General features: G+C 55.4%; 3 protein-coding genes and 1 long non-coding RNA gene across 26 annotated transcripts in view; all 4 read right to left on the bottom strand.

Moving 5' to 3' along the window:
* Positions 1–16,004: 16,004 nt before the first annotated feature.
* Positions 16,005–30,566, bottom strand: RBM38 (RNA binding motif protein 38). Of its 2 annotated transcripts, XM_025470492.3 has the most exons (5): positions 30,133–30,562; positions 29,313–29,436; positions 28,776–28,830; positions 18,133–18,269; positions 17,474–17,611 (listed from the first exon to the last, which is right to left on the bottom strand). In XM_025470492.3, exons 1-4 carry the CDS (start codon positions 30,367–30,369, stop codon positions 18,137–18,139), a joined length of 549 nt encoding a protein of 182 aa, XP_025326277.1. In that variant the 5' UTR covers positions 30,370–30,562; the 3' UTR covers positions 17,474–17,611; positions 18,133–18,136. The 2 variants fall into 2 exon arrangements, with proteins under 2 accessions (XP_025326276.1, XP_025326277.1); XM_025470491.3 differs by lacking the exon at positions 18,133–18,269 and having other exon boundaries at positions 16,005–17,611; positions 30,133–30,566.
* Positions 30,567–32,737: 2,171 nt separating this feature from the next.
* Positions 32,738–36,362, bottom strand: LOC112674164 (uncharacterized). The gene is made up of 3 exons (XR_003145276.3): positions 36,091–36,362; positions 35,650–35,763; positions 32,738–34,674 (listed from the first exon to the last, which is right to left on the bottom strand). It is a non-coding gene; the product is annotated as an uncharacterized LOC112674164 (long non-coding RNA).
* A 4,898-nt stretch (positions 36,363–41,260) lies between these two features.
* Positions 41,261–61,862, bottom strand: RAE1 (ribonucleic acid export 1). Of its 3 annotated transcripts, none has more exons than XM_025470490.3 (12): positions 61,715–61,862; positions 58,775–58,871; positions 58,153–58,257; positions 56,052–56,144; positions 52,210–52,296; positions 51,163–51,249; positions 50,967–51,038; positions 49,716–49,823; positions 46,631–46,737; positions 46,474–46,549; positions 45,712–45,906; positions 41,261–42,398 (listed from the first exon to the last, which is right to left on the bottom strand). In XM_025470490.3, exons 2-12 carry the CDS (start codon positions 58,862–58,864, stop codon positions 42,312–42,314), a joined length of 1,107 nt encoding a protein of 368 aa, XP_025326275.1. In that variant the 5' UTR covers positions 58,865–58,871; positions 61,715–61,862; the 3' UTR covers positions 41,261–42,311. The 3 variants fall into 3 exon arrangements, with proteins under 3 accessions (XP_025326275.1, XP_025326274.1, XP_035561679.1); XM_025470489.3 differs by lacking the exon at positions 61,715–61,862 and adding an exon at positions 61,096–61,269; XM_035705786.2 differs by lacking the exon at positions 61,715–61,862 and adding an exon at positions 60,647–60,667.
* A 3,650-nt stretch (positions 61,863–65,512) lies between these two features.
* SPO11 (SPO11 initiator of meiotic double stranded breaks) overlaps positions 65,513–69,068 on the bottom strand; it is a 15,339-nt gene continuing 11,783 nt past the window's right edge. For 4 of the 20 annotated variants that reach the window (XM_035705815.2, XM_025470473.3, XM_025470479.3 and 1 more), the window contains 2 exons: positions 68,636–68,747; positions 67,423–68,061 (listed from right to left, as the gene is read on the bottom strand). In XM_035705815.2, coding sequence (XP_035561708.1) covers positions 67,942–68,061; positions 68,636–68,747 — 232 coding nt within the window. In that variant the 3' untranslated portion in view covers positions 67,423–67,941. The other 16 variants (XM_025470472.3, XM_025470478.3, XM_025470487.3 and 13 more) reach the window with 12 other exon arrangements.

Below are 69,068 nucleotides of genomic sequence, written 5' to 3'. Positions count from 1 at the left end.
GCCCTGCCCTTGACCGGCGCTGAGGGGGCAGGCTGGCCAGGAGGATCCCGGGCAGGCTGGAGGGTCCGCACCTCCCTGGGGGAGGGGGCAGCAGGGGCAGCAGCTGGATCCTGGCTCGTGTCCTTAAGTCACCGAGGGCAGCACCAGGCCGGCTGGCTGGAGCCCAACAGCCTGGGTCTCATTTGTGATGCAAATGGCTGGCCGTGGCTTGGGGCCAGGGCACATGTCCCCAGCCAGGGCCCCAGCTTTTATTCTGAGCGGAGCCTGGGGAGGGAGGGAGGGAGGGAGGGAGGGAGGGAGGGAGGGAGGGAGGGAGGCAGGGAGGGAGGGGAGCCTCCCCAGGCAGCCACGAGAGACCTTCCCAGGTGGGTTAGGGGTGAGCAGGGACCCCAAGGCAAGGGGACCCATTTCCAGAGGCGGACAGGGAAGGCTGAGGCTGGGGCCACCCTCTGATTGCTCAATGGGACGAGGGGGACCGTGGTGGCTGGCAGAGGGCCCCGTCCCGCTGGAACCCAAAGGTCACCCGTCTGGGCGTTCTCCCTGCAATCCCGCAGAAACCAGGGCACCGCTGTGTCACAGCCCGTCATTTCCTGGCCAGTGCGCGGTGGCTCTGCGGCCCCTCCTGGATCCCCTGCAAAGCTGTGGCCACGCAGACCTTCTCCCTCGTCTTTCTCTGGCTCCCGGTCACCGCCAGCCCTTCCCACAAGCTGCTTCTTGCGTTTGGAGGATCTTTGCTTTCACTGACGCCAGTCTGGCTTTGGGTCTCTGCCCTAATGCTCTACGTGTAACTGTATGTAGATTCTTTTTCTTAAAGACGGTCCCACAAAACCCGCATCTCTCCCCAGTGGTGGGAAAATGTCCCCTGACACTCTTCCCCGGTTGCCGGGTCAGCTGAGTAGGTCCCCCGTTAGGTCATTCATTCATTCAACACATACATACTGAGCAGCTCTTCTGTACCGGGCACTGTTCTAGGCACTGGAGACAGACCAATGGACAAGACAGACAAAAATGCCTGCCCCGTGGACCTACGATCCCCCGGGGGTACAGGCAATCGACAGAAAAATAAGGAATATTCGAGTAATAATAACTGACGAATGTCGGCTTGAGGTGTGACGAGAGCTGCAGGGGAAAATGAGCGGGGAGCGTGGGGCTGTAATTTTTAATGGAACAAGGTAGGAGGTGGACACCTGGGGATGAGCGGTCTAGGTAAAGGGAATGGCATGTGCAAAGGCCCTGAGGCAGAGGCTCACCTGGGAGGGCTCAGCACTTCTCTGTGGTGTTTACCAGCCAGAAATTAAACAATCATTCCGGTGATGATTTACACACTTTCTGGCATACCCACTAGGGTCTTGTATTCGGTGCTTGTTCACTAAATAAATGGAGAAAGGACTTACGCGTGTTTTTATTTGAAGGGAGGGGTTGGGGCTAGTGAAGTTGTCGTGGAGCCTCACCCCACCCTGAGGCACAGGGGCAGCTCACAGGCTGGAGCTCTGCGGGCACATGCAGGCCAAGGCACTAGTGGCAGGCGACAGGGACAGCAGGCAGCTTTTTTCAGGAGCCTGGGGGCGGCAGGCACGAGCGGATGAGAGCAAAGCAGGGAAAAGAAGAACAGGGAAGACTCCACATTCTCCAGGCTTGGCTTGAGGCTTCCGTGAGCCCCGTTTAGACACCCCAGAAGGAACCGGGAAACCACTTGCGGGGGGAGGGAGGGGGTCCAGGTTCCTGCCCGGTCACTGAATTTGGAAAATGAATTTTAAAAATGTGGCCGTGACGCCCCTTGTGTGCGCTTCCAGGTGGCCGCCTAGCAGGGCTGAGCCAGGACAGGGGAGGCGCGTGCAGGGGGGTCCCAGCAGGTGTGCACCGACCCAGACCACGTCCTCCCCTTCCGCCCACATCCCAGGGGACCGGTGACAGAGAAGCCCCACCCACCTGGCGGGACACCCCACAGCCAGCAAGGGAGCCAGAGCAAGCCGTGTGGGGGCTGATGGGAGCCCTTGGAGAGGGTTCCAGGGGCTGGCGCGTCGTCGAGCGCATGCACGTGCTCCGCCGGGCGAGGACAGAGGGCCCTGGGCGCAAGACGCAGGTGTGTCCAAGCTGGAGGCGCTGATGCTGGCTGTGGGACAGGATGGGTCCGACCTGCCTCCGTGACGCCGAGCCCGTGCGCTGGTAGACACAAGCTGTGCGACTCTCCTGATAAAAATGCCACCATGATTCATGGCAGGGAGGTGACCGCCCGAGCGGGAGGCTGGAGAAACCGCCGGGCTGGGGTGCAATGGAGGCTGGGACGATGCGGCTCGCCCCCCAGGGGGACCTGCCTGTCCCCTCCTGTCCCACTAAACCAACCATCCCCGCAACCCGTCCCCACCAGAGAACAGCAGCGCGCCCCCTCCTCTCCGGGGAGGACGGTTGGGTGGAGACAGCCACCAGCGGCAGGTGGGGACCTCAGGGAGGTGTCAAATGCTATCCTGGGTGGCCGCACAGAAGCAGGAGGGGAAGACATGCTGGTGATGGGCTCTGGCTGTAGTGAGGAGCAAGTGAAGAGATGCTGGGGGAGTGGTGCCTGGGGGGAGGGGAGAAAACAAAGATGCCAGAGAGTCCTCCCAGTCCGCCCGTGAGTCCTCCCAACCCGCGGGAGGCTGTGCCAAAGCCACGCCAGGTGCCAGCTTTTGTTTGGGGTTGGGGGGAGGAGCGGCTCCATGCGTTCATCCCCACCCAGTGTCCTACCTATATCCCCTGTGCCAACCTCAGCCTCCGCTCCCAGGCCACACTCTTGCTTTGCAGGCCTCCCTGCCGGCCAACCTGGCTGGACACATCCGACCTCAGGCTCTTTGCACGTGCTTGTGACCACATCGGGAACGCTCTTCCCATGCTTGCCTCTGCATAGGATCTCTGTCCAGTGAGCCTTCCGCGGGGCCCACCTCCCACCTGGACCCTCCTGATTCTTCTCCATCCACTCACCTGTTCGTCTCCTTCACAAATTTGTGACTCAGTGATTTCTTTGCTCGCCTTCCTGATCAGGCAAGCTTCAGTCAGGGCACTGCCTGGCCCGGGCATTCGGAGAAGGAGCAAAAGGATCTGGAGCCACCGGGGACCCAGGGCAGGTGCCCCGGAGGAAAAGAAGGGTCGTTACAGGAAGCAGCCCCAGGGCAGGAAGAGCCCCAGGCCAGGCTGGGGAGGGTGATTTAGAACCAGACGGCTCCCCAGCTGAGCCCCGGTCTCCTGCCCCAGAGCCTTGTTCCCAAACTTATGCAAGAACAAACAGGGAGGCCTCTCCTGACTCAGAAGCACGCTTTACTGGGACAAAGAGTAAATAAACTGATATTTATACCACGGCCCCATCGGGTGGCCACTTGGCGCGGAGGCAAATATGGTCAAAACTGCGCTCGGAGGCCCTCGGGGAAGAGCGAGGCTGTCCCGAGAGGAGCCCGGGGGGAGGTGTCCGCAGCCCACACTCCCACAGACGCCTCTGATCGCCCAGGACAGGTCCGGGTGGGGGGGGGGTCACCTCTGGATTCCTGTAGACCTTTCCCAGGTCAGCTGCTGCCCGGGTCCCGGGCCCGTGGGCAGGGTCCCCATGTCCCCCCTGAACTTTCTCCTGAGGACACACCCCCACGCTGCCTCAGGTGACTTCTCAGCTTGGAAGATGATTTCATTTAAATACTTTAGAATCCATACGTTCAGCAAGAACTATGAGTCACCCTGCTGTGCCCGGCTCCCGCGCAGTGGCTGGCTCGTAGGCGGCTCTGACACGCTCCTGATCCACCCCAGCAACCAGTCTGAGATGGGAGACAGGGACTACATGAGCAAACAACGCCCTACACTGAGAAGCCCCCGCCCAGTGGGTGCTCTGGAGGAGGTGGGCGAGGGCAGGTGGCAGGGAGCGGCCGAGGGTGGGCACACGCAGGAACGCGCCCTCCAGGGCAGGGGGAGCTGCTCGTGCAAAGGCCCTGGGACTTCCTTCCCAGCTCCTCCCTGGTTCTCTGATTATCCTGGTTACTCATGTCCTTGTTTACTGTCCATCTCCAGGGGGCACCTGGGAGGCTCACTGGGTGAAGCCTCTGCCTTTGGCTCAGGTCATGATCCCGGGGTCCTGGGATCGAGTCCCACATTGGGCTCCCCACACGGAGCCTGCTTCTCCCCACACGTCTCTGCCTCTCTCTGTGTCTCTCATGAATAAATAAATAAAATCTTTGGAAAAAAAAAAAAGAAAACCGGTGAGGTTCCACTGACAAAGTATTTATGGCCGTGTCACCCGGTTCTAGGAGAGAAAGCCAGAGGAGCAAACAGAAGCGTCATCTCCAGGGGCTGGCATTGCAGGGAATCCCTCATTGCACTTTGCCAGCTCCCAGCGCTTTACCGTGAGGTTCTATTTATTTTTAATCTGTTCTGTTTTTCTGTAATTACAGAAGCAACATGCGTCTGTGGCACCACGTTCAAACAAGGTGTAAAGTAAGAAGAAAAGTTCATATTCGCCAGACACAGCGCCTCAGCCTGCCCTGAATTCCCGGAATGCACCTTTCATCAGACCCCCTGACCTCCCGGGGTCACGCCTGCAGGTTGGGGGAGGAGTTTGCCCCCCCACCCGTGTCTACCCACGGGCCACAGAGCTAGGGGCTCGGGGTGGGGGGTGAGTGTGGGCGGGGGCCTGGGAGGGCCGAGCCCGTCCGCAGTGTTGTTAAACGGCCGGCCACCTCCCTCCCTGTGCGTCCTGGGGACACCGCCCCCCATGGCAACCCACTCCCTGTTGAGGGCTGGTGCTGCCCCCGGTCACGGCCTCTACCCTGTGACCTTGGGTACAGACATCGAGAAGGACGGGGTGACTCTCCAACACGTCTTCCAAAACAGAAGCGACAGGTAGGTATAAATCAGTGCAGGGAGGGCCCCCAGAGTTCTGGGTTTCCCCCCTGGTGATTTCTGTTGCTCTTTTCTGGAATATTCTTTCAGTATTTCCTCGTTTTTTCCAGAGCCACTGCCATCCTGGTTTCCGAGGAGCTGCTTGGTGAGCGGCGGACACCCCCCAACCCCCCAGCGCCGGCACCCACCCTGCCCTCTGTGCCCGCAGCCCCGGCGGCCCCAGCCCCAGCAACCAGCACACAACTCGCTGTCTGGACGCTTCGTGGGAATGGGGCGCACAGGACGCCCCCATGGCGGGCTTCTTTCATTTAGGTGCGTCCTCGAGGTCCGTCTGCGTTGTGGCGTCTATCAGAAGTTCATTCCTTGTTATGGCCAAATAATAATATACCTGTTGTGCGGCTGGACCGTTTTTGTTCATCCATTTCTCAACTGATGGACATTTAGGTTGTTCCCACTTTCTGGCCACTAGGAATAGTGCTGCCGTGAGCACTCAGGGTCGAGACTGCTGTGTGGATGTTTGCTTTGACTGGTCTCAGGTGGGCACCTGGGGCGGAATTTCTGGGTCATATGGTAGCTCTATGTTTGATCACCTGAAGCCCCTCCAGGCTGTTTTCCGTCTGACACTCCCTCCAGTAGGAGGCTTTCAACTCTCCATATTCCTACCCACCAACACTCACCAACTTACCAACACCCTCCAACACCCACCAGCATCCACAACACCCACCAACACCTACCAACACCCACCAGCATCCACAACACCCACCAGCATCCACAACACCCACCAGCACCCGCCAACACCCACCAGCACCCGCCAACACCCCCCACATGTGGTATCGTCTGGCTTTTCATTCCAGCTATTCTATGGGCGTGAAGTAGAATCTTACTTTTTTTGCTTTGATTTGCACTTAGTGTTATTCTACTTTTTAAAGATTTTATTTACTGATTTGCGAGACACAGAGGCAGAGAGGGAGCACGCACACACGTGGGGGGAGGGGCAGAGGGGGAACGTCAAGCAGACTGTGCTGAGCAAGGAGCCGGACACAAGGCTCGATCTCCCGACCCGAGATCATGACCTGAGCCAAAATCAGGAGGCGGATGCTCAACCGACGGAGCCCCTAGGCGCCCCGCGCTTAGCGTTATCCTCCTAAGCCAGGTGAAGCTGTCCTGGGAGGGAGCCCAGGCTACCCTCAGGCGGATGTTAGAGCCCCAGAAAGGAAAAAGACGGGGCCCCCATCTCCCCAGCTCTAACCGGCTGTTCTCCAAGAGGATTCACAAAAAATATTTTTTAAACTGAACCATCGAGACCCTAAAAAGGAAACAAATTCAAATTTTCCTCTGGCAACAGGGAGCAGAGTCTTTCTCAATCTCTGAAGAAGCTTAAGAGAAAAACTGGGGGGGGGAATGGCCAGGTGGCAACATACAAAATTGACAAGCACTAAACACAGTGGTTCTTGGGCCCAGCTTTACCGTAGAATCATCTAGAAGCTCTTAAACGCATAGCCATGCCCAGGCCCTGCTCCCTGGGAGCCCGGGTGGGGTCTGGGCAGTGTTGTTTTGAGAAGCTCCCAGAGGCAGGTCCTGAGGTGCAACCGCGACTGGAGCCCTGATAACAGGGATTGCTTGGGGTGGGGCTGCAAGGGCCTTTCTAGATTCCACGGCCGAGTACGGACCAGGCGTCTGGGCGCCTTACTCCCATCCCGCGGGGTTGAAGCCAGCCAGCAAGCGATGCTGCCGGTGGTGTTGCTCCAGTGCGATCCTGAGATCCCCAGAACTGGAGGGGTGGGAGGCGCTGAGCTCCCCGGAGCTGCCCTGTTTTCTCAGCACGGGGCAGCCAGGACGGCAGCCCAAGCAGCCTGGGAGCAACCAAGGACCCCCTGGGGCTCCTCCCTCAACCCCGGCCCTAAATGCTCCTTCCACACGTGTCCCATGACGCACAACGAGCTATGACTATCCTTTTTTTTTTTTAATTGATGGAGAAACCGAGGACCAGAGGGGGTGAGTGGCTCGCCCAAGGTCACACAGCGTGTAAGGAAAGGGACTCCAATTCAAGCTGGGGTCTGATTCCAAACCCTTGAATAATCAACCCATGCACCCAGCCACCTCCGGAGGCAAAGCCGACTTCCAGGTGTGGCAGTCCATCTACCTGTCCGTCCCTCCCTCCGTCCACTCAGGGCCAAACCATCCCTAGTTGGACGTCGGGCCGACGAAACCCATGTGGATGCGATGCGGCCCCGGTTGTCCCCCGGCCCCTCTCCCGTGGCTCGTGGCCGACAAGCGGGGCCCCGAGAGCTTGGGGAGAGGCTCGGCAGGGCCTGCTGGAGACGGTGGCAAACCGGGGAGTGCACCAGCTGGTGGCTGTAGGGGAAGGCAGCCCAAGAGATATGCCCCCACCTCATGGTCCCTCGTGGCTGCACCCGGCATCGCGTCACTGCTCCCTCCAGCGGGGAGCCTGCAGCTGGCCGAGGGGCTGGCTTTGGGGTCTGCCAGCTACCGGGCCCCTGGCCTTGAGCACGCCCCCCAGCTACTTCGAGACTCAGCTTCTGCATCTGCACAACGGGGACAGGGTACACGCGTCCTGCACGGAGTTGTGTGGATTCGAGGAGCAGACACCGCTGGGCGGTGGGCACAGGGCCTGGCACCAGCTGGGTGCTCAGTAGGCACAGGGTTGTCTGACCTGCCCGCCCCAGGAGGAGGAGCACGGCTGCCCCACACCCCTGCTCACCTCGGACACCTCCTAACACCTCGCCTGCAGATTCAGGGCGGTGGTCTTACCCACAAGCCGCTCCCAGCCCGGGCCCCTGGGAGCCACGCAGCCTCCTGCAGTGTGCACCCCTGCCTTGGCCCAGCAGGGTTCAGGCCGCCAGCTGGTCGGCGACTGGGCCCCACCGGTGCGCTGACCGTGGACGAGCAGGGTAGTGGAAGGCCTAGGCTCGGGCAGGGGCGAGGCCCACCCTCCGCGGGTGGGGGCATCGGGGGCACGCGGCCCAGAGAGCCAGGTCAGCTCCAAGGAGGAGCAAGAGGGGCTCAGGCTCACCCCCCGATGTGCTGAGGCCGGGCCCGGGCCCTCTTACGGGACGCCGCCAACAGAGGAAGAGACAGCTGCTCAGGGGAAATAAAAGAAAGAAAAATGAGAGAGAACAGGGATGGGGGTGGACAAGGAGACCCAGGAAGGTCCGGGGGTCTGGGGGTGGGGGTGACATCTGAGCTGACACCTGGTGACCCCGGAGCTAGGGCTAAGAGACGGGGAGGAGCCAGGGCAGGACATGGGGCAGGAGAAGGGACCTGAGGGCTGGCAGGGCCAGTTCAAGCCCGCCACGGAGGCTGCGACGGGGACCGGGGTTTCTTCCAGGGCAGTGGGGAGCCACAGAGGGCTCTATCCAGCGAACAGCGGATTTACCTTCTCAGACAATCGAGTCCGCTGCTATAGATGAGAGGCGGGAGGGGGTAAGAACAGCCGCCGGACCCCCCCCTCCCCGGCTTGGGCTCCGGCACCCGGATCAGAATGAGCAACTCAGCCGCAGAAAGAACCCCTGCCCGCTAGTGTCTGCAAGAGGCTCACACGGGCTCCATCCCGACTGTCACCCAGCTCTAAGCACACACAGCTCTGCTAGGAACAGGCCTCGGGCGCCCGGGGGCTCAGCGGTCCAGCGTCCGCCTTAGGCCCAGGGCGTGACCTCAGGGTCCGGGGATCGAGTCCCCCATCGGGCTCCCTGCAGGGAGCCTGCTTCTCCCTCTGCCTGTGTCTCTGCCTCTCTCTGTGTCTCTCATGAATAAATAAATATTTTTTAAAAAACCAAAACCAAAGAACGAAGCCTCTCCTGTAGTCCTGATGCCATTAACACGGGCTGTTTCCTTCCGTGTTTCTACATGTGTGCAGAGTATCTTAATACATTTACTTTATTTTAGAATTTTCCCGCAACAGTACTAACTTTAAAATTGAAAAAAAAAAAAAAACTTTATTTTTTTATTTCTCTAAAACTACCCCCATCACGGGACGGGGAAGCCAGCAGGCGGCACCCAGCACCCAGCGAAAGACGACCTGGGTCGTGCCTGAGGCCCCGGGCTCAGTGGGCCGCAGGGCCGGGCCTGGGGAGGTTCACCCATCAGGGGCGGCCAGGCTGCAGCGCACCGATGCCCAGGCCGGGCTCCGGCGACAGCGGGCAGGGGGCGCGGCCGATAAGCAGAGCCGGGCACTTATCGGCCGGCGCAGCAGGCCCCGGAGGTATCGGGAGGGCCAGGTGCCCGCCGCACACGTGCCCGTGCAGACGCCCAGCCCCCACCCCGGGCGGCCCCCCTGTCCCCCTGGCTGGGCCTGGGTGGCCCCCAAGCCAGGGGCTCCTGGTCTGCTGTTTATGTGTCTGGGACACAAACACAAGTGTGACTCAGCAGCCAGGGCAGCGAACGGGGAGGTCCCACCCCAGGAGGGCTGTGGGGTGAGGCAGTGACCGGGCCCAGGCCTCGGGCGGGCGGCATGGGGCCTCCTGATGCGGAATTCTCCTCCCGAATCCTGGCTCTGCCCCAAGTGGCTGCGCCCACCCAGCCTTGGTTTCCTGTCTGTGAATGGGGTGCAGTCGACCTCTGGCCCCGCCTGCGGCTAGGAGGGGTCAGGGAGGGAGGAGCCCCAGAGCCCGGGCAGGGGTGCAGTCAACCTCCTCCCCTCACCCACGGCTAGGAGGGGTCAGGGAGGAAGGAGCCCCAGAACTTGGGTAGAGGTGCAGTCAAACCCCTCCCTGCAGCCAGGAGAGGTCAGGGAGGGAGGGGCCCTAGGGCACAGGCAGGGGTGCAGTCAACCTCCCCCCGACCCTGCGGCCAGGAGGGTCAAGGAGGGAGGGGCCCCAGAGCCAGGGCAGGGGTACTGTCAACCTTCCCCCTACCCCTCCCCACCCCGCCCTGCAGCCAGGAGGGGTCAGGGAGGGAGGAGCCCCAGAGCCCAGTTCTCACCCGCCCTGGGGCTTCAAGGACCCCAGGCCCAGGCTGGCAGAGGCCATCATGTTGGACCCGAAACACGGGGTACCTCGTCTACACGCACGACGCCAAGGGGCAGGGGGCAGAGGCGTAGCCTTAAGGCGCTTCTCTCACCCCCACCATCCTGCTTGCCCGGCTTCCCTGCGGCCCCCCCATGAGCGTCCCCCGCCCGCCCCGCCTGCCCTTTGCCCCCCGCCCCGCCCCGTGCAGGGGGAGGCGGCCACAGTCATCCTCCCAGGGGCAGGGGACACAGCCGCCACCCCAGGACAGGCGGGAACCAGGCGGCCGCACAGCCCGGGGTGCCCAAGCACTGGCCCTCCGCACCGCCGCGATGGCTCCCGGAGCAGGGGTGCGGGCCGGAGGGCGCGGGGGGCCCTGGGGCACAGACGGTCCACCACGAGCTTCCAGGGGGCAGGTGGCGGAGGCCGGTGACACGGCAGCCTGGAGCCACCGGCAGCCGCCCCCTTGTCCCAGACGGGAGCCTCAGTCATCCCTTCTGTCAAACGGGACGTCGACCCACTCCTCGAGGGCACTTCGGGCACCCCGGGCCAAAGCCCCACCCGAGCTCTCCCTGCGTGGAGGCGCTTCGGGTCCCAAGTCCCGCTGAGTGGGGGCGCCCGTGAGACTTGAACACGTCAGTGAGGAAGCCCAGCTGCCCCCAAGGGAGGGACCCAGGTGACCCAGGGCACCCCGGTCCCTGAGCACGCCGAGCCTCAGTTTCCCCGGGGGTGAAATGGGCGCCCAGCGATGACAGGCCCGGCTCTGCCGGGGGGGCCCGAAGGTAGAGAGAGAGGCCCCAGGCCACCAGGGACAGTCTCCGCAAACCCCCATGTGACCCTTATGCCCCGGGACGCGGGGAACCCGCCAGCAGTCTGGGTGAGGGGCTTCTGTCTCCCCTTGGGAATAGTCCGGCCTCCCGTATTCCAGGCAGCCTTGATCCGCTGCCCGCCCAAGCTCCCCACCCTCCCTTGCACTTAGCTCCGGCCGAGTGACTACGTTCTGAACGATGAGGTGGACGAGGAACACGCTGTGCAACGCCCGGGAAGTCTCCTTGGGACATCTCAGCTTGAGGTACTCCCTTCACCTTCCTCTTCTTCCTTTTGCCGCCTGGAACTTGCACATGAGGGCTGGAGCTACTGCAGCTATTTTGTGCCATGAGACGGTCTTGAGAAAGTAAGCCTCGCAGTAAAATAGTTTAATGGGGAGTTAAAAGGAGCATGAGTTCCTGATGACTGCAGCACCATCACTGAAGCTCTGGACCGCCTGCTTCAGATTTTTTTTTTTTTTACATGGGGAAAGAAATGAACGTGTAAGTAGCTAAGAACCAGTGTTATTTTGTGGTTTTCTCTTGTGTGTCACTCAGTCTAATTCTAAGTAATGCAGGCACGTTGAGACGGTGTATGTCCAGAGTTCTGGATACCAGGGACAGAAGAATAAAGTTAAATAGGCTTATGCAGAAGGAGGAATTTATTAGTGCTTTTAACAGAAAAGCCCAGGGGCTAGCTTCAGGCATAGCTGGATCAAGGGGCCCCCAACGGTGTCACCAAGACCCTCTCTCTTCTCCGCTCCTCAGCTCTCCCTGCCCCTGTGCTGGCTTCCTTGTCAGGCAGTGTCTCCATAAGCACAAATCATCCCTCCCCATCCCCACCGGGTCCCTGCGGCTCTAGGCTTATCTGCTCCCAGCCTGGCTTCCCAGCAGAAAGCGCTTCCTTCCCCAGGAGTTCTAGTAGAAGTCCGGGACTGACTCTCGGTGACCCAAACCACGTCACATGCGTATCCCTGGGAGCCAATCACAGGGGCCCGGCGGGGGCGGGGGGGTCCGTCTGAGCTGTGGGGCTGAGTGAGGGGTGGCCCATCCATCAGGGAGGTAGGCCAGCTCCTCAAAGGAAAACCTGGGGGGTGTTCAGTGAGGAAGGGGTGAATCCTGGGAGGCAGGACCAGCCGGTGCCACCAGGGATCACCTCATCTGTGCAAGAAGCCGAGGATCAGGGAGGCCTGGGGCTGGTGGGCCCCAACCCCGCCCCAGCGTGGAGGTGACGCCGTGCGGCCCCGGCCCTGGCCCGGCCCCTCGTGACTATGCCTCCAGGTTGCGAACAACAAGCCAGTGGTCTCAGAAGCCCTCCCCTCCTCTTTAGCCGTCAGTCTGCTCATCAGGAAAGTGGGATAATGAGGCTCCATCTGGTAAAGGAAGTGCCCCCCCGCCCCCCACTGCTGGCTGGAATCCCCATGGCTCACGTGGCAGCCTGGAAGTCCAGGGGGGCCGCTCCCGGCCTGGGCATCCTGCCCTGGCCCCGCCCCCTGCCAGCTCAGACACCTGACCACGCACGAACTGCACCTGTGGGCCTCGCACCTGTCTCCACCTCCGGGAGGGGAGGAACATCCCCCCTTCCAGGAGCGGCCGAAGGATTGGTGGGGAGCGGGGGCCCAGGGGATTTTCAGCACAGCCCTGACTCCCCCACTGTGGGGCTCAGGATCACGCTCAGCTGGCTAGATGGGCACCCCCCGTGAGCAGCGTGTCCGGGGCACAGGACCCCAAGGAGCTGGGCACAGAGTGGGGCCATGTGGTGTGTTACAGAGCCAGTGATCGCTGCGGGCCCCCAGAGCTCCATCCCCAGGGAGCTTGCACCCCAGCTATCCCCAACCCCAGCCCCACCGCCACCCAGCCCTGTTGGGGCCACTCCGGGGGGCTCATCCCTACCCCTGAGGTCAGAGGGAGAGAGCAGGGCAGCGGGCAGTGCAGCCGGTGGCCCTCGGGTGTGCCAGGAGGACACGGTGCCCGGCACATCCTGTGTCCTCAGCCGCAACCTGGGCGCGTCCCCCCCTTCCCCTTCTGCCCCCGGGGCACAACTTCTCTCCCTCTCCTCCCTGCCAGGCTGGCCGGGACAACTCACCACTCACACTTATGGCTCTGCTGTCCCCTGAGCCCAGGCCCGGTCACCACCACCCTCGTCCCCGCCCGCACCCCCAAGCCACGCGGCCCTGGTGGGCCAGACCTGCGAGCTCTGCACAAGCCTGGATGCTGCTGACACACTTAGTGTGGCCCTCGGACCACGGTGGCAGCTCCAGGCTTGTCAGCACGCGTGTCTGGGAGCGAATGTGTGCGCACCTCTGTGAGTGGGCACGTTTGTGTGTCCACAGTGCATCTGTATGTCTGTCTCTGCACATACACACATGTGTGTCTGGTGTGTGGAGCGTGTATGAGGTGGCTCTGTGTGCATGAGCGACTGTGTGTGTCTGGGTGTGTGCACGTATACGTGCCTGTGTACACGTGCACGGGGGCCTGTTCCTGTATATATGGGTGTGAGTGTCCGTGTGTAGCATAGAGATGCAGGGGTGAGTGTGTGACTTGTGTGGTGCATCTGTGTGTGTGCATCTCTGAGCGTGTATGTGTCTGTATGGGGATTGGGGAGAAAAGGAGAAAGCGTGAGTGTGAGTGTGTGTGTACACCTGGCCCTCTAGCACCCAGGATGACGGCACAGGTGCAGCTGAGGAAGGAGCTGGGGCCCCCTTGGCCCCGTACACTGGCTGCTAGGGACACAGGCCAAGAAGGGACAAGGGGTGCCACCCCTGCAGGACAGTCACTGCGCGTCCTCGGAGAGGCAGACGGGGGTGGAGGCAGCCGCGCTCTCCCTGGCGGCCCGGGTGGGGCTGGGGTCCCTCACCCTCGGGGCAGCCCCCCTCCAGGGCAACGCGGACACTCCGAATGTTCCCTGCGAGGGTAACGGAGACCATCCGTGAAGAGCTTCCAGCGCGGTGCCCGGCCCAGGCAGCCCCCCGAGGTCGGCGGCTGTGCCCATCGTCATTATTTACGGTCCCTGCGGTCCCCACCACCCCGGCTCAGCCGCGGCCGCCCTGCCCTCCCCTTGGAGCCGGTGACTTTGGAAACTCTCTTCCGTGTGCCACCCCCCGGAGCCCTCGGGCCTGGGACCCAGGCGGGTGTTTTCAAGGCCCCAAGGCCTGTCCCCGAGGCTGCCACACGTCGATAGCGACAGGAAGTGGGCTGGCAGCGTGTGGCCCCGCAGATAACCCTGGCAGCGCCCGCAGCCCCTGCCCAGCCCCCAAGCCCTTATCAGCCGCAGCAAATGTGTCCCCGAGCTGGGAGCCCCACGCTGACCTCCCTGACCCCTGGCCGGTGCGGGCAGGGAGGGGGGCGGGGGGGGAGTGACGGGGACAGAGCCGGGTCCCTGGTGAGAAAAGCCACCCTGCCTGGCCGGCCTCACCTGACCTGACCCTGGGAGCCCCGACTCCTCCTGGGCAGAGGCCAGGGGTTCTGAACCACAGAAAAGAGGGAATCAGTAGACCTCAAAGTGGAAGAGGCCCGAGGAGGTCACTGGGGGGTCCCAGGGAGGCCCCCTCCCCACCCCAGTGAGACCCCATCTCACTCCCCGGCCCAGAGCCGACCACATGCAGTGACGGCCGCCAGGTTCCGGGGTCGGGCTCACCACGCTTCCTTCTGCCCCATTCCAGCGGACGTCGCCATGACGTTCTCCGTGCCTCCCTCCGTCCCCTGGCCCAGCCTCTCCGGGCTCAGGTCGACCCCACCACACACTCTACCTGGAATGGGTGGTCCTGAAGCCCCTGCCACAAATCTCTGACGCCCACTCATCGCTCCCTGAATCAGATTCAGAATGCTGGCAGGCTCCAGGGTCCCCAAACTCAGACTTTTGGGCTGAGAGCTGAAGGAGGGACTCAGCTGGTGGAGGCTAGAGGACTCCGTAGCACGTGCAAAGGGCCTGTGGTGAGCTGGGACTGGTGATTCCAGCTGACAGGGAGGAGGTGAGCGTGGGTCCCAGTCCACAGTGATGGCACTGGCTGTTCCTTCAAGGCCCACAGGGAGCCACAGGGGGCTCTGAGCTGACAGGCGTGATCTCTCTGTCTGCGTGTGGAGCACGGACTGCAGGACGAGGACAGCAGCTGGGCAGGGGCCATAGCCAGGGGCAGAAGAGAAGAGGCGGTGCCTGGCAAGGGGTGGGGGGCAGGTTCTGCATAGGCTTAGCCGGCGGAAACTTCCAGGCCCAGCAGTGGGTCAGATGTGAAGGTGAGGGAGAGAACGGAGGTGAGAGCAACTCGAATCTCTGGCTCAGCCAGTGAGGGAGGTGACACCTGGGGAGGCGATGGAAGGACAAGGGGACAGATGGCATGGGAGGGGGCCTGGCTCTGCTCTGCAGGGTTGACTGTCTCCTGCCACTTTCTCCAGCCACACTGGCCTCCTTGTTCCGTGCACCCTACCCCAGGGCCTTTGCACTTGCTGCTGTCGGCCCACAACTGTCATTCTCCATCCCCCGTGATACCTGCTTCATAGGGCCCATCAGTCTCCGAGATCACCCCATACACATTTGTCACGGTCCCCTGCTACACGGTAAGCCCCAATGGGCAGCATCGTGTCTGTTAGGACTTTCCCCAGTGCTCTGCTTCTATACCGGTCCGTGTTTCTTGGAGTGAACGTATCTCCAGCCTTAACACCTCCTCTGTGAGTCTCCCATGATTTCTCCAGTACGGAGTCGTGGCTCCAGCCAAGTTCTGTGAAACACCGGGACTATCCCCGGGCCGGACCCTCAGCCCCAGACCACGATCGCCCTTCCTGGGACCTTGCCCCCTGCCTCAGTACTCCTCGGGCAGCTACCCAGGTTCTTGTAAACACCCTCCCTCCTCTTGGGGAACTGACCCTCATCCCATGGGATTCTGGGGAGCCGCCCATCACACCACGCCCACCCCTGCCCCCAGCCGCCGCTCCCAGGACACTGAGTTGGTCAGTCCTCCCCTGGACGTGCAGCGGGTGAGCAGCACCCGGAGTGGGGGTGGGGGGCTCCAGTCCTCCCCTGGACGTGCAGCAGGTGAGCAGCACCCGAGGTGGGGGTGGGGGTGTGTCCAGTCCTCCCCCAGATGTGCAGCGGGGCCACAGATGAGCAGCGCCCGGGGTGGGGGGAGCATCCATCCCTTGCCAGCTTCAGCGATGAGGTGGGTGGTGATGGTGGGGGGGATGGTCTGTCCCTTCCCTCTGGAGGCCCTTAGGCCCATGCGGGGCGGGGGCGGGGGGGCTCAAGGAACTGATGGAATCCCCCCCACCCCCAAGCTGTGACACCAGGTGTGACCTTGCCCCAGAGCAACACCCCCGTGATCACCGTGGCAGAGGGCGGGGACAGTGTTAAAGGCTCCCACTTGACAGAGAAAAACCAGAGACCAACTTTTTCTTTAAAGAAAACAAGTTTTATTTTTATAATCAGAACGTTCTAATAAAAATATTATTATAATATTAGCTACCTTTAACTTCTGGGCCTTGACTCTGTACCAGGCGTGCCGCGAAGTGCTTGCCCACGTCAGTCAGCCCCTGAGACCCCCCACTTCCCTGAGGTAGGTCCAAAGGAATACCCCCAGTGCCCCCCACTCTGCGGCCCGCCCCTCCCAAATCCCTCTGCCAGTCTGGCCCTCGGCTCACTCCCCTCCTCCGCTGAGCGGGGCCCCCCCGATGGCCCCCGGAACATCTCACCTCCACCCAGGACTGAGCCCCCAGGGGAGGGGTGGGTGTCTCAGCTCAGCCCCACCACCCAGGCTGGTATACAGCAGGGGACACCACACGGGGGGCAGGGCAGGTGCGGCCGTGTGGTTCTGCACTCGGGGACCCCGTCGCTGGCCAGGATGCTGCGTTCCGGCCCCTCAGCCGGCACCACCTCGGGCCCCGCTCCTCCTGCCCTTTGTGAACAAGGAGGGGACCAAGCTCTGAGACGACTTGCCGTCGCCTGCAGACGCCCGCCCCCCAACTGGCAGAGGCTTTATCCCACGGAAACACTGTCACCGGGTTCCTCGGGCGGAGCCATCGACAAAGGTGTCTCTCCGAGTCAAAAATAGGTTCTGGATTCTTGGTGGTGGGAGTTCCGGTTGAAAAAATAGACTAGACATTCTGAAATCATCTTAGTAGCAAAACAACGACGGTAAGAAAAAGAGTTGCAGCTTTGACAGGAAAGGACGTCGCCAGCGGCCCTGCTGTGCCCGGGAGCCCCGGGCGGGGTGGGGTGCGGGCTGCGGTCTAGAAGATGCGGATTCCGGAGGCAGGTGCCCCCCGACACCTCCTACGGCGGCGGCTCGTGGATGCACCTGCGGCGCGGCCTGCCCCCCGTGGTGCTCTCGGGCGGCCCCGGGCTAAGGCATCTCTGAGCAGGACGCGGTGTCTCCGCAGCCCAGCGGGCAGCCAGTCTGTGGAGGGTGAGAGGGCCCGGCCGGGTGCTGGGGGGACAGGCCTGGGGGCACGGGGGGAGCGGGGACGGGCGAGAGGTGCAGGAAGAAGGCTGGCGGTGTGCGCGAGGTCTGGGTTGCATCTTCGAAGACCTTCCAGGCGTTCTTCCTCCCTAAGGCCGCCCTGGAGACGCAGCGGGGCCTGGATTTATAAAGAAGCGGTCTCCAGTCCGTCCGGGGTCCCGCGGGGTCCCCGGAGACACACGTGGGGCCGCGCAGCCCGCAGCTGGCCAGCCGCCCGGCCGGCGTGTGGGTCCCTCACTGCATCCTGTCGGGCTGCAGCTGCGGAGGCTGGTACTGCACGAAGGCGGTGCCCGCGGGGGCCGCGGCCGACAGCGCCTGGGGCAGGGCGGCCGGGTAGCCGTAGCCCACGAAGCCGGCGGCCGTGGCGGGCGAGGCGGCGTACGGGTACTGGTCAAAGGCGGCCGGCGGGTACTGGGCGTAGGCCGGGCTGGCCGGCGTGTACTCGATGTAGGGCGAGGACAGCGACGGGACCGGGGCAGCCGGGATCACCACACTGGGCTGGACGATGGCTTGCGGATAGATGTAGTGGGGGGTCAGCCTGTGGGCCAAACACAGAGGGTCAGGGCCAGGGTCAGGCGGCAGAGCTGGGGACAGCGGGCTCCAGTGGGGAGTGAGGGAGCGGGGTGAGGCTCCGTTCCCCCGCCCGGTCTATTCCTCATCTGTAAAATGGGGACAGCAACAACACACCAGATGTGCTCCTACCCCAGGGCCTTTGCACTGGCTGTTCCCACTGCCTGCCACCCACTTTCCCCGGCTGTCCAGAGCTCCCCTTCTCAAAAAGCCCCTCCCAGACACCCCCAGCCCAACCCAACGCTCCACACTCCCACCATCCCCCACAGGGTCAGCTATGTGATTTCGAGGGGGCCCAGGTTTAAAAATGATTTCTGATTTTCAGATGGTGTCAGCAAACATCGAGTCCGGCACGGGCTTCTGAGCCTGGGTCCTGTGGGACCCCACCCCTCCATGTCCCCGATTGTCTCCCCAGTGTCTGCCACCTGCCGGGTGACACCCGCAGGATGTGCGGCCTAGCACGCCTTGCCCCGCACCTGGGAGCCTCACCTGGTCATTGACAGCAGGGCCCAGCCCAGGGCACGGCGAACGTGGCTGAGTGAGCACCACGTGAGGGCGATGCACCGAGGGCGTCGACGAAGACAAAGAGGACAGGAGGGACCCTAGAAGCAAGGCCCCAGGCAGCCCTGGGCCCCAAACACCCTCAACACACTGAGTGGGGACACCTGCGGTCAGGCTGCCCTTCGGGTCCTCATCCTGTCTCATGACAGACGGGGCTCAGGGGCTCGGGGGCTCCCAAGGCCACACAGCCATCCCACACAGGGGACCCTCTGAACCCGTGCACGCCAGCCTTCCAGGCAGGGACGGGGTCCCACGCGTCGCCAGCGGGGAGACGCTCAGGAAGGCAGGATCGGCGCGGCGCGGGCCTGCTGTGCCAACCAGCGCTGGGCGTCCCTGGGCGGGTGGCGGGGCCTCCCTGGGCGTCCCGGCCTGTCAGGTCCCAGCAGCCTCATCGGGCAGGATGGAGCGGCTGTCAGCATCGGCCTCTCCTCACACCCGCACAAGGGGCACAGGACAGGGCCACACCTGGGGCAACAGGGAACCCCAACTCCTCCCAGCACCTATCAGCCACCGCCCCCCGCCCCCGCCCCCGCCAGGAGAAGCAGTTTTGAAAGACCAGGCTCCTGCCATTCCCTCCCGCTCGACACTCAGCAGGGGCGGACCCTGGGGCGGCCTTGGGAGCAGGTGGACAGGACTCAGGCGCCCCCCTCGCCCTCGCTCCGGCACCAAGTACATAGCGGGCCACGGCAGCGTCCACGGGACCGGCGACCAAGCAGAAAAAGCCGAGCGTCCCCCGAGGCCACCGAGCAACACCCCACGTCCCTCCAGGGCCCGCCGCACACGGTGGCGGGGGCGACCAGGCGGCCCGCGCTCGGCCCACGCCTCCGCCCTCCACGCCGTCAGGAGAGCGAACCAGCAGCTGAACAGACGTGCTGCCTCTGCAAAACCTCGACGTGCGTGCTCCACGTGACATCGTGGACGCTAAAACCAACAGATGTGTATCTGCGACCACGCCAAGAGAGGAGAGGCTGACCCGGATGAAACCCCTGCTTTTACGGGTCCAAGAGCTGATGGAACGTTCTCAGCACCGTGTTCCAGGCGCTCAGGGGGATCTGGAGGCCGCCGGAGGGTGCTGCCGGGCCCTGCGGCTGCTACCGGGCGCACGACTTCCCAGGCATAAGCAGGAAAAGGGGCCGTGAAGCAGAAGCCCCGCGGGCGCCCCCCACAGCGGCACAGACACACCAACGGGGTGTGCCCAGGCCGCGACGAGCAGGGCCGCTGCGCACGCCAGCGCAGTGAGCCAGGCCGCACGCACTGCAAACCCGAGGCAAGAGTGGTTTGTTAACCGCCGGGGGCTCTGCGAGGGGGCCGGGACGGAGAACAAGGGTCATCGGGGCTCCTCCTGGGGAGACAAGGTCCGGAGGAAGACGTGCCAGCGTCCACCCGCGTCTGCGAGCGCACGTTGTGCCTGGAGGTGGTGGATGTTCGGGGACCCGTCCTTCCCCCCAAGGGCAGATCCAGAGGAACGAATCCTGCACCCGTGAGCCCCCGGGAAGGCCAGAGCGCCCACAGGGCCTGGTGTGGGCAGGGCTGCAGCCCCGGGGCCCTGGGGGGAGGGAGGGGCAGGCTGGGGCAGCAACACCCCTGCTGACCACAGGCTGTGCCCCCCGACGCCCCACCCTCTGCTGTGCTTGTCAGGAGGCCTGGGGGACGGACACACCAACCATCCGACCCATGAACCAGAGATGAGACTGCAGAGAGTGGTCAGGGAAGGCCTCTCGGAGGAGGAAGCATCTGCACAGAGCCCGGAAGACAAGACGGAGGTGGCTGCAGGGAACAGCATTCCCAGAAGGGGAAGAGCATGGAAGAGGCAGGTGCGTGCACTGCAGGAGCAGGCCAAGGTGCCAGCCTGTCCTCTGAGGCCGGCCTGTCCCGCCCCAGCGGCACGCACCCTGCGTGCTCACACCGCCCTACCAGGGTCTGTACGTGCCTCTGCCTCCCTGGAGCCCCCACCCCCAGGCGTCCTCCTGACCCCACCTGAGGCCGGCCCATGCCCCTGTCAGGAAAGGAGCAGAACGGAGCCACGACGGAGCGGATCTTGGTACAGTGCCTACCGGGACGCCCCCGGCACCGTCAGGGCCCCTGCTTGGCTCCTGGAACCTCATGAACATTCCTGAGTTTGAGGCCACGGAAGCCTAAAGCCCAGAACTTCTCCAAACATGGGCAGGGACACCCCTGCCGGAGACACCCCCAAGCGTTTGCTAAAAATGTGTCTCCCCTGCAGACGAGGAGTCAGATGGCATCTGGGCATCTGCAGTTGGCGGCCCCCGGGGACTCTGATGCCCACCCTCACGCCAGCAGCGCTGCCCAGACCCACGCCTCACGCCGCCGCCCGCTCAGAAGGACCAGGTCTCTGGCCACGTGACCCCAAGGTCAGCCGGGAGGGCCGTGGTCACACGATGCAGGTTCCACACCGTCCACTGCCAGGACCAGACCTCTGTCCCGGCCAGCACGGGGACGCTGCCACGTGGTGCGAGCAAATACTGTTTAGGTCGGGAAGGAAGGGAGCCCCCGTTCGCGGACGCGCTGGGACGGTGCACATTGGCATCTGTTCACCCCCTTCCCTGGAGGGCTCTGCCCCCACCGCCCCTGCCCTCTGCAAAAAGCCCGATAACTTAGATTTCACGCCACGAGAGGTGCCGTGTTACCCCATTTCCCAGAGATGGAAGCTGAGGCTCAGAGAGGCCCGGGTGACATGCACGATCACACGCCGGGGTGTGGCAAAGCTGCCTGGGCCCTGTGCCCCCAGGGACGGGCTGCTGGCTGGAGCCTGCAACCCCGGCCCCACCTCGGGGGCCAGCCCAGGTCTCCGGGAGGCCACCCAGAGGGCAGAGCGGCGCCCGTCCTCAACCCGGCAGCCCCCAGTGCCTCTCCCCTGGAGAGAGGAGCTCAGCATCTCCAGAGACTGGGCCCAAGACAGGTGCGTGCGCCCAGACCGGGGTCCAGAGGAAAAGGAGGATTGGCAGGTCCTGCCACACAGCGAGGCCGGGACAGGTGAGTGGGGGAGGAAGCCGCAAGCCCCCCAGGAGGGGACGGACCCTCAGCTCTGCCCACTGGGAGGCCGGGGACGTCCACCCCAAGAGCGGGCTCCTCTCCGCCTGGGCAACTGTGCCCCTCCAGAACATCAGGCCATGCCTGGAACATTCCTGGTTGTCGCTTTCGTGACCAGATGCCCTGGCCCGGGTGGAGACGGAGAAGCGGAGCTGCAGGGGTGCAGGTGAGCCGCACACAGCCCACGGGGAACCCTCCGAGCTCCCGGTGGGAGGGCCCCTCCCAGGCCCGCACACGAGCTCCTGGCCGCCGGGCACCCGGGGGGAAAAGGGCGGGAGTGTCCAGGCGGCTCCTTGCCGCCCCACCTCGCTGCCCAGAAAACTCGGGGCGCTGCCAACCTCCACACGCCTCATCTTCAGGCCCCTGGAAAGGGCCCGGGCCTCACAACACCCTGTGCTGACCAAGGCTGGCCTGTCGGCCCTGCCCACGCTCCGCCAGGCGCTCCTCACTCCCACCCTGGCCCCCCGAGTCTCCCCACCATCTCTTCAGGTCAAGCCTCCACCCACAACACATCATAGCAGGTCCACTGTCCCCACCTCTGCCCCCATCTGGTGGCCAGAGGATCATCTTAAGAGCATGAAGGAGACCAGGTCCCCCCCAGGACCAAGCTGTTCGCCCCACGGCTTCCCACGGCACCAGGCCTCAACTTCCCCCAATTATTCTCACTCAGTGTCCTCACTCCCGCCACCTCCAGCTCCCTTCTGTTCCCCAGACTCAACGAGCGCCTCTACCCCAGGACCTTTGCACCTGCTATTCCCTCTCGTTTGCTTCTTCCTCCTTCCCTCAAACCTCACCTCCTCAGAGGCCTTCCCTGACCAAACCCCAGGCCAACACCAGCACACCCCATGCACCACCAGCTCTACTGCCTTCTTATGACCTGAAATCTGGTTATTTACCGTCTTGTTCTGTTGTTTCCTCCACGAAAACATAAGCCCTATGAGGAAAGGGACTGGGTCCCAACCACTGAGCACATCACCTGTCGAGTGCAGAGGGCCCCTCCTGGCACTGCTGGCACCCGGGTGGCAAAGGAGCCTCCCCCAGGATTGCCGACCGTTTCCTGGACCCTCTGAAGGCAACAGAGGCAGCCCTGCCTGGCACAGCTGGGGGACTCTGGGGAGGCGAGACCTGCCGGCTCAGTTCACGGCTGGCCTTGGCGCTTGCTCTGTGCCTGGCGGCCTCAGCTCTGCCTCTGTGGGTGGGATCCCCCCCAAGGGGCTGCCCTGAGGATTTAAGGCTCTGCGTGCCCTAGAGCCGTCCGGGGGCCTGAGGGAGGGTGAGGACCAGCCCCTAGGAGTGCAGCCGGGAGCCCTGGAGCGACAAGCGGACTGGCCGGGGGGACAGTCAGGCCCAGGGTCAGAAGCTAAAGGTCAGGTCACCAACGCCCACCAGGGCTGCTCCTGCCCCATGCGACCTACTGACCGGGGGTCTCGGGGCCTCACTCCCATCCCCCGGGGGCCGTGAGTCTGCTGGCGCCTGTGGCACCCCAATTAATGACGCTGCTGACTTGGCCCCCAGGAGGCCCCGGGGTCCAGAGGCGAGAACCCTGAGTCTGAGGCCTGGCGTCTGGCCTGTTTCCCTCTCTGTAAGCCGAGGCTGCACTGAGCCCGACAGAGCGGCCCTGGGTCCCCAGAGCCCCCATAGAAGGCAGGGGTCTCAGGGCTCCGAGCAGCAGGGCCAGGAAGGCCTGGGCACACGGGGTCAGCACCCGACCGCAGCCAAGGGCAGCAGCGGCGGGGACAACGGCCGGGGACAACGGCCGCACGCCACACACTCAGAGCAAGACTCGGGAGGGAATCGCCAGGGCCCCGGAGGGACCCGTTTCTGAACACAAAGCCACCCCCAAAAATAAAAGCAAGAAAGGCAAATGAGCCCGTTTCACTTTTTCTGCCGTCTGGAGGTTTTCGCCTGCCTCGCCTGCCGTGCTGGACGCACAGGCAGCGCTGGGGGCGCAGGGAGGGGCCCCAAGAGGCCGCCAGCGCAGGCAGGAAACCGGGCCGTGCAGGAACCCCCACAGGGGACACGAATGCTCCCCGGGGCCATCAGACAGCAGGCCCAGGTGGGGGCGGCAGGTGTGGGACAGTGCCAGGCCCTGGCTCGCATCCCCACCCAACTTGTCCGAACCTGAAATCCTCCCATTCCCCCAAACCCTCAGCCTCACCTGCCCCCCTTCCCCAAGGCCGAGCCACCCCTCCATGTGCTCAGCCCGGAGCTCTGGAAGCTTCCCGGCTCCTCTTCCACACATTCTTTAAAATGTACTCGGAATCCTGCAGCTGCTCACCCTGGCGCCGGAGCCAGCAGCACCACGGCCTTGCACGGGGACTGCGGGGGGGCGCGGGGGGCCTGCCTAGGAGGGCGCTTTCAGGACACAAGGGACCCAGCCCTCCTCCGCTCAGGGGCCCCCTCAGGCCCGCAGCCCTCAGAACAATCTAAAGGCACCCCTGGGCCCCCACTGCCCACTTCCTCCCGCTGCTCACGCTGGTGCTGCAGCCCAATCGCCGCCCCCGCCTGCTGCCACCTGGTCCCCCTGCACACACTCCTCTGCTACAGGCCCCTCCGCACCCCTAACCTGGCTCTGCTCCCCGTCATCCCCACGGCACCCTCGGCCCTGCCACGGAGCATCTGCTGACCACACTGGCTGAACGCACTCCCGGCCTCCTCCTCCCACCACGTGGGGGTGGGGGCACGAAGGCAGAGACCCCCACAACCCTCCAGGGCCCTCATCACGTCCACACGGACAACAGGGAAGCTGGGGCTCCCCGAGAAGTCACGGCAACGAGGCATCGCACTCGCCAGTTGTGAAGAAGGCCCCCTGGGAAGCCCTCCCCCCCCAGGACACACCCATGGGGGTGCTCAGACACCCCTCGGCCTCCTCCGTCTGTGCTCAGGCCCCATGCCTCGGCCCGAGCCTGCTGGTCGGGGCTCTCCGGGCCTCAGCAGAAGGCCCTTCCTGCCAGGGCAGTGGGTCGGAGCGAGGGCTCATCCTCCAGGAGCCCCAGAGCCGCCCCGAGGGGCTGGTTTCTGTTCCAGCCGTGGGGCAAACAACAGGTGCGCGCGGGCCGCCCCCGGGGGAGGGCCACACACCAGCCCACGCCTCGCTCCAGTGGCTGCCAAACAGGAAGCTACAGTGTGGGGAGCAGGGCCACCCCAGGCACCCTGAAAGTAAAAACAAGCCAGGTGACGCCACAGCAGGCACCAGCTTCCTCCCAGCCCCCATGGCCTCCGGCTCTGACCTCACTTCCTGCCGCACCCCCAAGATGCTGACACCCCCCCAGCCTCTCCCACTCCCTCCCCACCCAACCCTTTATTTCCTCCGGATTATGAAATAATGGTACAAGCCCCAGAAGTTGCAAGGACGGCGCTGGGAGGTCCCGTGTACCTCCTGCACTGTCCCCCGAGTGGTGACATCACCCCGCGCGTTACCAAAACCAGGAACCCGATGCTGGCACGCCGTTAGCTAGGCTGCGGGCCCCGGGCAGGTGTTTTCTTGGTGTGTCCTGGTGTCAGCCCAGGACACTCTATCACATGTGCAGGCGGCCCGCCCACCACGACACGCACCACACAGAACCGCTCCCCGACGGGGAACCGCCCCCGGCCAGCCACCCCGGCCGCGACACCGGGCACCGCCTCGGGACCCTCGGGGGCACAGAAGAGTTTTTAATAGTCTGATGTCCCCACTGGAAAGGGAGCGCCCACGAGTGGGGAACCGACTCTGTGTCTCTCTTACATAAAGCATCCTGGACACGGCTCCTGGCATACAACACCCTAAACATGAGGAGTGAATGAATGAATAAATGAATGACCCTTTACTCCTGGGGACACTGGTACGTTCCCGTCACTCCCCAGCCCCTCTCCTATCCTGGTAACCCAGGGATGGGCTCAGACCCCTGCCTCAGCGTGCACACACCCGTGGCCCCGTGATGGCGAGGGCAGTGGGGGCGTCACAAGGGGCGCAGGGCTCCCGGAAAGTCAGGGCACGTGCCGCCCCCAAGAGGATTCCGGGACAGTGGTCTGTCCTGGGGCGCCTGGCTCCCATTTGTTCGGAGCTGGCCAGGGGGAGGCAGCTGTTCACCCCCCTCCCCGCCCGCCCCCGACACCGTGTGAGCTCGGGCAGGTTCCTCACCCACCACCGCCACAGGCCTTGTCAGGGCGCTGCGGGAGACGGTCACTGACAAACCCGGAGTCATCCCGGGAAGGCCAGGCCCCAACTGGCTCTGCCCATGGGGGCCGCTCAGTGCTCAAGGCCGCCCTGTGTGGCTGCAGCATCCTGGTCCCCACCTCGCGGACAGGGAGGTGAGCCCAGGCAGGCCCCGGGATCCTCCCTCCAGCACCCGGCGACGCTGCTATGTGGGACCCGGGGCCTGGCCGCACGCCTGGCACAGAGCGGGGCTTGTGGTCAACCGGCACGAAGGCCTCAGCAAGGCCCCCTTAAGAACGGGGGTGGGGGCTGTGCCCAGAGAAGCAGCTGGCCCTTCAAAAATAACCCAAGGAGAGGCTCCAAGTACAGCCAGGCCCAGGACAAACCTCAGATCCTGGCAGGCCTCGGGCCCAGGCGTGGACACAGCCTCTGACACCAGGAGGTCCCTTCCAGGCCAGACCCAAGCTCTGCCTACACATGCGCCCTCTCCCAACAGCCCGGAACCTGCCTGCCTGCAGGCTGCGGACGGTCCCACCAGGGCAGCTGAGACGTTCGCTGGAGGCCTATGTGGAGGCCGGAGTCCTGTCATTAAGTCCCTTGTCACCTGCCAAGGAAGGACCCTGCAAGCCTCAGGCCTTGGCCCCCCCACGTATAGTTCCATGACGCAGAGCCCAGGGCAGGTCCCAAAAGACCCCGACCCACTTGGAAAAACCGAGGGCAGGGGCATCCCAGCAAGAAGCCTAACGTGTAAAACGTCTCGGGCGAACCTTCCGCACCGAGGTGTCCGGCCCAGCGGGCGAGGCTTCGGCCGTGGCCCAGCCCCAAAGTGGGGCCGTGGACTCTTTGGAGCCGCCCAAGGCAGGGGATGGGAGCCAGGAAGGCTGTGGGGAAGTCCAGCCGGGCAGGAGAGGGGTTAACGGGCGCCAGCTCCCACCGTGCCCCCGGGTCCCACGGCGCCCTGGCCAGCGACAGGCCTGCCCCGCCACCAGCCCGCAGCGCACCACGCCGACTGCTGAGTCAGGCCGGCCGCGCTCCCGCCCGATTGTTCTTGTTCCGCAAAGACAAAAGACAAAAGGGACGCTGACGGCCCAACTCTCCCAGCTGAGGGGCGCTGCGGGGAGGACAGCTGACCCCGGGCTGCCCGGCCCCAACCCCCGGGCCAGCACCCCCAGGGCCCCACCCGCCACCCTGCCGCCCAGACTAAGGCCTGGTGGGAGGCGGCGTGACCCGGAGAGGCTTCGGTCCGCTGGCCGCTGGCAACGAGGAGCTGGACGGTCCCTCTGACCCCTTGTGCCGGTTGGGTCCCCGCCCCTTGGCAACCAGCAAACAGAACTGGCCGCCTCCTCGTCACGGGTATCCGGTGCCAGCCAGAGATCTAGTTACAAAACACCGTCACCTGAAGTCGGGAAGACGCCGCGGCAAAAGCCGGGTTGACCCCCGCCCCAACCTCACGTGGGTGGCACTGGGGGCACCATGAGGGCAAGGCCGGGGCACCCTTCCTACCCGCCCACCCCAGAGAGCGGCGGTGCAGTGTGGCCTCGGAGCCAGCCAGCCCGGTTTCAGATCGCGCCACTCAGGGCACCCTGGCGGTCTGCAAACCTGTCTCAGCTTCCTCATCTACGGAGTGAGGACCACGTCAGTCCTGACCTCAGAAGGCTGCTGTGAGGGCAGGAGGGAAGGGGGGGCAGGGGCACGGAGCCCCACGCTCGCACCATGGGACGCACTTGGTTTCGGTCGGGGGAACAACAGACGAGGCACCTGGAGGCTCCAGAAGGCCCAACAGCCCCAGAGGGAACCAGGATTTGAACCCAGGTCTGCAGGCTCCAGAGGCCGAGTCCTGACAGTTACTGGAGCCTTAGAGACAGGCTCAGAGGACCAGTGACGACCTAGAACTTGGGAGGGGAAGGCTCTGCTGCATTTGAAGCAACAGAGCTGCAGGTGCTCCAGGCCTGTGCCCCAGCTCTGCGGGGCCAGCACCCGCCCCACCCCACCCCAGGCGCCGGGGATGGACCTGGGGAACAGAGCCAAGGCTACAGAAAATGAGGAACGCCCTCCCCCTGTGACCTAAACTCCAAAGAGGAAGGACCTAGGGTGATGGCAGGTGTCCCCAAATACCTTCCAAGACGGCTCCAGACACTGATGAAACTGATCCCGGGGCCAGAAGGAAACCCAGAACCACCTGCTCCCAGCCGCCCCCGGGCTCCGTCTCCGGAGAACAGACCAAGAGCTGAGCTCCCACACACGCCAATCCACGCCAAGGCCACCACGCAGACACAGATGCTGCCTGTCTGGGCCAGCACCCCCAAATCAGAGGCATGTAGCAACTCCCCGGCCATCTGTCTGACCCGCTCCGTGTCCCCACCCACCCCAGCCCAGCTCCCACCCCTGCCAGTGAGCCAGGTTGCTCCTCTTTCCAGGGCAGACACACACTCCTGCAGACACACACACTCACACAACTTGAAGCACACGACCTAGAGGCTGGGATGTGGTCTCTGACAGCTCAAGTGCTAGTGTCCTAACAGGGGCCACCTGTTTTATAACTGCCCTCATCACCCCCCGCCCCCCGCCCCCAACAATCAACCTGCTCCCGGTACTGGGGCACACAGCCGACATCAATCATGGGGCCGGGAAGTCACACCGCATGGCAGGCTCCTTTGTGCCCCTGAAGCGTGTGTGTCTTTCCACGAGCAGCTGCCAAGACTTATTAGAAGTTTAAAAAAAAAAAAAAAAAAAACGGCGAAGGGAGGGTGGGATGAGCACGCCTGACACAAGGCCCACAGGCCGGGCCACTCGGGCTGGACAGCTGGCCCCGGTGCAGTCTCACCTGCTGCAGCTCTCATAAACACCAGACCCTGGATGGCAGTGACCTGCCGCCACCATCTGTCACCCACCAGAGCGGGTCACCAGGCACCCTGACAAGAGCCCAGCCGCGGTTCCACGGAATGTGGGGCACACTCCCAGAGCTCACGTGCCCCCAGTAGGCCCATCCTAAGCGCTCCACCCACACAACTCCCAGATGCCATTACCACCCCCGTTTCCCAGGGAAGAACACTGAGGCACACACGGAACCGTGCCACCACGTAAGCTACCAGAGGTCACACAACTCATCAAAGGGAAGCCAGGATCTGAGACCAGGCTGGCAGGCTGTCGGGAGTGGAGAAGTGCCCCCCGCCCTCCCAACCCCCAGAACGCAATCACATTTCTGGAAGATCAGAGAAAGGGATGGTTCTCAGACACAGGAAGGCAGATTTGAACATGACAACCAAAGCTGTGGGGCTGGCGGTCCTGGGGTGAGACTCCCTGGGACCAAGGGGCGCCTATGGCCTGCCCCGGCTGGCCTGCCACCCCTCCTCCAGCCCTGCCCCCAGCAGCCACATCCACTCACCCATAAGTCCGCTGGATCAAGGTGGGGTGCAGCTGCTGCACGCCGATGGCAAAGCCTAAAACCAGACACCAGTTAGAGGCTCGGCCTCACCAGGGGAGCAGAAACACACAGCCCTACCCATCCACCCCCCCACCCCCCAACAAAAGTTGGAGATAGATAACGGGCTTTGCCTACACTCCCAGGCCACCCTCCTCCCACCCACCGGAAAGCTCCCTGCCGAAGCGAGCCCAGGGAGCAGGGCAGCAGCACCCTCTGGGTGTGGGTCCTCGTCTCCAGCCCCGGGGACCAACTTCCTCCTTCCCTCGGGGACAGCCGATGCGCCCTCCTCCCCCTGCCCCACCGGCCCATGTGCCCAGACGCAGGGGTCCAGCTCCCGAGCTAGAGGATGGCGGCCCTGTGACGGCTCTGCGAGCACATGATAGCTGACAGCCACTCCTGGGGCCGGGCCGGGCGGGGGGGCCTCCTCCACCGCACAGATACCAGCACTGAATATAGCAGTCGAGGCGAGCCAGGGAAGGAGAACACGGGCTCTCTCACCCGTCTGGAGGCTCCTCGGCTTGGCGCCCAGATACGCCAGGTTCACATTGGCCTTGCGGCCGTCGATGTTGGGGTTCGGGTCTTTGCAAGCTCTCTCGGCCGCCGCTCGGTCGGCCATGGTCACCTGCAGGAGCACAGGGGCATCAGGGGTTTCCCTCAGGCGCTGGGAGGAGCACAGGGCTGCCTGCTCCGGGGAGGGGCCCCCACTTCCCCCTGGGGGGGGGCTCTCCCACCCTCGGGGCCCTCCCACCAAGGTGCTCCTGGATTCCTCTGCTCCCTCCGAGCTCAGGCGCTGGGGAACCTGCCTTCAAGGGCAGAGCTCCCCAGGGTAGACACGGCACCCTCCCCCCTCCCCTCCCCTCCCCCCTCCCCCAGAAGGGGGAGGGGCGGGGCAGCCCTCCTGCCTGCCTGTTGCGGGGGCCTGGGGGGCACTAGTTAGAAGGGGAACAGGACACGAGTCTTCAGGTCGTCTCCGACTTGAGCTGCTGTTTATTTGGGGCCCTGAGCGGAACTCCCAGGACACGGTGAGGGAGGGGGTGCTCGCGGCCTCCAGGGCGCCCGGGGGGGGGCGGGGGGGGAAGCCTGAGCTCCCGCTTGCTTGTTGCTCCAGGAAGTCCCGGCAGCGTCCGACCGTCCCCAAAAGCTCCCCGCAAACTCCCAAGTGCTAATTGGACGCAGCGGCTCCGCCTCTGAAGCCGGGAGCGGGGTGGGTGGGGGCAGGGCGGCGGGCGGCCGAGCGCGCACCTCGGCGGGGCCCGGGCGGGGGCGGCAGGTGCGGGGCGCGGCGGGGCGCGGCGGGGCGGGGCGCGGGGCCACTTACGAAGCCGTAGCCGCGGGACTTGCCCGTCTGGCGGTCGGTGATGACCACGGCCTCCTCGATGTCCCCGAAGCCCTCGAAGTACTTCCTGAGCGAGGCGTCGGTGGTGTGGTAGGGCAGGCCGCCCACGAAGATCTTGGTGAACGTGGTGTCCTTCTGCGAGCCGTGCATGGCGCCGGGGGCGGCCGGGGGCCGCGGGAAGCCCGCGCTCGGGGCGCACGGCGCGGGCTGCAGCAGCATGGGGGGCGCCCCACCGCCTACGGACCCGGGCCGCGCGGCGCCGCGCTCATGGGCGGCGGCGGGCAGCGAGCAGCGAGCAGGGCAGCGGCGGCGCCGCTCCGGCCCCCGGGCCCGTCCGCTCGCGGGGCCGCTCCCGCCTGCGCGCTGGCTGCGCTGCGCTGCGCTGCGCTCCGGCCGGCGCTCGGGGCACTCTGCGCCGCGCCGCCCGCCCCCGGGCTTTGTAGGCGGCCCCGCCCCCGCCGCCGCGCCCCGCCCCCCGCCGCCGCCCGCCCCGCCCCGGGCGCGCAGGGGCCGCCGGGAGCCGTAGTCCGGGCCGGGCCCAGGGAGCCCCGCGGCGGGGCGGGGCGGGGCGGGGCGGGGCGCGGCTCGCAGCGGGGCTGGGGGTTGCCCTGTGCGCGCCCCCCGGAGTCCGGCCCCCGCCCTCGTGGCGCGCACAGCCTGGTGCACCAGAGGTAAGCGGCGACCGGCATCAGGGGTCCCGAGCCAACGGGACGAGCCACACAGGATGCGGCAACGTGTATTAAAAGCTGAGATGCGGGATCCCTGGGTGGCGCAGCGGTTTGGCGCCTGCCTTTGGCCCAGGGCGCGATCCTGGAGACCCGGGATCGAATCCCACGTCGGGCTCCCGGTGCATGGAGCCTGCTTCTCCCTCTGCCTGTGTCTCTGCCTCTCTCTCTCTCTCTCTCTCTCTCTGTGTGACTATCATAAATAAATAAAAAAAAAAAATTTAAAAGCTGAGATGACCCTGGTTTCGTCTACAAGCAAGATTCATTCGACGAAAGCCTCCCAGGGCCCCTCGTGCGGCGGGCACGGCAGGATGGGGGCCGCCTGGATGCCCGGCACCACACCCTCGCTCCGCGGACCAGGCAACGTTGAGCCCACAGTGCACAAGCGGGAGGGACGCAAACCAGGGACCCGCCATCCGGGAGGGTCCCCGGAGGAGGTGGCTCTGGCCTCTCCAGCCCGGCCGGCATCAGGGATTCCTTCCTCCGTCTGCGTGGACGACCCTGCCGCGCGGCAGTCCGGCCCCTCCGTCCCCGTCCCCAGCCGCGGAAGCAGGCCATGCCAGGGCCTCTGTGAGCTCCACACCAGGCAGGACCGGCCACAGAACTTGTTCCAAGTTTTTAGAAATGTCATACCAAACCCAGTGTGGGGCCCTTCTGAGCTCGGGGGGGGGGGGGGGGGGTCCCACCTCCACGCGGTGCAGAGCGTGGCTCTGGGCGCCCCAAACACTCCGCACGTCCGTCCGGGCACAGCTGTGCACCCACTTGTACGGTGGAGACCTGCGGCGCTAAGTGGGGTCCCTTCGGGCCGACTCTGTGACCCTTGAGCCTCCTCTGGGGCCGAGGGATACAGGCCGGGGCCTGCGGGACTGGGGGTGGCGCGGCGGGGAGGCGAACCACGTCCCCTGGTCTTTCGGGCGTTACCCGGCACCTGCTGAGTCCAGGCCCTGGGCCCCTTGGCCCTCCTCGCCCGCCTTCAGCAGCTCCCTGTCCCATCTAACTCCTGCCTCGGCCCTGCGGCTCACGTTCCTCCCACACCCCAGGCACAGTCCTGCCTCCTCCAGGCCCTTGGCCTCATTCTTGGGCTCTTCATCCTGCCTTCTCATCCCCTTCGCTGTACTTCTTTCCCGAAGCCCTGGTTGCCTGCACCTGCCTGTACGGCCTCCCCCTTCTGCTCGGAGGGACCTTGGACGTCTTGCTCAAGCGGCAAGGCCTGGCAAGCAGGGGGCCCTCGGCAAGTGTTTGTTGAGTGAATGCACGATGGAACGGAGGTGAGGCAAGCTCTGCACGGGGTTTTCCAGAGCGCCCTCTGGAAACTTTTAAGTGAGGCCCAGACTTCTTTCCGAGAGGCCAGGGAGGGCGGCCAGCAGCCGGCCGCGTGATCTGGGGCGCGCTGAGTGCCTTCGCCGGCCTCAACCTCCCCTTGCGCGGCGGACAGGGCCTCTCGGAGGCCACCCAGCCTTGGCCGGACAGACCCGGGCGGGGCGGGCTGCGCCTTGGCCCCGAGGCGCCGGCCGCCGAGACTCTCCGCCTACAAGTCCCAGAGCCGCCCGCGCCCGGCCCCGCCCCCCGCCCCGGCCCCGCCCCCGCGCCCCGGGCCCCTCCCGGCGAAAGCCCCGCGCGGCAGGAGCGCCGGCCTGGAGCGCGGCTGCACGCGGGGCGGCGGCGGCTGCGGAGCACGTGCTGGCGCCGCGGGGTCCGGGGCTCCCCAGCCGGGGGAGGGGGGGCGGGGGGGGCCTCCCGGGGCGGGAACACGGGCTCGGGCCGGGCGGGGCGGGGCGGCCGCGTGCACCTCGCGCCCCTGCCCGGCCCGGGGCCGCGTGCGCCCGAGCGCGCGGGTGCCTGGAGTGCGTGGGGCGGGAGGGGGCTTCACCGGTTCAGCCTGCGGCCCCTAGTAGGGCTTCTGCATTCCCCACCTCTCCTCGCGCCAGGTGGCCCCACGGGCCCCCACTTCGCCTTGGGAATCAGCTCTTCCCCCAGCACATCCCTATTAATGGCCCATCAGGTGTCAGGCCAGGGCTCCAGGCCTCAGGACAGGGCGGGCAGGAAACAAGCAGACACCCCCCACCACCACCACCACCTCCAGGGCTTACATTTCATTTCCGGGGAGTGGAGAGACCATGAATGAATAGAATGGTGAATAGTAGGTTTAGGTTTGGGTAGGTTTTTCTAGTCCAGGGGTGGAAGGGGGACACCGAAGAGGAGCAGAGAGTGATACCTGTTCTCGAGAGTCAGGGAAGGCCTGTGGGATTGGTGACAGCCAGGGCCCCTGGAGGACAGGGGACGGCAGAGAGAAGGGAATGCAAAGGCTCAGAACACTTTTTGAGTGTTGGGCACACACACCGCCAATAATGATAAAGTTCCTTTGTTTGGAGCTGGGTCCTTGACTAGGTGACTTACACAGATTAGATGATTTAAACTCAAAATAATCATTATCATCAGTGGGTACTACTAGCCCAGTGTTAAGAGGGAGGGCGGCGAGGCTCAGAGTGGCTTCCCCAAGGCCACGGAGGGCAGCAAATGGTGGCCAGTCCACTGTCCCATTTATTCTTCGCACAGCCTCTAATGGAAGACTTGTCTGCTCTGGTTGAAGCCTGCGCAGGTGGGACCTCAGAGATGTCAAGTGAAGCGAGAATGAAACAGAAGTCAGGGGGAAGGACCAGACTCAGGACCCTACTCTGCAAATGCCAGCCCTTGTCTGAGAGCATGCCTGGGTGAGGGCCCTTGTTGTGCTCGAATTGTGTCCCCCCCAAAATGAGTTCACATCCTAATCTCCGGTCCTCATGAATGTGACCTTATTTGGATGTAGGGGCTTCTTTAATAATCTAATCTATTTAAGAGAAAGTCATATTGGATTAGTATGGGGCCTAATACCATGACTGTTGTCCTCACAAGAAGCCCACGTGAAGATGCACACACCAGTGACAACAGAGCAGAGGCTGGAGAGATACACGGGCCAGAGAGCGCCGGCTGCAGAGTACAGCCCCACTGAACGCCGTGACTTTGCACTCGTGGCCTCTAGGGCTGCGTTGGGGCAGCCCCACAAGACTCGGCGCTGAAGGGACGGGCAAGGCAGAGCCCCAGCAGATGGAATCCCACAGCCTGTCACTCTTGGGATGGGGAAGCGCCATCAGGGCCTTGGGGGGAGGGGCGGGCCCCCCAGTGTCCTCCCAGGACTCAGGCGTGGGAGGCAGCTCCGCTCCCAGCCTTCCTGCTCAGCTGGGGAAGGTGGGGATCCAAGGGTGCCAGGCGCGAGGAAAACACTCAGGAGAGGTGTGTGGAGGGGGGCACGGAGCACAGCCAGAAGGTGGGGAGCAGGGGGCATGCAGAGGGATCCCCAAAGCCTGCTTATCTTCATGGAGGCCCGAGTGACTCGGGGTTTCTGTGGACTCAGGCCAGGGGTGCATTCACCTCAAAGCCAGGCTGCAAGGTGGAAGCGTGCGGGTCCCCTGCTGCCACCTCGGCCCCAACTGGAGGCTTGGGGGACCCCAAAATAAAACATCAACATGACAAACAAAAAGAGGAAGCGAGGGGGACCTCCGCTGGCCAGCGACTTTCACACATCCCTTAAGCCCGATTGGCCTATTTCGGCCCCCCTCAACAGGTGATGAAAGCCACTTTCTTTGCAGGCTGTGGGGGGCCAGGCGGGGAGAGAGAGGGCAGGCCAAGGCCAGACAGCCCTACGTTCGTGTCCTGCACACATCACACGTCTGCCGGTGACAGCCACGTCCCCAGGCCTCAGTCTCTTCAGCTCTAAAATGGGTGTAATGGTAGCAGCTTCGTCACAGGGGCCCATGGGAAGCTGCAGGAGGAAAACACAGAAAGTGCTGAGGTCATCCTCACACTGAGTGGGAACTCAGTAAATGCAGACTCCTGCAATTTTCGGTTTTTTTCCAGCACGCCTCGGCTCCAGCCTACACAGCAGCCTGGGGCCAGGTGGGGAGGTGGGGCCGCGCCAGCCCCTCCCACGCAGGCTCCTTCAGGCCTTCCCATTGCCTGGGGGATGCAGTCCCAAATCCCGCTGTTGGAGATGGCCTCCTGCCCCCAGCCAGCTGGAAAAGCCCATCCTGCCCTTGCAGGCCACGTCCCCTCTCGGGGACCCTGGGCAGTCAGCTGAGGCCTAAGGCCCCTCCTCCGACGATGGTGTCAAACAGCAAAGTGGCTAGAGATGCAAAGGAAAATAATTACATTAAAATGCAGCTATTAGGGACGCCTGGGTGGCTCAGGGGTTGAGCATCTCCTTTGGCTCAGGGAGTGATCCTGGAGTCCTGGGATCGAGTCCCCCATCGGGCTCCCTGCGAGGAGCCTGCTTCTCCCTCTGCCTGTGTCTCTGCCTCGCTCTCTGTGTCTCTCATGAATAAACAAATAAAATATTTTTAAAAAATAAATAATAAAATGCAGCTATTAAAATATTTTTAAAAAACCATAAGCGTGTGAGATAGGAAGGCGTGTGCTCTTTTGCTGATGCATTAAGCCACAAGAGCCGATGGTGGCTGTGAGGGGGCTGTGGTCGCAAAGGGGGTCTCTCCGGATAGAGTCAAGGTGTTGACAGGGCTGGCTCCTTCTGGAGGCTCTGGGGGGCAATCCGAGCCCTGCCCCGTCTCAGCTTCTGGAGGCTGCTGGGTTCGTGGCTCGGGGGCCCTGCCACCAACTTCAGGGCCAGCTGCCCGGGGTCTGTCTCAGGCCACACCACCCGGACGCTCTCTCCCTCTGCCTCCTGCTTCCCTTGCTAAGTGGAAGGTGATCTCCCTGTCTCAAGGTCCGGAGCCTTACTCACCTCTGCGACGACCCTTTGCCATGTGGGCAGCACGGAGAGCAGTGGCCCCCTTTGGAGCTGACGGTGGGGTTTCCTCGGTGGACATCCCAGGGCAGGGCACCGCCTCGGTGAACCCTAGAAAGGTGACCAGTGCTGATCTGAAAACGTAGATCCACTCCCCGGCGATTCCCCTGCTGAAGGCCGCACACTTTCTGGCACTCTACAGGTTAGCGGGTGTGCTGGGAAGCTCCTCAGCCCGGCGTGCATGTGGCTTCGAGAACTCCGTGAGACCAAGGCCAGGCAGAGGCCGAGCCTGTCTGTGCCATGGGAGTGAGGGTGCCGGCCTGGTCCCCAGGGAGCCCAGGAGTGTGCTGGTGAAGGTGCCTGCAGGTACGGCGTGGACCCGGGGTCCGTGTTGGGGTGGGGGACACCATGTCACACAGTTGAGAAGCGAATGGCTACCTGGGAACACTGTCCTGGTCAGCTTGGGCTGCTGTGAAGACCACACACTGCGGGGGTTAAAGACAGAAATTACTTCCTCACAGGTCAGAAGTCAAGATGAAGGTATTGGCAGGGTTGGTTTTTTATGAGGCCCCTGTCCTTGGCTTGCAGGTGACTGTCCTCCCCGTGTCCTCACGTGGTCTTTCCTGTGTGTCTGTGTCCTGATTTCTTCTTAGAAGCCATAGTGATGACCTCACTGAATTTAATCACCCCTGTAACGACCCCGACTCCCAGTGTGGTCACACTCTGATGCATTGGGGGTTGGGACTCACCACAGGAATTTTGGCGGGGGGGACACAATTCAGTCCATACTGTATACCTACCTCGCTTTTGCAGGCAACTCAGAATTGTGCTTGGGGCCTCCCATGCTGGTCAAGGGGCCCCTCCTGCAAAGTCCCCCGGAGGCGGCCAAGGACTGGGGTCATGTTGCACGAGGTCCCACATGAGATGGAGACCCCCGGCATCACGGGACATGCCTTGAACCTAAAGACAGTGGGGAACACATGCCTCAAATAATTCCCTCACTAAAACTCATCATCTACTGCACTTTTGCTTTAAAGGTCAAGCCCAGTGTCGGAAAGATCCAGAATGGAAATGATGGCCTACCTGGAGCTGGAGGAGGCCCAAGGTCAGGAAGGGTGGGGCTCAGCCCTGCTGGGGAAGGCCCTGGGGTGCAGAGAGTCTCAGCCAGCCCCTCCAGGCCTTGGGGTGATGGTGACACTGCCCACCCCGCTACCAGGGGCCGAAGGGCCCCAAGTTTCCGACCCGTCCTGCAGGAAGCAGCATTGCCAGTGCCTGGATGACCCGAAGGGCAGTGTGGGTTTGGCACGCGGGGTGCTGGTGGCTGAGCTGCTTCTCAGCACTTCCATCCACCCCCCTCCTCACCCCCCACCCCAGGGGGAAACTCCAAGGATAAGCTCGCCTGCCAGCTCTCTTTAGGGGCTGACTCACATTTTAAGCAAGTAAGCAACAGGCTTTTATTTGCTTTGGAAACAGCCCTCACCTTAGTAGTTCTCTGAATATTGATGCAAAATTCACGACAGACTTAGTTACAACAGGCTCTAAGATGAGTTGCTCAGCATCTACGGGCCTTGTGGGGACCTCACGCCTGTTGTGATAAAAACCCAAAAACAAAAACAAAAACAAAAACCACCTCTCAAAACTACATCCCCATGGTTCTCCTGCCTCCTCCCACCTCCTCCCACCTGGTGCTCGAGCTCTAGGCCATCAGGGTACCTGCACATGCCTCGTGTGCAGGGTGTCCCGCCGCTGAGCGGTGCAACGCTGGCCGCCTCTGGGCCTCCACCCGGCCCCCGTCAAGGGAACAGGATGCTCACGCTGAAACCGCCTCCTCCGCCCTGCAGCCAGGATGGATTTCCCACCGACTAGCACGCGTAGGTCTAGAGCATTCAGAGTTACTAAGATTAGTCTCAAGGCGGCCCTGTTGGCCACCAGCACCCATCTGGGATGGAGATTTGCATTTCCTACTCTTTCCTCCCCAAAGCAGGGCAGAGATAATGCCAGAGGGTGAGTGGGCACTCAGAGTTGCCCACACCACGGGCAACAAAACTTCAATGTCCCATAAGGACACTGCGGGGTGGGGGTGGGGGGGGAGGATTAAATTTTAAGTAGAAAAATCAGGAACCTGACCTCTGAAAAATGATTTGACTTCAGTATTTCCTAAGGAGGCCATCAATCCTTGTAAAGATAAAAGTGTATAATGTCAGAGGATATTCTTCCAGCAGGATGAATAATCCCGACTACCTTACAAGCTTAGTAACACCACCAGGTGGAGAGCCCGCACTCCTTTGAACAAGCGCAAGTCCGTGGAGTAGCACCCAGAACACGGTCCCAGGCCTGGCACTGGGGGCGCGGGCGCCATCTGCTGGCGGCCTGGAAACCGCCTCAGGGCTGCGGGAAGCCTCCTACAGACCCCCCGGGGGTCCGGGGACAGCCCAGTCTGGGGACATTTTGGCCACTTCCCACGGATGTCATCCCACCTGGAAGTAGCACTAGGAGCTAGAACGGCATCCTGTTCCCTTGACGTGGGCCGGGTGGAGGCCCAGAGGCGGCCAGCGTTGCACCGCTCAGCGGCGGGACACCCTGCACACTGAGGCATGTGCAGGTACCCTGATGGCCTAGAGCTCGAGCACCAGGTGGGAGGAGGTGGGAGGAGGCAGGAGAACCATGGGGCTGTAGTTTTGAGAGGTGGTTTTTGTTTTTATTTTTGAGTTTCTATCACAACAGGCGTGAGGTCACCACAAGGCCATAGAGCTAGCACTTACTATGGGCCAGCCACGGAAGCACTCTGCAGGCTTTAACTCTGAATACTCCCACCAATCCTTTGGGAATGCTGGTTTTGTGTGTGTTAAGATTTTATTTATTTATTCATGAGAGACACAGGCAGAGGGAGAAGCAGGCTCCCTGCAGGGAGCCCAATGTGGGACTCGATCCCAGGACCCTGGGATCATGCCCTGAGCCAAAGGCAGACAGACACTGAAATGCTGAGCATCCCAGGCGTCCTGGGAATGCTGTTTTTAATGTCTCCCGTTATACAGATGAGGTCCCTGGGGCTGAGAAGTACCAATCACACACTCAAGGCCCCAGAGCAGGGATTTGGAGGCAGGCAGTCCATGTTAAGTGTGTACAATGTTGGGACGCCTGGGTGGCTCAGCGGTTGAGTGCCTGCCTTCGGTCCAGGGCGTGATCCAGGAGTCCTGGGATCGAGTCCCACATCGGGATCCCGCAGGGAGCCTGCTTCTCCCTCTGCCTGTGTCTCTGCCTCTCATGAATAAATAAATAAAATCTTAAAACAAACAGAATAAAGTACGTACAATGTGATGCGGGTATTTCAAACGTCCTGTTATAGTCAGTATCCCTCTCCCATTTGGGGGCAGATGCAAGGGAACACTTATGACTGGTACTCATGGCAGCGCTACTTGTCCTCAATTACGTAGGAGGTAATGGAGAAAAATCCCAGTCCAGGACGTGATTAACATCGATGACATAGATATGTGTAGACACATACACACACGCACACATAATGGTAGCACGATTACTGCGTGTGAGGTAGTGCAGTACAGAAGACATATTTTAATGCGGTCTTGCAATTCCATTACAAAAACACAAGCAGCAACAACCCATGGTCATGTCACAACCATCGAAGGGACTGTGATATAATCTGGAAAATGCCAACTTCTATGTTCCTGACGCGTTTGGCTCATTTCTCACGGAGCACCGCCTTCAAGGGAAAATCACGTTTTGGTTGAATGAAAAAAACTGACTTCCCAAGTGACTCCAAAAATGGCTGGGAGGTTCCTGTATGTGAACGTACGGGATAAGGTCCCGTTTGCAGAATTTTCCAGGGAGGTATTTTGTCCCTCGAAGATGCCAATTAGGTGGTAGAGTTTTAACTTCTGCTGTTTTATTTAGGAGCTTGTTTCTATTGCCTCATTTTCAGTGTGTTAATGTTTACGGTTACTTTCTAACTTTGGACAAAAGATAAGTTTTCCATATATGCAATTTCCTCCCTTAAATTTACGGCAGTGACTCATTTTGTGAGGCAACCATGCTTTTTAAAAAGTTGATCGATTAAAAAAAGTCGATCGATTTAAAGAAAAATAAGGAAATCACGGTCGAAATGGAGACCAGATGCATGTGTTTGGGAAGCTGCATGCAACGAGCCCCATAACACACGACCAAGTGTCTGAGAAGCTGGTCACTCGTCAGACTCCTGCTCCTCGGGAAGGGCGAGGACGTACGGGACATGCTGGCCGCTCGCCCTGTGCTACTACATCCCACCCACGGCACCTCGGGGGCAGGCCCTCGCTTGGATTAGGTGAGAAGGTTCAGTAGGCCCCGCTGACCGCAGAGGGCTCTGGGAAAGCTCGCAGGTGCGTACAAGCACCGTGAGGTCTGCCCAAACGTGGCAGGAGCAGAGCTGTGCCTTCCTGCATATGCCCCCCTGCACAGTCCCGCCTTGACCTCTGACTCCTTTCACGCGAGTTCTTGCCGCTGGGCCATGTCCACGGTCACTACCGACTGTGGTGTCACAGGCACGGTGGGGCAGAGGCCTAGTGAAACCAGTTGGAGACATCACGTGAAAGCAACCTGCCGACTTTAGGACCTGGGTGGTAGTGTTCACTGGGAAGCTCTTCCAACTCCCCTACACGTTTGGGAATTCTCATGACAAAATACCAGAAAACGTAAGCGGACAAGACCACCTGCCTTCTCCATGAGGCTTACAGGCCCCCTTTCCATGCAAGCGGGACCTCTACCTCTGGTTCTAACTGGGTGCAAATCTCCAGTGGCACGGAGGCTTGTCGTTTATCCAAGCTATCTGGATTACGTCTGTATCTTTCTGAACTAGAAGATGCCAGCAGCATACGGTATGGGCACCTGCAGGGGTGATGCACCTGCAGAGTCTTTGAGGGGCTCCTCAAAGACTCCAGATCCCTTTAGGAAACATGTAAACAGGTATCTTAAGAAGTTCAGTGATTTTTAACAAGTATTTCCCGGCTCATCACTAGCAAACCCATTGCAGGTTTTTATGCTCTGGGTTCTGGGCGAGTGAGAAATGAGCCCCGGCGCCCCGTTCCAGGGGCTCCCTTGCTCCTGGTTTCCGGGACCCCAACCTGGGTAACCTTGAAAATGGACTTTGGCAAGTATTTTAAATTAGCCAATGACACAAACTACCTATCCCCTTCGTAATGCGGCGAGGCCCGGTCTTGGGAAAGAACACTCTATAAAGCTCTTGGTTTAGACTCCTTTCAAGGTCACTGGCAACCACTGTCAATCACCAGCTCGTAAAGAGAATTTACAAAACTATGGCTAAACCAATGCTCACGAATCTTGCCTGCCTACCTACCGACAAAGTCAGCTACTGGGATAATCAAATTTGACTCTCAGCACAGCAGTCCTACTTGCTTTATCTTCCCACACGCACAGGGCTGACTCATGAAAAGTGAGGTGTAAATAATTAACTTGAAAATTCACACTTTTTTTCCCCAGTGCACCTGCCTTTCTCTCTCAAAAACTACATTTTTTCATGCAAACAGATAGAGCTGAAGAGTTAACAGGTCTGATGTTACTTCTGCTCTACCAAAGAATTTAAACCACTGAGCGCAGGCAATCTCTTCCAGTAGAAAATTTTATTTTCATTGCTTTTCATGAGTAGGCAAACACAACTTACAGCATTATCAAAGCCAGATTTCCAAACTCAGCAAGTTAGTTTATACACCAGCCCCCAAACAGTAATGTATAAAGCAGCATTTGGGATCACAGGGTAAAAACACAATAAGAGCCTCAAAAGTCCAATGTTAAACTGAATTTCATTTCAGATACTTACCAGTGAAGAATTTTAATGAAAATTTTTTTTAAATTACCAGTACTGGGGCAGGAGTTAAGAGCACCTCTCATGCGGGGATGCTCAGGTCCTAACTTGCCAGCCACACATCACCCACCTGGGCTTGCCTGCAAAGGCCTGCCCTTGAGCGCACGGGACAGGCCCCGTTCCAGCCACCAGGATCTGCCCCGCAGAGCCAAAAACCACTGGGGATGTTAAAGACAGATGAAGGAAGCAAGAGAAACACACATTCAGACTCTGCCTGCCTGTGCGTGAAGCTGCAGCTAGACACTCCACGTAGTAGAAGGAATCACAGCTCAGGATTCCTTCTCTGCTAAGGGGCAAGACTGCTGCATTTCTAAGGGGGGCTCAAAACACAAATGACAACCTGTGACACTGCTCAACAGGATGACAACTTCAGAGCTTATGAGGCAGGCCAGGGGAGAGACACACAAAGGGAGCTTAGTAGGGAATCTTCAAAATATTTTATTACAAAATACAGTACAGCGTTCATAGAATGTTGCCCAATGCTCTCTAACACGTACGTGGCTGAATGAAGCACTGCAGATACCTGGCAGTCGCCCACAGGAATCTAACTTCTATATGATTTCAGTCCCTGTGGAGTTACAGAAGCAACCTGTAACGGGCAGTGGAATGGAGAGACGGACAGTCACTGTGGCCGTCTGGGCTCCTGACTGCTGGTCAAGACGTCGTTTTCTCCAGGGCTTGAAATCCATGTCCAGGGCTGACAACCTACCAACACTGGGACCCAGATCCGTACAAAGACGAGGCAGAGTGGAGAGAAAACAACTCTGGACAACCCAGAAGTCTCTCGCCACTACTTCTTATTCCTGGGTTTTAGCTCTTCAGCCGCATTACGCAGGAAAATGTAGTTTTTCTTTTGGGGATTATAAAACTCATGTCCCTGAGGGGGGAAAAAAACACAACAATCTTATCATTAAAGAACAAAACTGAGCATTTTGTGGGCATTTTGTATATGCCAAGTCCTACGCTATGTGCATGAAACGGAAGGTCTCCAGGGGAACAAAACAGGTTTAGGGAGAGAAAGAAAAGTCAAATGTTAAGTTTAAACTTTGGTTTTAAGAGGAAAGGTTAAGGAGGACTTAGTGGAAATCGGCCTTCGGTGTTCCACTAGGAGGGATGATCTTTTACATATTTTTCAGTGCTAAGACTGTTACCCACTGCCACTTCAAGGCCATGGTGGCCACCCACAGGAGCAAGGCCGCCAGCGAGGGCAGCGGAGCAGTGGCCCAGACTTGAGGGACACATCTGCCCTAGGACTTCCCAGGGATGATGGCAAGGTCCAGGATGAGCCGCCCCACACAGACCCAGAGAGAAATGGAAGTCCATGCGGTGGTCAGTGTCTGCTCTCATGGTGAGGGGAGGGGAGGGGAGCTGTGCAACTCTAGGAGGCCTGAAAATTAAGGACCATGAAGGGGACTGAGGCCTCTGAACACTATCCCCCAGGGAAAAGAACAGCAGCCACGGAAGTTATTAGTGGCATTAATGGTGAGAGGACAGAGGAGCGGGGTGACAGGCAAGGCAGAGGAGTGGGCACCTCAGGTGGTCAGAAGACCTGGAACAGGGAGAGGGGAATGGCCGCTGGCTGCACTCTGCCTCCTGTACCACAGCCATGGGTCTGCTCATCCTTTGACAGATATGCTGAGACAGTTCTAGAAGTTTAGCTCAATGGAGACCATAAGTTCTCATCATAATATACAAAATGCAGCTGTTCTGGGCAGTCACATTTGGGCAGCAAGCTCACGATATTCACCTTATGTGATCACGATTTCATCCCAGAGATAAGTCTTTAAGAACAGTGTGAAATTCCCAAAGCAACTCTTTTTAAATTAAAAAGATTATAATTTAAGGGGCACTTGGATGGCTCAGTGGGTTAAGCATCTGCCTTCAGCTCACTCAGGTCATGATCTCAGAGTCCTGGGATCGAGCCTCCACTGGGCTCCCTGCTCAGTGTGTGTGGGGGGGGTGGGGGTGGGGGTGGGGGAGTCCTGCTTCTATCTGCCCCCCTCCCTTGCTCATGCTCTCTCTCTCTCATGCACTATCTCAAATAAACAAAATATTTAAAAAAAAGATTATAACTTGAACTCCTACTGCAAGCTGACATTAATTGTTCAGATGAACTCACCTGGAATAGCATTCACAGCAGTGAGCATTCTCACTTCTTTCATTTACTACTGATTTTTCAATGCTTACAACACATTGCAGCCTGAGTGTGACACAGAGGCAGGTGCAGCCCGAGGCAACTGCTGGAGGAGCATGTGGACAAGGGGAGGCCGGTGGAGAAACCAAGGCCCCAGGCCACAACCTGGCTCCAGCCCCAGCCAGGCAAAACCGGAAAAGTGCACACTTTGCAAAACTGAGTGCGTGGCTTCCACAGGTAGATGGATAAACACGTGGCACACCTGTACCACAGACTGCTCGGCAGCAGCAGAAAGGAACAGATGAGGGACACATTCAACACCGGGGGTGAACCCCAGGATCCTTACTCAAGGTGAAGAAGCCAGGCAAAAAAAAGAGTATGTAGTATAGGACTTTTTTTTACATAAAATTCTAGAAAATGCAAGCTCATCTATAATGACAAAAAAACAGACTAATGACTGTGTGGGGAGAGGATCAGAGCAACACACACGGAAACTTCTGGGGGAGATAAAAATGTTATCTTAAAACAAGGTTATCTTGACTGTGGTGATGGTTTCACAGGTATATGCAGATGTCAAAACCGCACAACTGCTGCATTTCCAGGATACCTCAGTAAAGCTGCTTCAAGAAAAACACAGCGTGGCTGCCCGACCCAAATCAGCACACACACGGAGAGCAGGCCCAGGTGCAGAGGCCGGGAGGCCTCAGAACTACCGGCCCAACAGGCAAGGGTGCTGCAGGTAAAGCCATCAGAGATTGGGGACTGCCCAGCTCTTCTGAGAAAGAGAGGATCGAAGGTGACACCAAGACCTCTGCCCCAAGTGAACGGACAGTGATTGCCTCAAAGGAGGGACCCAGGCAGGAGAGGCAGCGAGCCTGCAGGACAAAGGACGCATGCGTGGGAGTCACCAGGGCTTTCATCTGGTAAGTTAAGGTGCTCCGGGCACACCGTGCATTCATCCTGTCGGGACTGGGCCACTGGAAGAGAAGCGGAGAGCGACCTCAGGTACCAAGTTAGAGACTGAAGGGTCACTGGCTTGCCCTGGGAGAAGCAGTCAGGCTAGAGCTGAGGGGAAGGGTGGCACCCAGGATGCAGCCAAAGGAGCAGGAGCTAGTGGGTGCGAACCCTACCGATGCATTCATCAGTCGAGGAAAACAAGGCTTCCCAGCTGGCTTTGGCCCGGTCGAAGGCCTGAGCGTGTGCTTACAGACGGAGAGCAAGGAGCTGGTGGGCAGGGAGAGAAGGTGCTTGCAGGAGAAGAGAACAGAGGGGTGTGAGGGTGTCTCGGGCATGTCTGGGCTGGGAGGCAAGAGGAAGGAGACAGGCTAGGGCAGGTGAAAGGGGAAGTGATTGCCTGGTCAAAGCCTTTCCAGGTGAAGCCAGCGGCCTCCCCAGTCAGGAACCTGGGCAGCAACGACAGAGCAGGGAAAGTCTGGAAGGCTGCTGTGGAGGGGGGTTCGGGGGCGGGGTGGCATGAGAAAAACAAACAATCCAGAAGAACCAGCAGCAACAGCTGAGAAGCAAACACACGGGCTGGCCAAGAGACATGACCATTGGCCAGCAGCCTGGAGCCCCAGGCCCCGAGTCTGCTCTCCTTACCGCCATGCTGGGACACCTCAACAACACAGCCAGAACCCGGTAAGCCAACTCCCCTCCCCAGACAATAAACAAAAAAGCAATGCCTCCAGCAAAAGCCCCATGCCCTGGCCCTGCTGCCAGTAGCCCTGCCATGCCCCCTCGCTCTCTGGCAACCGCCCCTGAAGGACTTACACCCTCCCTGAGTGGCACCCTCTAGGTCACTTCTGCTTCTGCGCGCACAATGACCAGACCTTCCCCAGGAACAGGTTCCAAGGAAAAGGCTCCAGGGATATGATGTCACTGAGTCCCCACACCTTGTGAGGAAGGCTGGCTATTTCCCTGTGAAGTGATGTGATGGTGACCTGCCAGGGTCACGAGCAAGTCCAGAGAAGAGTCACAAGTCAAGCCCAGGCCTTCTGATTCCCAGGGCTTGGCACTGCTGCCTTGGCGCACCCACAGCAGGCCTGGTAATTCTCACCTTGGACCAGTCGTAGCTGGAAGCATAGGCAAATATGTTTCCATTGTGATTGAAGCAGCAAGCTGATATGGGTTGATCTAACTGTTCTGAAGTTTTTAGTTTTGTTCTGGCATCTTTGTCCCAAAAGCTGAATCTACCATCAGATCCCACAGTTGCAAGGGTGCCATGGACAGGATGGAACGCGATCCCATTTACCTGCAAGGATTAACAACGCACAATGAGGGGTGGCAGATGAGGGAGGAGACATCAGGTACTTACCAATACATGCCTCCTGCTTCATCAGGAAACAACACGTACGCACAGTAAATTCATGAGAGCTGACTGTCCCCAGACTGGAGACACTAGCCTCGCTTCCAGAATCAACTGCCCGCCCAGAACTGAACTGCGTCTCATTATGAACACAAGTCAGCAGAAGTTAACAAGTATGCAGCCAGTGACGGCAAGGAGGGGACATCAGGAAAGGGCCTTTTTCCTTTTTCCAGCAATCAGCAATTTCTCAGTTTTAGCTAAGTGTATGAACTGTCTGGCAGCACTCAGGAGGTGGAAGGCCCCTGAGAGAGCCCTAAGTTTGCCCTCAGCAGCAGCAGCAGTCAACGTGTCACAAAAACAGACAAGGGGGACCCAGAGCAGAAGCCAGTGATCTCTGCCCATGAACATGCACAACAACACGGATGACCTTTCCCGGCCCTGTAATGAGTCAGCCATCCACCTCCAAGTCTAGTTTCTAGAGGCGTTCTCAAGATTAAAGTTTCTTTAACCTACCGCGTAGATGTCCTGAGGAGCTGAGGTATTGGTTCCGTTCGAGCGGTGACATTTGAAGGTAAAGTTATCTTTGGCACTGAAACGCAAAGGCTCAACTAAGTTTCCCTTTCCGAAAAAGTCTCAAGTGAAAATGTGCAAGCTAATCAAGCCCACTTACGGATTGGGAGGGTTGATGTAGTGAATAGCCACCCTCCCCTCGATGCTTCCCAGGGCAAAACCAGTCGGCTTGTTCTGTTTGTCTTTAAAAATTGCCACGCATCGATGCTGCAGTTTGAAAGAAAAAAAATACTGTTATTATCATGCAAAATACAAGATTTCATAACTAAGTGAAGGTAAATAATGTCCACCTCGTTTCTGGGTTTCAGAAGAACCAGAAACATACAAACATAGTAAATTATTTCTAGTCCTCCAGTAGGCATAATTTTCTACCTTTTGAGAAACTACTTTTATTCAGCCACACGACTTTATGAACACACTGTAGACCATGTGCTGGTGTCTGGTGCTGCTCCTCCTCTGCCACTGGAAGGGCCTGCCATCACTCCAGCAGCACACGCGCCCCTCTGGATCCCATCAGTTCTTATTCTGGTGCTGGCCCCGTCACTTTGATCCACAGTCCTACACTAACCAGGCGGGCACCCTGCAGCAAATCACCCAATGTTTCTGTGCCTCTGTTTCTCCAAATGGAGAAGGGAAATAGCATCTGCCCAAATATCACAAGGTCACGTGGGACAGTGGACATGGCCAGCACTTTCTAAACTGTGACCATACCATGCAGGAGCAACACACTGCACTTGATCTAACACAGGGTCTGGAGACCCAAAGGAGGGTCTCCTGGATTCCACAAAGATCCCACAAAAGAGCCTATGACCCAGCCTCCAGGTGCAGAGGAGCAGAGGTCAGGGCCTGGGTCCTCACTTCCTTCTTCCAGTCATGACAATCTCATCTACCCCAGAGAACCGCCAACCCTACCAAACTGTTGTTTTATATTCCGTGAGTTCAGAAGGCATGGGGGCAGGACTTGAGCCTGGGGGCGAAGCCACAGAAAATGAAGATAAAGAGCAATCTGTTATTATGACACTACAGCACACAAATTTCCTAAGTAAATGGAAAAGTATATACTAGTTCTAGTTCTGTACCATTTGCCTTTTCTTGAACAACAAGCCCATTACTTTTGTGAGTGGAAAAAAGTTACTGAAAAGAGGCAAAAGTCTGTAAGTCAGCAGGAATGATGACTGTGCCTCCCCTGCTCAGCACAGAGACCGGGAACTGCACACCTCTGGGGGGCACCATTTACAAGAATACAACCACACAGTGGCCCTATGCAAAGGCTGATGGCATGCCCCAGCAAATGAAAGGCTAAGGTGCCTGGCACAGGTGGCAGGAAATGAAGCCAGTCAGACTAGGTTTTGTCAAGGAGTTCAGGATTTATCCAAAAGGAAATGAGTCAGAACTGGGTTTTTAAGCAGAAGTGTACAAAGTCAGATGTGCTATTATAAGAAAGAGCCCCTGACCCATGATCAAAGGACTGGATCAAAGGAGAGCCAAGATCTAAGCTCTTACGGTCACACAAGGAGATTTGGATTAGATGTGTGGGAGGGAAGGAGTGAAAAGAATAGATTCCAAAACACCTGGAGGATAGAAGGGAGCCTGGAGATCAGTGAGAGGAGAAAAAGGGAGCAGACTGAGGATGACTTCTAGATTTCCAGCTTAGACAAGGGCAGGTGGAGGTCCCATCTCACGAGGTGCAGAGCACAGAGGGAGGCGGTGGCTGAGGGTGGTAGGCAGGAGCAGGTTAAGATCATTTGTTCACTCAGCAAACATCTGTAGAAGACCTGGCTCTAGAAGCTGGGGATGAGACAGCAACAAACAAAGAGAAATCTCTGCTCTGAGTTGATATTCTAGTGGGCAACATGAGACAAAAATGCATAAAACACATACACATACATCTTTAAGACACACACACACACAGTTTTGGGGAAAACAGGCATGGAAAAGCCTGAATAGAGGTAACATCTAAAGATGTACAGAAAGTGGTCCTGGGTTTGGTGTGAGATATTGTTGGGCTGAGATGCTGGGAGATAGGCAAAGGAGCTTTCAGATTGTGGGTGTCCCTGTAGGGATCCCAGAGGCAAGGCTCGTTGGGGATCTGAGTCCCTAGCCCACGAAGTATACCTAAGTGACAGTGAAGTCAGAGATGAGGATTCTGTTTTAGTAGAGAAGGCAGTGGCCTAGAGGAGAGGCCTGGGGAACCCCAACATGCAGTAAGAATGAGCAGGGAAGACAAAGTAGCATGTGGAGAAGCCGGGGGGGCAACGGCCGGGGTATGTAAGAACATGTAAGAACAGCACTGAATGCTGCTCTGAGATGAGGACTGGTCAGCATCCACTGCAATTATGGATAAGGAAGCTGTCTGTGGCCAAGCCAAAACCAGTTTCAGTGGAGTAATGTGGGTAGAAGTGTCAACGGAGTTGGGTGAGAAATGAGTGGGAGGTAAGGAAACCAAGAAAGCTCATGTGAGATGCTTAACGGCAAAGGAAAAGGGGTCCAGGTGGTGCCAGAGGACATGGGGCAAAAGAGATTGTTTTGTCTCCTAGCATGAATGAGACTGGAACACATGTCAGTACTAGTCATGCCAAAAGAGGGGTGTGAGTGTCCAGACACTCCCGGAGGAGGAGTTCCATGGAGTCCCACCACAGAAGCCGCCTCCACAGAGCACAGGCCTCACCTAACTGGCGGGAGAAAGGCAGAGGAAGGTGTGGACACATTCCCTAGAAAGAGGACAAGAAGTTCCCCATCACTGGTTTCTATGTTCTCCGACCAGGAGCTGATCTGATCTGCTGAGACAAAGGTTAGAGGAAAGCCTAAGAGTTATGAGAGTGAAGAAAATCTAGGAGTCTGTGGTGAGTGGGAGCCTGAAGGGAAAAGCCGGGTGCTGTGTGGGCCTGGTGAAGGCAGAGCTGAGGACAGGCGCCAGGACCCCAGATGGAGCCCATCCACGGAGGCACGCAACTGTATGTGGAAGCGTCCAGCTATCCAGCGGCACATTTAGAAAGGACAGAGAAGTCGGGTTCCTCCAGGGATGGACAGTATCTTCCCATAAAATATGTGTGCTTGTATCCTTAAATTTATCCCCTTGAAAATACTTCTAGGCATTTCAAAGTACAACTATATTCCACACATGGGGCCTGAATGGCATGTGACACATGCGAGGTACATGCTTCCTAATCTGACTGGGGACTCACCTGATGTTTCAGCGGAGACTCTATCCTCCTGAATTCAGAAGGTTGATTCTCTAATTGGTAGACAATCAGTCCTCTCTCCGCAGTTGCCACCACGGCCATAGGGTAGATCTAGGGAATGGAGGGAAGCAGAAACACGCTTAACATGAAGGAATGTGGTTTTGTATACCAAAATACTGGATCCATGTTTTTAGACTCACAAAAATAAGTCTGAATTTTTTTAAGTTTAGAAATCCAATGATAACCACTATACGTTTCATGAAAATCTAGAGAAAAAATTATTTGAAAGTAGAACATCCATTTTTAAAACACCGGTTTTTCAAAACTATAGGATTATTTTAAAAATATACTGAGAAAGAAGACATGAAATCACTTCCAACACCCTTTCAAATGCTAACAGCTGTTATTATCATGCTATGTTTTCCTCTGGGGTTTCTCTGAGCATTATGCATGCATATGTATGATGTATGTTCCCATATAATTCAGGGGCAGCCCAGGTGGCTCAGAGGTTTAGCACCACCTTCAGCTCAGGGCGTGATCCTGGAGTCTCAGGATCGAGTCCCATGTCGGGCTCCCTGCATGGAGCCTGCTTCTCCCTGTGTCTCTGCCTCTCTCTCTCTTTTCTCTCATGAATAAATAGAATCTTTAAAAAATAATAATAATTTATATCCTTCACTCAAGGTGTGTATTCCAATACTAGCAGTTACTGTCCGATATGCCCAGAAATGAACCTACCACCGGGTTCATTTAACCTCATTGGTCTTGTTAGCTCATCAAGCCACATCAAAGCTTTCATCACATTATACACAACGAAGACCATCCATGTCTTTATTTTTCTCATAATAAATTCCTAAAAGTGGAATTACTAACTGTTAGCATAAAACTTCAAGACTTTTAGCCAAATGGACAGAGAAAGTTCTTCAGTTTCTCTTCTACTCACAGACAGCCCCCAAAGATCTAGTACCACACCACAAAGTTATTTGCCCACTTTCCTATAGCCTCCAATAAATGACATATACCGATGGCATGTGGCTGCCTGCACATGTTCAAATGACAAACTTGACAACCACTATTTAATAATCTGGAGACAAATGCAGCATAAAAATCTGATTTAAGACGACTAAAGCAAACCTCTGTGTGTTTATTACTAAAGTTAGAGGAGTTTTTAAATTACCCTCTAATTGCAAGATGTCAGAAAGTAAGAAATTTGTTATTTCTCTTAAAAGGATATATGTTAAGTTAGAAATTCCTCACCACGTCAGCACAGTAACATCTTTCAGGGAGCTGCAAAACCATCATAGGATTTGATGATCGGGTATCCCAAAACTAAAAACAACAACAACAACAACAAAAAGCCAGTAAGTGACCATTCAGAACTATAGTCTAAACAGCGTAAGAATAAATGTCATTCCTGGTCAGGCCGTACAGTCCCTTCACTGGTATGCCATACCTTCAAAGTCTTATCCCAACTCCCGGTCATCACACAGCTGTAGTTTGGTGCTTTGATCCAATGTATGGTTTTAACAGGAGCATCATGCTTATAAGAAGATAAAACAAGAGAAATTTAACTATGTGCTCAGTTCTGGAAACTCAAAGAGAAAGCACCAATTTAAAAATTGAGGTCATACCAAACACCAAAGGATATCCAAGCCCTTCCCAATGACCATGACATTCAATTTAACCTAAGAACATATATCTATTTTCCATCCTGACAAACATTAATTTTATTTTACCCATAATGAGAGTAAAAATAAGCCCCTCCTTAGGAAGTTATTCAGAAATAATTAGTAGGGAACTCTACCAGTTTTTTTTTTTATTTATTTACTAAGGAGATACAAAGGAAGAGATCAAAGAGATGATTCTGGCACACAGTCACACATACTGTGAGCAGGCAATGCCTTTCTGAAAGTCGGTTCAGAAAATGCCTTTCTGACCAATGCCTTCTCAACCAGGTCAGACCCTCTGGTTCTTGGTTCTCTGAGCTTCGTTACTTCTCCCCTAGCGGTCCTCACATGCCTGCTGTTCCTGAACAGAGTGAAAGCCCCACGGGCATAGGAAGTGTCGCTTTTACAACGGTTGTGTCTCTACCCTACTGGCAGTGCCTGGCATATAGCAGGCATTCACTAAATACTAAACTGAATGAACAAGTGTCTACAAGCAGTTGGTAAAAGGCAAGCCACACATGGGTGTCAGAATGTCAAACACATGACTGTTGAGGCCCACTTGTAACATCTTTTATAGGTTTTAACATCACAAACTCCTTAGGACGCCCATTCTTATCTATGCGCACAAGGAAGATCCATGACAGACCAACTGTGGAATGCCAGTAGGAATGAGAATGGTTATTACCCTGGTGTTACTTTGATGCTAAAGAGGCTTCTGAAATACTCAAGTCTAACTGAGTTGGTAGAGTCAACTACATTTTTTCTATACTACGGAATTAGAATTTGAAAATCACAACCCCAGGACCAGCTTTTCTGTACAGAGTGTTTATTACCTGTGCAATCTGTATTGCTTGATTACTATTGAGGTCCCACATTTTGGCAGTTTTATCACATGATGCTGTAAATACTTTGCTCCCATCCTAAAAGAAAATAGAGAAAATTGGCTATTCTAAAAAACAAAACAAAAAACAATTTCTAACTGTATATTAGGTTGATCATATTGAGGCAGGTTTTGTTTTGCAATTTTTATTTTTCTAATTATTTACAGGCTAGTGTATTATAAACTCTGCTGTCATATATAAAACACATTTTGAGCTCTTTTATTACGGATTTATTTTTCTAAGAGATATATCAACAGGATTTAAAAAAATTCAAATAACTCATGAAGTTATACAGGAAAATGAAGTCTCCTGCTCCTGACCTCCTTTCTCACGGACCACTGAGTACCTTCTAGGAATAGTCTGCAAATCCTGCATCTATATGTAGTACCAGGCATACTAACACATTGATTTCTTGTTCTGGTTAATTTCAAGCCTTCACAAAAGTTGCAAGAATAAAACGATGAACAACCATCAACCCTTTACCTAGAATTATCAATGGTAACTGATATGTGACATTTAGTGCATCATTTTCTCTGCATACGCACATATGCACCTATAATTCATTATATGTTTGTTCAGTTATATACCTAATAGCATTCTGAAGTGCACACCATAAAACTACACTAATTTTCAATAATCATTGGCCCTATGAAAACTATAGGACAGCTTAACAAATTAGCAATCACTGTGTAGTGGTTTTAAAAATATTCAAATAAAGAACTCATAAATTAGATCAAATATAAAGAAGCACAAGACAATTTTCAGAAAGAGAAAATATTAAATGGAAAGTGTAGACCAGTCGTTAGGGTGATTTATTTAGTGAATAATTTAGTCTTTATAGGTCTCTGCTGCAACTCCTTGTCACAATGGATTGAAAACAGCCATACACATTATGTAAATGAATGAGTGTAGCTGTGTGCCAATAAAACTTTATTTATAAAAATAGGCAATGGGCCATACTCTGCTGACCAGATTAACTCATCTCTGGTTCCAAAGCTCAAAGATTTACTGCCATCCTTCTCCAACAAAAATCTCTTCCTATGAAAAGTCACTATTTCTCTAACTCAAAGAAAAGATAAAACCTGCTTCTTTATCAGTGAAGTTATAAGGAAAACTCTATAAATCCTTAGAAGTGACCAATGTATGCAGTGGGCTACCCTGAGACTGAGTGACACACTGGCCTCCCAGAATCTCATTATAAAATGCACATCCTACCAGCTTTAACCAGCACTATATGGAGCAGCAGCACGCCAGATCCCAGTGGACAAAGAGATATGGAGGCTAATCTATCAAAAGGCCAGGGCCGAGAAAGAGTATTTGCAAGTGCTCTCCACCCTGCTATGGCCACAGAGCAAACCATGTCCTTACAGGGCTGAAGAATTCATCTTCACCAAGTTTAGTTTATGCCTCAAAGGGAACCCTGGCCCCTTCTCGCTTCTATGCTATTAAATGTGTAGCCTCCTCTCCCGAACACTCTTCCCACCTTCCGCATTAGTCCATTAGTCCATTTCCCTTCCTGTAAGCCTCTGATGGGAGGCTGTCAAGCACATGGGTCCTGGAGCCAGGAAAGTCTAGATCTGGGCCTAGACTCAGCCATTCACTATGTTCCCTCAGGAAAAGTCTGTCAACTAACCCCAAGCTAGTTATTTTACTTAGATGTAGTCTAGCTGCCACCAAGTTCTACTATCTGCAATTCTAGATGTCTGTCTTAAGAGACCAGGAGTTTCATGGCTACTTCGCTTTCCACTCTATCCCCAGGGCTTTAGCATACTAGTAGAGCCTGATAATTATTTATCTGTTGTAATTATTATTACTTTCATTTTACAAATGAGGAAACAAACAGATTAAGTAACCTGCCAAAGTCAAAATGCTGAAGAGGCAGAGCCCATATTTGAACGTAGGCCCGAGCTGGATGACACTATGCTTAAAAAGTTGAAGGCACCTGGTTCATTTCTCTTTTAAGATTCAGCTCAACTCGTCTCTTCAGTGCGGCATTCATTGCACCCCCGCTAGTTGCTTTCTGTGTCCCCTACAACCCAGCACCAGGACATCCTCCCCCTCTCAGGACTTGGCTCACTATGTTAGAACTCTTCATTGCTGCGTTTGATTCCTCCACTAGATGATGCACAACTTGGAAAAAGGAAATAGGCTGTCTTCGTTTTTATAAATGCCAACAGCCACTCAGTAACATCTGGGCAACAAAATTCCTGTATCAATTAATTCCACTTCTCGCCCTACTTTATAAGAAACTACATTCTGATCCGTTACCCAATCAGTAAAAAAAACAGGCAAAATAAATCAGAAATATCTTCAACCTACTCAAGTTGCTACTTTTCCACATGTAAATTAAAAATAAGTTGTGAGGGCAGCCTGGGTGGCCCAGCGGTTTAGCGCTGCCTTCAGCCCAGGGCATGTTCCTGGAGACCTAGGATCCAGTCCCACATCAGGCTCCCTGCATGGAGCCTGCTTCTCCCTCTGCCTGTGTCTCTGCCTCTTTCTCTATCTCTCTGTGTCTCTCATGAATAAATAAATAAAATCTTAAAAAAAAAAAAAGTTGTGAAACAAAACAAAACACAAAAAACAAAAAAGTTGTGGGCAGCCCAGGTGGCTCGGCAGTTGAGCGCCGCGTTCAGCCCAGGACCTGATCCTGGAGACCCGGGATCGAATCCCACGTTGGGCTCCCTGCGTGGAGCCTGCTTCCCTGTCTCTCTCTGTGTCTCTCATGAATAAATAAATAAAATCTTGGGATCCCTGGGTGGCGCAGCGGTTTGGCGCCTGCCTTTGGCCCAGGGCACGATCCTGGAGACCCGGGATCAAATCCCACGTCGGGCTCCCGGTGCATGGAGCCTGCTTCTCCCTCTGCCTGTGTCTCTACCTCTCTCTCTCTCTCTCTCTCTCTCTCTCTGTGACTATCATAAATAAATAAAAATTTAAAAAATAAATAAATAAATAAGTAAAATCTTTTAAAAATAAATAAATAAATAAAATAAAAATAAGTTGTATCTGCAATACATGCATCCCTTTTCAAACTGTTTTCAGATCTATTATTAGCCTCATAATAACCCATTCAATATGTCAAGAAAACATTTTTCAGATGACAAAAATGCTCAGAGAAACCTATCACAGCTAATGATGAAAATGGGAGCAACTCTGACTCCTAAACCATCTCAAAATATTTATAAATAGAATCATTTTTTAGTTACAAATTAAGATCACATAAATGTACAGTGTAATTTAAAAATGACAACATAAAAGAAGAGTAGTTTGGCAATTTGTGAAAAGTCCCTTCGTTAAATTCTCTCCAGTCGAACACAAAAGCTCAGAGCCAAATACACTTGGAACGTATCTGCTTGTATTACTGATACTCAGGATTTGGGAGGAAAAAGAGAATTCCAAAAACCCAAAAGATTTCGAATGTCTAAGGATAGAAAAGGATTCTTTTTTTCTCTAGGACTTATTTTCTGGGATACTAAATTTCTAATTTTAAGATGAAATTCATGGTATGAATTTCAAGATAGGAAGGGCTTCCAGAAATTGTTTGCTTAAGGTAACATGTCAATAAAATAATGGAACTTTTTAGGAAGAAAAACTTTCAAATAAACTAAAGCTAATGGTCAATGACTACATTAGGAACATCAATCAATGATTATATTGACAGAAACTTAGAATTCCAACAATGTATATGTGTACATGGTTTCTGTGGTTCAAGTTATATAAAAGTAGAAATATATAAATACTCTGGATAACACATGATCTCACGTAGCAGAAAATATGAAAAATAAGATGAAACTTACATCACTCCAGCAGACATCTAACACAGGCCCCGTGTGCATCTGCTGGGCTTTTGGAATAGTCTGTCCACTGTCCTGAACTTCCCAGCAGCGAACCTACAGTAATGTGACAAATTAATGCAAACACAGCAACTCATGACATATTACATGCATTGAATACCCAGTAACTAATGGAGTACAACTTAATATACACGAACTTCTCCAATCAACCTAATTCTCTAACTTTAAGAATAAAGCAGTCAAGGGCTCCTGGGCAGCTCAGTTGGTTAAGTAGCCTCATGGTTTCAGCTCAGGTCGTGATCTCAGGGTCATGGGATCCAGCCCCGGGTTGGGCTCTATGTTCATCTTGGAGTTGGCTTGAGACTCTCTCTCCTCCTCTGTGTCTACCACTCGTGTTCCCTCTCCAAAATACATATAAATAAATCTTAAAAAAAAAAAAAAAAAAAAGTAGACTCAAGTCACTATGTTCCTATCCCTAAGCCATCAAAATATACAAATTCTTTTGCTTACACCTAAAACTGCAGATACATTTTTTATCAATTTATGAGATTTATTTTTTAAAGTAGAATGTCATCCATTACCATTCAGAGAATCAAGACCAAAGGGGAAACTTAGCTTTCGTCTCTGAATACTGCTTTTACATCATTTTTTTCCTGATTATAAATGTAATGCATTTTACTTAGAGACTTTGTAAATATGACAAGAAAAACACACCACCTAATCCCACCACAGACAACGTTAATGGTTTGTGCCTTCACTGTTCACAGGCACACATACTTTCTTCAAAAAGCTAGATTATAGAATACCTTCACTCTTTAACTGAAACATTTCTTTCTTGCATTAACTACCATTAAACATTCTTCTAACATTTTTTAGCAGTTAATCATGTGAAGTCTTTCCAGATACGACATGTAAAAAACAAACCTGCTCAACCATGACTGCCTTCCTCCCCCTACTGTTCTTTTCTCAACCCTCCAATGCCCCTGTAAAAAAATCTTTTCCAAAACTTCTAATGTGGTATTCCAGCACACAAACATACCATAATGTATATTATTAGATATTACAATTTTCAAAACTTTCACTAGCATGAAAACTTTTAAAAATGAGGCAATATCAGGTAGTAGCTAGGAGTATAGGTTCTGGGTCCTACTGGGTGGGTCAGCATCCAGGCTTTGCCACTCCCTTAGATGTGGGACCTGGGCCAGTTATTCTACTTCCCTAAGCTTCACATCCTGCATCGGAAGGTGGAGAGGACAGTACATTCACAGCACTTTAGCTACTGAGAGGCTAATTCAGTTATGCAGGTTAAGTACATTACCTGAGATCCTCGAGCCCCAAAGTGGAACCACTGAGGTGTAGAGTTTAAACTTAAGGACTTCTGATAACTATTGCCCATTAGCCTTCAGAAGAGCTGTACCAATTTACATATCTACCAGCAATCCATGTAAGGTCTCAGCTTTTCTTTGCTGGAACCAAATGTCATTCTTTGAAACTTTTCATTTTGTTAATACTGATAGAGCCCATCATGTAAGTTTGAAATTATCTGCTTATGACAGTGGCCGAATGGTTCAAGTTCACACTACTGGGCCACCTGTGCTCCTTTAGTGAGGTGCCTCTTCACATCCTTTGCTTATTTTTCTAGCAGAGTTTTAATCTTTTGTGCGCTAGGACTTCGTCTTTCTTTTTGTACACGATAGGTTAAGTGTAATGTCTATGCAGGATCTGTGCTACACCTGAAGTTGAAAAAAGTTTAACATTTGCCTTAAGAACATTTTCAGGATACTTAGAAGTCCATGTCTACCAGCATAGATAACAGTCATTTTCAATGACGCTATATTTGATTTGGAAATCCATGTCAAGTTACTGAACTACAGGAGGAATTTGAGTGATGCACATGATTACGCTTTTTTTAGCAAATATCACTGTAATAGCAGTGTAACAACTGACTCAGAAGGGTCATACCCTCTTACTGAGTTCTTTAAAAAGGCCACGAACAAGCTTTACCTCTGCTTCACTCACTTGGCAAAGAATGGAGTCAAATGGAAAGCTAACCTTACCCTTACAAAGATAAGACTTCTAGAACACACACGTAAGGAGCACTTACATCATTAGCCCATGATCCTGCAATAAGAAAGTTCCCAGGCAAGGTTGGTGGGCTAAAAGATAGACAACCAATGCTGTCATCGGGAGAGGATGTTACTTCAATATCCTAGGGAGGAAAATCAACGTTACAATGTATGCATCATCAATTTCACTCAAAATTGTCTTCTTTCTCAATGAACACTCATGGTGGACTTTACCTGTGCTAAGAACTAAGTGAACTGGGCCTCTCTTGCTTTGATCCAAAAAACGAGTGATAAAGAAGCTAGTGGAAGGGCTAGCTCTGTGGGGAAGCAGCACTCTCAATGAAATGCCCACAATGATGTTTCCCACCTGATAGCCCACCGGTTCACCTTCGCCCCAAGTTCTCGATCAGTCACTGCCTGCCCCCCACCCCGATGGAGATTCTATCAAAGGTTGTGGGCTGGGCCCTGGGAACCTACAATTTTAATAAGGACCTTGGTTACTTAAGTATGAAGAAAGTCTGGGAGCACAGGACACTAATGCAGGGGACACACAGTTTCTGTGCTTTTGCCCCAAAGAAAGCTCCCAAGCTATCTGGGTATCTCTAACTATGAGAAACCCTGGCGTGTAATTTACGAGTCCCGTGAAACTTCATGTGGTACCTTCATAGGGTTGTGGTTATCTGTGCTTGTGCTGCCAAACATGCTGGTCCCACTAGTTCCAAAACCCGAGGTTGTTCCAAACAGACTCATTTTGGCCCTAAAACATAATAGAAAATGTTAAGGACAGGTCCTTCAGTAAGTGGTATCATTGAGAGCTCATATAAAGCTAATTAAGTCACAAACGGGTAATAAGAGTCTAAAAATGACTTGATGCCAGGTTTCTTTTTTCTAAAGAGATCGAAATAAGCAACAAGCAAGCACTTTTTAAAAATAAACTTTATACTTTAGTTTTTGATTTATAGAAAATTGTAAAGACAGAGTTCCCATATACCCCACATCCAGCTTCCTTATTTCCCTCTAACATCTGTCACGGTTAATAAACCGATACATTGGGCAGCCCCGGCGGCTCAGGGGTTTGGCGCCGCCTTCAGCCCAGGATGTGATCCCGGAGACCTGGGATCGAGTCCCACGTCAGGCTCCTTGCATGGAGCCTGCTTCTCCCTCTACCTTTCTCTCTCTCTGTGTCTCTCGTGAATAAATAAATAAAATATTTAAAAATAATAATAAATAAACTGATACATTAAAGTGCTTTTCAGTCACCAGCTAGAAAATAAATTCACCCATTTCTTACATAGTCTCAGACACTGAGCTTATTTAGCGCCAGGAATACGATAGTAAACTGGCAGAACGCCCCATTCTTCCAGGTCAGCACTCAGTGAGAGCTTACTTTCTTCTTATCAATTTCTACACTCTGGTTTAGGTCAACATCTCTGCATGAAGCTACTAAGAAAAGCAACCAGTCCTGGCAAAGATTCAGCAATTTCTCTGTAGGAGTTTTTAAAAAAATAACCCACTTTGGTCTAATTGAGTACCAAAAGGTCTGCTACCATGTTCTGGACAACAGAGAATGGGGAAATCGCTAGGGATGCTGGAAAGGCGTTTGGGGTTCCCAACTTCATGAAGAAAATGAGTGCAGATGCTCTGGTCACAGCAACAGCTCCGAGCACATTAATATCCCGGAAAGCAACTTTGCGAGAGGAAGGGTGCATGCGACCGACCTGTGCCTCCGATGCTGGGGGTGCTCGTGCAACACCAGTCGCCTGCATGACCGGGGAGAGGAATAACCAGGCTTCTGCAGTCAGAGTCTAGGAGCTAGCTATGTGGCTCTGGGGTGGTTACTGAGCCTCGATTCTCTCATCCACAAAAACAGAGTCACTAACACCCACTTCTCAGAATCACGGAAAGCAAGTGAGGTCGCACACGCGACGCCTGAAAATTCATCCTTCCCTTCCTTCCCCCTCTTCAGCTATCAGATCGGAAGGGAACATTTGTGCCGTTTGGGATGAACCGAGGGAGGGAGCGCGGGTCACTCAGGTATCAGCCTCCGTGGACCACACGTTGTACGGAGCACGAGGAGCCCTGGAGGAGCTCAGGGCACACAGGGGCACCCGAACCACCCTCCAGGCCTGCGCGGCTCGCTGCCTTCCAGCCTCCCGGGCTCTGGGGGCACCCGGTTCTCGGTGACCACAGCAAGCCCAGCCCTGCCCTGCAGCATTCCTACTACCTGTTCCTTCAGCCTGGGAGGCCTCGCCCTCCCCCAAGCCTCCAGCTGCCTCAGCCTCAATGTCCAGGTCCTGAGACCTTTGCGGGGTGTGGGATGGGGGGGGGGGGGGGCAGTGGAAATGTGTTGTTTTCATGCACTGTCGTGATGTTCCCACAACTGCCTTCAGTTTCCCAAACTTATCAAAAGGTCCGCTTTAAGAGGGCGATCGACAGCAGGGAAGCTGCCCATCCACGAACCGTGGGACCTACGCGGTCCAGAACGGCCAGCCCCTCAGAGGCTCCCCTGCGCTCCTGCTTTAACATACCCACCTCGCACGAAACCGCCCCCCGCCTTCTTCGCGGCACCGTCACGGCCCGGTGCTGCGTGCCCCCGACCTCCTCCCCAGCTCCGAGCACAGGACGGGGCCGGGCCGGCGGCTAACACTCGCGTAGGGGCGGGCAGAACCAGGGACCCCTGGTCAGAGACGCGCGCCGGAGCCGGGGCAGCGCGGGCGGGGCCGAGGGGACGGCGTCTCCGAGGAGCCGGGGGCCGGGCTCCATCAGCAGGCGTGCTAGGGGGTCGGGCGGAGGCGACGGGCGCTGCCAGCAGCCGGACCCCCGGGGGCCTCGGTCTCCCCAGCGGACGACGGGGTCAGACCCGAGGGGCCCCCAGAGCCCGTCCCGCGGGCCGGAGTGCAGCTCGCTGCCCCGCGCACCCCGCCGGGGGCCCGGCCTCGGAGGCGCCGTGGCGGCGGGGAGGGAGGCGGCGCGGGGCCTACCTGAGAGTCACGCCACGGCCGGGCGCCGGCGGCGGGCAGCGGGAGAGGCTCGGGAGCCTGCGGGCCCGCGAGGCCGCGGAGGAGGCGAGGGCGAGGGCCGCAGCACCCCCACGCCGGGGCAGGAAACGGCCCCAGTTACCGCGGAGCCACTGCGCAGGCGCCCCGGAGCCACTTCCGGTGCCGCCCGGAAGGCAGGGGAGGAAGGGAAAGGCTTCCCCCGCCCACGAGGCGACGGCACATGCGTAGAAGCGCCTTTGACGCCGAGAGGGAGTCCCCTTGCCAGCAACTTGCGGATTGGTCGAAAGTTGGTGGGTCCGCCCCCCGAGTTGCCGAGCGGCCGTTTTCGGTGAATTCGCGGCCGCCGCTGATGGAGGGACGTTAACATTTTCTCTAGAAAATTAGAAGTCGGACCCCTGAGCGGCTCAGCGGTTTAGCGCCTGCCTTCAGCCCGGGGCGTGATCCTGGAGACCCGGGATCGAGTCCCACATCGGGCTCCCTGCGTGGAGCCTGCTTCTCCCTCTGCCTGTGTCTCTGCCTCTGTCTCTCTTGAATAAATAAATAACATCTTAAAAAAAAAGAAATTAAAAGTCCAGCAGATTTCTGATTCCCGCCAACTCACGTCCAAAGCCATCCTCGAAGAAGCCGCCGGATCGCTGCCTCGGTGGGCGATGAGCCCGGGCCCTCTGGGCCTCAGTTTCCCTCCGTAAAACTGTCCTGAGGACGCTGACTTCTGGGGAAGTTCTTAATTAGGTGCAGGTGAAGCGACCTGAGAGGGCCGAGCGTCAGGTTCCCTAAGAATGTGAAGGGGCGGTTACGACACCCACGTGCACTCGTGCCAACTCCCAAATATTTCGGCTGGTTGCTGAATTTCTCAAGGGTTAAAAAAGAGGCAGGATCCGCCGAGGCGGTGGGGCCGACACTGAATCTCCCCTCCACTGCCCCTGTGGTTGCTCTGCGTGCAAACAGCGGCCTGGAAATCTGCAGCGAGCTCTCAGACCCGCAGCAGCACCCCTGCGCTTCCAGCAAGCCCCCAGCTGAGCACTAAGAATCTATTTGGAATCACTGGGGGAGCTTTCTGTCAAGGCCCGCTGCCTGGGCCTCACGGAAATTTCTGATTGAGTTGGTCTGCGGTGGCACAGAGGGAATTTAATGCTCTTTGCAAGCTCCCTGAGTGATTTTAAGATGCAGGCGGGATTGAGAGCCCCTCGTGTAGATCGTGACAGTCCTAACTAGCTCTCTGGAGCCCTGGACGTTGGTCTGTAATTTCCAGAGCAGCCCTAAAAAGCAGGTGCTGTGATCTCCGTTTTATAGACAGTGAGGCCGAGAGAGAAAACATACTTGTTGGACATCACACAGCTGTTAAGCAGCAGAGCCGGAGAGGTCTGCCGCGTACCTAACTCTAGCGGCATTATCTCGGAATCATCTGACAAGTACTCCCTCCTCAACGACACCTTTCCCCATTCTTTCCCAAGTGGATCATCTCCTACCATCTTTCTAACCTCTCAGAGCCTCTTCAGTGCTTATCATATCCTGTCTCATAAAACAGTCCAAGTATTTGCCTTGCCCAGCTTCCTAGATTTTAAACATTATGCCTTAACTCCAGTGCACACCCTTGCAGCACCAAGCACAGGGTCCTACGCATATATGCTGCAAAATCAATATCTGTTGAATATTTTCTGTGCCTGAGGAATATCCCAGAAACCTCTATTAGGATACAGATTCTCATATAATACTGGCCATTCAGCATACTCTAAAAACTCTTTCTGCTGTCTAGGGATGTACAACCCACCAGCTTCTTTTGCATATACCATACTGGGAAGAATAGCAGCAGCAAGCACACCCAAATGTAACAATAACTGACATTCTTTGACTTTTTCTGAACTCAATACTTTACTCAAAACACTTTACATGAATTATCTCATTTAATCCTCACAATGACACTATGGGAGTATTATTATTATTATTCCCATCTTACAGTTGACAAAACCAAGGCCAGGTTGTAACTTATCCCACTCATAGAGACAGTGAGTAGAAGAGGAATTGGGAGGGAGGCCTGGGGTGGCTCAGTGGTTGAGCGTCTGCCTTTGGCTCAGGGTATGAATAAATATTTTTTTTTTGTAAAAAGAAGGGGAATTGGGATGCAAGCATCCTGCCCCGAAAATCAGACTCCACACCTCCACATTAGCTGACTGCAAAAGTCACCTCACTTCTTCCCCTAGAAACAAAAAGGGGGGGTCAAAACAACCTCTATGCACAAGTGTAATTATTGAGCCACAAAATATAAGCAAAAAATTATCAAAAATAAATAATTAAAATTAAATTTCGGTTATGGCAATCATTAGCATTGCCAAACACTTCCGCATTTTTTTTAAAGATTTTATTTATTTATTCATGAGAGACACACAGAGAGAGAGAGAGGCAGAGACACGGGCAGAGGGAGAAGCAGGCTCCATGCAGGGAGCCCGAAGTGGGACTTGATCCCGGGACTCCAGTATCATGCCCTGGGCCAAAGGCAGGCGCTAAACAGCTGAGTCACCCAGGGATCCCCACTTCCGCATGTTTTACCCAAGGCAATATTTATATTCCATTTCTAGATGAATAGAAACAAATTTTGCTTCTGGTTTAGTACTAATTCCTTTTCATTTAAAGTGATCTTTAATTTTGAAATTTTAATTAAAAAGTTCTAATATGTAAAGGTTTTATAAAGAGCTTGGTTACCAAGAAACATACACAAAGTGCAGCTTTACAAGAAATTTGGGGCATCCAAAGCTGATGCAGAATGGACTTTTATCAAAAACTAGTATTCAATCTCACACAGAAACCCTCATGGTTCTACTCAGATTCTTTTTGCTATGTCTCAGACTCTTCTACCCCATGTCTTAACGAGTTGAAAACATATTTTTATTTTTATTATTATTTTTTGAAAACATATTTTTTAAAGATTTTATTTATTCATTTGACAGAGCACGTACACAAGTGAGGCAGGGGGGAAGAGGCAGAGAGAGAAGCAGACTCTCCACTGGGCAGGGAGCCCCACCACAGGGCTTGATTCCAGGACCCTGGGATCATGACCTGAGCCAAAGGCAGACGCTCAAACAAATGAGCTATCCAAGTGCCCCAAGTTGAAAATATTTTATTTTATTTTTTTAAAGATTTTATCTATTTATGAGAGGCACAGAGAGAGAGAGAGAGCGAGAGAGAGGCAGAGTCACAGGCAGAGGAAGAAGCAGGCTCCATGCAGGGAGCCCAATGTGGGACTCAATCCCGGGACCCCAGGATCACGACCCAGGCCAAAGGCAGACACTCAATCGCTGAGCCACCCAGGCGCCCCAAAAATATTTTAAAGAAATATCCACCCAGCGGCACCCAGGTGGCTCAGTTGGTTAAGCCACCATGACTCCTGATTTCAGCTCAGGTTGTAACCTGGGAATCCTGGAATCAAGCCTCACGTCGGGTCTGCGCTGAGCAGGGAGTCTGCTTCAGGATTCTCTCTCTCCCTCTGCACCATCCCTGCTCTCTCTCCAAAAAATCAGTAAATCTTAAAAAAAAAAAAAAAAAAAAAGGAAAAGAAGTAATTCCCCCAAATAGTGGGAGTTGAGAGAACAGAGCTCCTGCCAGCAGAGGGCGCCCTTGGCTTATGTTTACAGGAATGTCTCCTTGGGATATAGACTTTTAAGGGTGAACCCAAGTCCAAAAAGAAGTAATGTTTCTCAATACTTTGCTACAGAAACACTCTGCTGCAAATATTTTTTAGTGCACATGTAAGTGTGGTTTAGCTCTGACAGTCTCTGTTCTTGGCATCCTTTAGCACCAATAAACAGGTACCATCAAACAGTTCAACCGAGATGCTCTAGTTAAAGGAAGTCAGAGATAAAATCCTGGAGTGTTTTTGCCTATTTTGTAGAAATTGCAGTATGTTTTTTTCCTCTATGAAATCATGACTTCTCAAGTCACTTAGTACCATCAGTGATGACAGGTAAATTTCCCAGAAACCTGGGGATATTACAAGAGCTTTTATGAGGGTGATTATGAGCTCTTAAGAATAAGATTCTCTGAACATCTTGTTGCACCAGTTTTTATTCACTTTCATTAGAAACTAATTCCAATAAAATGTTTTTTAATTAAAATTATGAAAATATTAAAAATAAACACAGTAGATGAGGTAGAGGGGATATCTGTTGTCAGTTGTCATGTTAAATAATTATCTATTTTACAGTAATCCTTTTTAGAAATAAGTCTTGAGAATTAGAATTCTAGATGGTTCCCAAATAGCTACAAATATTAGGTTTTCATCTGTGTCAAAGATAAGTAGCAAAGCCAAACCACAGCGCATTTTGCTCTCGTCTCGTTTTCTTTTCCCAAGTAAACGAAAATTATTAAGTAAATTTCCAATCATAAACTTGAAATGAATGTAATTATCTAAACTAAATGTATCTGCGAGCCCCTCTCAAATTTATTTTCAAAAAATTTTATATTTATTTTCATATTTTAATGACTACTGTCGATTTTTCATTGCTTCTCATTTTGACAGTATGTCCTAATCCAATCTTGCAGCTTGACTTTGTATTTCTAGGTTGGTGATGTTCTCCTTCACAGAACCTGTCGACATTCAAGTGATATTAGATGTAAAGGATGGTAGGAATTCAAAGAAACACTTATGATTTATAAATTATAAATTTATAAAAATGTTTTGGGCAGCCCGGTTGGCTCAGTGGTTTAGTGCCGCTTTCGGCCCGGGGTGTGATCCTAGAGATCAGGGATGGAGTCCCATGTCGGGCTCCCTGCAGGGAGCCTGCTTCTCCCTCTGCCTGTGTCTCTGTCTCTCTCTCTCTCTCTCTCTGTGTGGCTCTCATAAATAAATAAAATCTTTTAAAAAAAATAAATAAAAATGTTTTTACAAAGGTAGGATAGTCACACAAGTCAACTTGATAGTCTCACAGAATATTCTCAAAATGAAATCTGGTTCTGACATGACCAAGGAAAATAACCTAATTGTTGGCATTACAGTCTTGAAATCAGGAGGACCTGATTTGACCCCAAGCCAACAATACGAACTGCAGACCTTTTCAGAGCACTTCATATGTACTAGTGCCATGGTTAAAAGCACAAGCCGTGGATGGAGCCAGACTATGGGTTTAAATCCCAGCTCCACTGCTTAGTGGTTATGTGACCCTGGGAAAAGTTCCTTAGCATCTCTGTGCCTTTGCTGTCTTATCTTACTAACGTGGGGAGGATAAGGAAAGTACCTAAGCTCACAGAGTTTCTGTGAAGATGAAGTTAATGTTCAAAGCACTCAGAAAAATACCTGGCACATAATAGGTGCTATACAGGTATTTTATTTTCTTATTATATTACCTCATTTAATATTTACTAGAACCCCTTAAGTAGGGCTGGCTTCACAGGTGTGCAGTCATGCCAGGCCCCAAGCTAAGAAGAGCCCCCTGTGCATGTTTTAATTCTCGCTATTGTCTTGATATTCTTAGTAACTTCTGAAAGAGGACCCTACGCTTCCTTTTGCACTGGGCCCCACATATCCAGTAGCTGGTCCTGCTCTTGAGGTCAACAGTGTGAGATGTCCTTCCTCTGCCATGTTCCGGCGATGTGGCTTTGGACAAACAACATCCCCCCTGTTCTCACCTATAACCCACGGATGTGATGACAGACCTGACAGGGCTCTTGGGAGAGTTAAAATAATGTGTAAGAAATAACTGGCTTAGGTACCTTCTCAGAAACAGGACTCACTACTATTAAGGTTTGTCTTGATAAAATAATTCACCACGTTTCTATTCTCCTATAAATACATATTCTTGCTTACCATTACAAGTAACTTCAATGCAGTTAGATGTTTGCTGAAAGTACAGAATAAAGTCATAAAACTCATCTCTGGAAAAATTCAGATAGAGTCAGAAGGGTAGAAAATGGAATCTTTACTATTACAGAAAAGCCTTATTAAAATTCAAGGTTTCGGGATCCCTGGGTGGCGCAGCGGTTTAGCGCCTGCCTTTGGCCCGGGGCGCGATCCTGGAGATCCGAGATCGAATCCCACATCGGGCTCTCGGTGCATGGAGCCTGCTTCTCCCTCTGCCTATGTTTCTGCCTCTCTCTCTCTGTGACTATCATAAAAAAAAAAAAAAAAAATTAAAAAAAATTCGAGGTTTCTCTAAGTTTTGAACTTAGAGTATGGTAGGAATACCATAGGTACAAGTCTTGAACCTGTACTAGAGGGGAGGTCAGGGGATTTGATTTTGGGTGAGGACAGATAAAACCCTGGGGAAATTTTCATATAAATTTCTAATAATAACAAGCATACTCAGAAACAAAATTAAGTGCTTCAGACTGTATCAACCCAAATTTTTATTCATAATAAATTTTACTACTTTCACAAGTGAATGAAGGGGGTACGACCCCTACACCATGAAGGCAAAACACAAAAGGGCAACTAAAAAGGAAATGCTAGACACTATAATTCATTTGCAGCCTCTCAAATTTAGATTATTAGTTTTGATACTAAAAAGATGCTTTATGGCTTAACATTAGTTGCATTATAGAAATTAAAATATTCCTGCAGACTTTGATGGCATGTATATTTTTTCAAATAAAGTGGTAAAGCCAAAGTAACATATGCTCTTTTATAATTTACTTTAGAACATAGGATACAACTCAGTCTCTACAGAGAAGGATAAAACAAAGTCTTCTAAAGAAAGCTGTTTTGACAAAAAAGATCACCAATGGAAAATTATTTTATCTCTACAGAATCAGGAATATATGTTCTTCCCACAACAGTATCTACTACTGAAAACTAATGAAAAATCTCTTGCAAATCAAAAGATATATTCTGATATATTTTTATATCCATCCTCCAAATTTTAATTTGTTAGGTAGGTACACTCTGGAGAGATAATCTGATGATAGGAAGGTCAAAGCTTGAATTTCTGCCTTCATTTTAGAGTCTGCCATTATTTCCATCTGTCAATAAAAGCAAAGTACACTTGTGACAGAGTCCTGTGCTACCGCTCTGTTGACTCAAACTAGTAAATCTAGACTTATTTTACTCACCCAAATCATGGACAATAGGCTTCAGGTCAGCCAGAACATTCTAGAGCTGTTACAGCAAAAAATGTCAGAATACCACCCAGTTTGGATCTTCGATAACTAGGAATGATCTGGGGTCTTTATGTAATTTCTTTCTCTTCTTTCCTCCCCCTTAAACTGTGCTACAGCCATAGACAATACGCATAGAACTATGATGAGGATAATAATAGGTCAGCTCCATCCATCTGATCTTATCTATTAGCATTCATAATCCAGTGTTTCAACAGTCATTTATTGCCAAACAACACTCACTTTAGTTGAGTTATATAAAATTTCAAGAATATCTTCAAAACATTATGTGAATAGCCACCATGAAAGTTAAAAGCAATAAAACATACAATACTTGAATTTTAGAAAGAAACATACTTCTTAAAAAAAAAGAAAGAAAGAAAGAAAGAAAGAAAGAAAGAAAGAAAGAAAGAAAGAAAGAAAGAAAAAAGAAACATACTTCTTTTCTCCAAAATGGTTGGCAAGTAACATAAGGTCTTTTTAGGACACTGTCAAGTTTCATTTGGTCCCGTTTTGTCAGTGGAATTAAAGTATCTCTAGGTATATTTAACCTGGAAAAAAATATATTTAAAAAAATCAGCAAAAACAAAGTGCTCCTATAACTTGAAGGGCCTGTATTTATTTGTATTTATTATACTATTTCAAGAAATGCAGAAGTAACAGATGGATCCATCATTTAAATCCAGAATTTGGGGGATCTGGCACGTCCTAGACCGGCAAGTATTCAAGTTCACAGTGGACGTCTGTCCTAAATTGTTGTTTTCCTTCACATCACACCCACAGGACAATGACAAGAACACAGACATTGGTTATAAAAACAAATGCAGGTGCCTGGGTGGCTCAGTCAGTTGAGTGGCTGCCTTCAGCTCAGG

This window comes from Canis lupus, chromosome 24 (assembly GCF_003254725.2).
Source record: "Canis lupus dingo isolate Sandy chromosome 24, ASM325472v2, whole genome shotgun sequence".
In the NCBI taxonomy this organism is placed as follows: Eukaryota; Metazoa; Chordata; class Mammalia; order Carnivora; family Canidae; genus Canis; species Canis lupus.
The sequence above is the reverse complement of the archived record's forward strand: the minus strand, read 5'-3'. Positions and strand labels throughout refer to the sequence as shown.

Bases quoted from the DNA above. Each gene is read 5' to 3' on its own strand.
- RBM38 (XM_025470491.3), bottom strand. From the start codon at position 30,369: ATGCTGCTGCAGCCCGCGCCGTGCGCCCCGAGCGCGGGCTTCCCGCGG. The intron at 28,831-29,312 runs GTGAGAGAGCCC...GTCTGGTTTTAG, and splicing joins GCCGAGGAGCCTCCAGACGG to GCTTTGCCATCGGCGTGCAG. The intron at 17,612-28,775 runs GTGAGTGGATGT...TTTGGCCCACAG, and splicing joins TTGATCCAGCGGACTTATGG to GCTGACCCCCCACTACATCT.
- RAE1 (XM_025470490.3), bottom strand. From the start codon at position 58,864: ATGAGTCTGTTTGGAACAACCTCGGGTTTTGGAACTAGTGGGACCAGC. The intron at 52,297-56,051 runs GTAAGTTTCATC...ATTTTCTTTTAG, and splicing joins TAGATGTCTGCTGGAGTGAT to GATGGGAGCAAAGTATTTAC. The intron at 45,907-46,473 runs GTAGGTTAAAGA...TAATCCTTGCAG, and splicing joins CTCCTCAGGACATCTACGCG to GTAAATGGGATCGCGTTCCA.